The 72,089-nt window shown below is 41.8% G+C and overlaps 4 protein-coding genes across 5 annotated transcripts in view; 2 read left to right on the top strand and 2 right to left on the bottom strand.

Annotated features, from left to right (window-relative positions):
• morn5 (MORN repeat containing 5) overlaps positions 1-1,804 on the top strand; it is a 10,006-nt gene extending 8,202 nt beyond the window's left edge. Inside the window, exon 5 of the mRNA XM_023807870.2 lies at positions 1,660-1,804. Within this exon, the coding sequence (XP_023663638.2) occupies positions 1,660-1,745 (86 nt within the window). The 3' untranslated portion in view covers positions 1,746-1,804. The remainder of the gene's footprint in view (positions 1-1,659) is intronic.
• A 3,264-nt stretch (positions 1,805-5,068) lies between these two features.
• On the bottom strand, positions 5,069-20,524 carry lhx6a (LIM homeobox 6a). Its single transcript, XM_023807863.2, has 9 exons — positions 20,027-20,524; positions 19,151-19,222; positions 18,462-18,644; positions 16,755-16,876; positions 9,723-9,943; positions 9,301-9,401; positions 9,120-9,215; positions 8,795-8,969; positions 5,069-8,440 (listed from the first exon to the last, which is right to left on the bottom strand). Exons 1-9 carry the CDS (start codon positions 20,102-20,104, stop codon positions 8,361-8,363), a joined length of 1,128 nt encoding a protein of 375 aa, XP_023663631.1. The 5' UTR covers positions 20,105-20,524; the 3' UTR covers positions 5,069-8,360.
• Positions 20,525-26,741: 6,217 nt separating this feature from the next.
• On the bottom strand, positions 26,742-40,390 carry rbm18 (RNA binding motif protein 18). The gene is made up of 6 exons (XM_072714553.1): positions 40,152-40,390; positions 38,975-39,087; positions 31,689-31,815; positions 30,902-30,982; positions 29,744-29,829; positions 26,742-28,816 (listed from the first exon to the last, which is right to left on the bottom strand). Exons 2-6 carry the CDS (start codon positions 39,079-39,081, stop codon positions 28,657-28,659), a joined length of 561 nt encoding a protein of 186 aa, XP_072570654.1. The 5' UTR covers positions 39,082-39,087; positions 40,152-40,390; the 3' UTR covers positions 26,742-28,656.
• Positions 40,391-40,454: 64 nt separating this feature from the next.
• Positions 40,455-64,514, top strand: mrrf (mitochondrial ribosome recycling factor). Of its 2 annotated transcripts, XM_023807948.1 has the most exons (9): positions 40,455-40,741; positions 45,980-46,090; positions 46,322-46,420; positions 49,051-49,248; positions 49,545-49,697; positions 54,714-54,832; positions 59,184-59,275; positions 62,966-63,125; positions 63,327-64,514. In XM_023807948.1, the coding sequence occupies exons 4-9, from the start codon at positions 49,071-49,073 to the stop codon at positions 63,402-63,404; spliced, it is 780 nt and encodes a 259-aa protein (XP_023663716.1). In that variant the 5' UTR covers positions 40,455-40,741; positions 45,980-46,090; positions 46,322-46,420; positions 49,051-49,070; the 3' UTR covers positions 63,405-64,514. The 2 variants fall into 2 exon arrangements, with proteins under 2 accessions (XP_023663716.1, XP_023663715.1); XM_023807947.1 differs by lacking the exons at positions 45,980-46,090; positions 46,322-46,420 and having other exon boundaries at positions 40,456-40,741.
• The last annotated feature ends 7,575 nt before the right edge of the window (positions 64,515-72,089 follow it).

Here is a 72,089-nt window from a genome sequence, read left to right as displayed (position 1 = left end):
AGCTTGCAACAGATCCAGGATGGAAATTAAAGCTGAAGCTGTAAATGGTTTGTAATAACCTACATTTCACATTTTATGTGTGGTTTTACTTGACAGTTTATCAACTGAGATAAAATATTTACTCATGGTACCATCGGAAGATGTAGATATATTTAAGTGCAGTGAAGCTCAGGATAGCCACGAAGTACACATTTTGCAATTATACATCAGTCTACAGCATCTTTTTCTCTGAGTATTATTTCATAGAAAAATATGACATGCAAAAAGGTGCACAGCCATGGATGGAAATGAAACTTGCCCACTTGCATGGTGCGAAACATTTAGACGAAGAGCGAGTACGAAAGTCTCAACACTAGCCTACTGGCTTGAAGAAAAAAAATTGCGTAATGGATTACATCTTTTTCCGAATTAGCCCAGTTGGCTAGTAGCAGAAGTTCCACCCCTGAGTACAGCTATAGACTTTGAAGTCGAAGATGACTGACTTATCAGTGAATATTAACCATATAATCTGATTTGACGTTAGTATAATACTTTGAGTATGTGGTCTTCCTGTTTCTGTATTTGTCTCCTTTGTGTTATTGTGATTTTTATTGTTCATATTACTGGTCTTTTGAGGGGTGCTAGCTGGGCATCCAGTGTTGATGTACGTTGGCCAGCTAGACATGGGCTTCAGGTGTATTCATAACAATTTGGACTGTTATAGTAAATAAAATACAAACCTTCTACGAATGGGAGGGGGGTTAGGGGTAATGAAAAAATATATCAATTCTGCTGTGATTGAAGGGCCCAGAAGACTACAATGGAGGAAGAAAAAGATCTTTGGTGTTTGAAAGGGCCGAACACGGCCAGCGTGCAAACGTGCAAACGTGCGAATGTAGCCTCATTACCATACATGCCCAGGAAACGATAATTGCAGTCAGACACCACATAATTGCCACCGGTGGAGGAAGCAGAGGTATTAATTGGTTTAAAATAGTGATGAAATGTTCTTCTCAAGCATGACCTCCGCGTGGCGGGATGGTGGCAGAGAGCACAAGAGGAGAGTGGGGCCTTTCGTTAGCATTCAGCTGCCGTGGCGCCTGCCTCGGCCGCCCGTGATTTCAATTGTGGAGTGTGGTAGCCAGGTAGAGTACCATGAGGCGAGTGGAGAGGCTGTTAGGACCATTGCAGGCAATTACTGACAATCAGAGAGGAGCTTAAGACCTGTTCGCAACAATGGGGCCCGGCTCGCCTTGTTCCCGGGGTGAGCTCTCAAGTGCGTGCAGCTGCACGGCGCGATTCAGGGCCCCGCGGAGCTGCTTTACCTTCTCCCTCTGCAATTAGCAACTCCTTTCAGTTCTAAGCACCAAAAAACGGCATATTTTTATTGACTGTTTTTACTCCCAAAAATCGTGGAAGAAAAAAAAAATCCCCGTCCAGCGTTGGGAATTATCAGCTTGACGAGTACTGGCAGCCTTGGAGGACATACGGATGCACCGGCTAATCACTAAATCGTTGTGTCTCGACGCGACGTGATTTATTAAGGCCACAATAAATCCCGAAGACGCAAGGGCCGCCGTTTATCCCGCCATTTTGGCACCTTTCCTGACGAATGCCCGTTAAGTCCAAAAGGAGCCGTTCCTGAGCGATTCCCACACTGGGATTTGCCTGTTTCCACAGATGACGACGAGCACAAGTGGATTGTGAGCACCTGTCGGAAGAGCTGGGACGAAATTGCAGGGCAGCGACAGGGAGGAAGCGTCTGAGGGAGGGGGCCTGGCAGACCCTGTTCAGCTATCATTAAAATAATCCATGTGCCACTTCACAGGACTGAAGGTTTTCATCATTGTTTTACTGCAGATTGTCACTGAGAAGAAAATACATATATCTGGTTGTTTATGCTGCAAAATCATACCTTTAACCTTTAACATACCTTTAGCATATTGACTTCCATTTTTTTCTGTTGTGCATACTTACCATTATTCACTTTTTTACCACAAGAGAACACACTGATCATTTGCACCATAACATACCGTGTAAACAATCAAATTAAACCATATAAAATTGCCTGAACACAGTTCCAACTTGGACATGCTCATCGGTTTTAACATTAGTATAATTTTAGTTCTCAGTTATTTTCTACAGGAACAATAATACTGATTATTGAAGTACTGTTGGAAAAGCATTAAACGTGTTAAAAAATCGTTTTAAATATATTTGCTTGCTTACAGCAATATCACCAGCTGAAAAAAGTAAAACCGTATTACAGACAAAGGCAAAACAGAGAATATAATATGAAATAAAACATTTTGTTATAAACAGAGCTGGCTTAGAGAAAAATAACACCGATTTTAACCGGGTCAGAATATGAAGTGCATATACTTTTTGTTGCATTACATTGTTTGCGTATATTAAGTTTACCGTGCTATTTATCTAAACATGCTACATTTTTAACGGTTCTAAAATTAGCTTTCCATTTCAGGAATAGTATTGTGCTGTTAGCACTACATAGAAGGTGGGGATATTAGCAGCCAACGCTGTTTCACAATGGAGTAACGTGTCATTGTTCAAATGAAAGCATCCTCATCTATGAATGTTATATGAATGTCAGATGCTTAGATAAATAAATCGCAGTGACCCAAAAAGTTTTGATATCCCTATTATTACCGCGAAGTAGCTATGCGACGCAAATGATTAACGCTGCCTATCAGCCTTGTCAAAAGGGCAAGCTAGCCGTGATTTAGCTCGCTGTCATTAACTATAGCTTTCGGTTTATGTTCCAGGACGTTGGGTAACATAGATAGTAGAACACAGATAGGAAATTACAAACAGATTTGAATACTTTTTGTTTGATTGCAGCTTATATTTAATGTGCGCAGTGTTTAAGCTGAATGATGTTTAATAAGCTCCACATGGAGCCCTCCTTCGTGAGCTCGTCCAGCTCGAAACTCTTCCCTGCAGCCTGATTTCTAGCCGAGTCTCACGTCAGATTGGCCGCACTTTGTTTTGGGATTTAGGAACTATAATGAGCTGGAATACGGATGACTTTTTGCTTAGTGGAGACAATAAGGGTGAAACATTCTCCATTATTCAGTTGTCTTGCTGTATTTTTTAATGGAAGCGGAAAAAAACCCAATATTTACTTCAAATGTCCTAATTGAATTGGAAGGCATTGCATTTACATACTTTGGGTATATTATACATATGTATACTCATATTTTATTAGTTATTTTTATGGGTTGCGATTTCCTCGTGATGTCTACGTATAATGTAGAATTAATCTAATTGGAATATATATAGATAGATTCCTTTAATTGTCATTGTACACATATTCAACGAAATCCCATTGCACTCACATATGGAATACGTATTGCCATTTTGGAGGATAATTCCTTCCCATATATTATTACATTTACGGTCATGTTTTGTCGCACATGGTATAGAGCTGTTTAATGTGCATTTCACAGGCTCCAACTCCTTAAAGCCTCACAGAATTGATCTTGAAAGGTAGCTGAAATGCCCAGAATCGAGCAGTTAACCATTTGAATGCAGGTTAAATAAGAACTAGTTCTTAATGAGTCAAACGGCTCACATGCACTTTAATGCTTTTTTTGTTAGGACTGTCTTGGAGTGCCTGAGTGCTGGCAGGCTATGTAATCAATATCAGATCATCTGCGTAAGAAGGCCTGATGAAAGCTCTAGATCAATGTCGCAGACGGAGCTAAATATGCTGCTTTATCCAAAATGGCAATTGGAGGAAAATGTCTTTTCCATTACACACACACACACACACACAGAGTTAATTTGGCCTCACTAGCTCTGGACTGAGATGAAATTCATTTGAATATTACTGTAAATGCTACCTGGGATTTTTTTTTTTTAAAGGCTGTTTTGCCCCATCACGTGGCTGCTAATGATCTGTGTGTGTGTGTGTGTGTGTGTGTGCATGTTTGTGTGTGTGTGCATGCGTGTGCATGCTCTCAGGACTCAGTTACGCTCCCTTTGAAACAAAAGCCTGTATGAGATCAATCCCATGATGCAGCCTGACAGTGACTTCCTGTCTGTGATGGCGGTGGGACCAACGGCAGAGTCATTACTGCACACAGTGACCCGTGAAGCGTCTGGAGGTGCAGCCAGCGGCCTGTGATTGTTTCCTGCTCTGTTTCGGGCGCATGTGACAGATCGCCGATGGCCCCCCCAACACACACGAATACCTGCACGTGCAGGCAGACGGACACCCACACACACACACACACACACACACACACACACAGGACCTTGTCAATTACTGCAGAATCTGCATATTTAGTGTGTATTAAAGAACACAATCAGACCAGTCTGTTTTCAGTTAACAGCAAAACAAAGCTTGTGTGTTTGACTGGAGGCACAACTTGATGTGTTATCTGAATATTATTGTAAAAGTAACCAGTCATCTTCCAACAACACATCTAGGACAGGTTTTTTTTTGGGGGGGGGGGGGGCTGGAGCCTGTAAGAGGCAGCATAGGTCACAAGGCAGGGGAACGTTTACATTTATCTGACACTTTCATCCAAAATTACTTACAGTAGAGGGAGGGGTTAAAATTAGTATGCACTCCCTGGGATTTGAACCCATGACTTCAGTGCTCTTAAGCTACACAAGCTACACTCTGCACCACAGAGCTGTAGAAATATTACATTTTCCATCCATCCATCCATCCTAGCATTCCAAGCACTTATCCTGGTGAGGGTCTGAGGATTCCATCAGACTCTCGCACAAAACCGTACCCTATGGGCGCCTCAGACATGCCAGCTCGGCTGACTCCATCTTTCCGGATAGCAGGAGGATCCCCACATAACACAGGAAGAACATGCAAACCACACACAGAGCAGAGGTAGGCTTCAAAGCCCCGGCCCAGGAGGTGAGAGGCTGCCATGCTGCCCCCAGAGTCGGCATGCCCCCCCTACCGCATTACCATAAAAAAATCAAAACCAGCATGCCCCCCCTACCGCATTACCATAAAAAAAATCATAAAACCAGACGATAAAGTTCTACCGTTTAGAGTCCAATTTATTGCATGTTGTACACAAAAGACAATTATAATGCACAATAAATGAAATAAACTTTTTATTTGTTTTAACAAAAAGTGCTTACAGGCTATTTCTGTCTCAATAAATACAGGAACATTGAGGCCTTGTCTCTCTTCGTAAACACAGGGTCATATTTCTCTACAGTCAAAACACAAGTTACAGTTTCACACAAAGTTGCTCCTCTGTCATTTACATCTATGTACATCCCTTATACACTGTGACTGTACCACTTTCCCCATTGGGGGTTAAGCATAGAAGAGAAGATGTTAAAATGGAAAACCAGCGTTAAAACGAACATTAAAACGGAAAACCAGCAATGGCACAGAGACATAAGCGTCTGCCAGCATAAAGATATGCTTATAAAATAGTGCATTACATGTGATTACATGTAACCGTCTGTTGGGCTTTTTTGGGGTAGAGAAACGAAACAGTTAGTCTTGCATGCTTTTCTTTCCTTTTCCTGTTTTAATGTGTGTGTCTGTGTGTGTGTGTCTGTGTGTGTGTGTGTTTAATGGTGAGGGTTACAGAGCGGGCTGAAAATAATCCTGACATTTCTACACCCACAGATTTTCAAGATCAAATCTTTTGAATGTGAAAGCATGAGATAAAAACAATATGAGGCTACATTTCAAATATATGTTGAAATATATAGCAGACGTTAAACAGTAAATTACAGCCACCGCAAATGTAAACAATGCAGACACGTAGACATTGCAAATGTACAATCTACGATATAACAGCTACACTGTCAATTATTTGTATTTCAATTTGAGACTCATATATTCATAATGTATAGTCCATGTAAGTCTAATTTCATGGTCTTTTCAACATGAACCATTGAAGGATTCCCAGCTTCCTCTCCAGTCTCCGCTCTTATGATAACGACACAGCCTCTCTTATGCCAATGAAATGACTGTGTCCAAAGCCAACGTGAAGCTATCCCCATGTCCTTACAGACGCAAACAAACAAAACGTGTTTTTGTTCTTTAATAATTTAATAAATAAGGCACTCAAAATGTCCACCTTCGAATACTGTACATCCCAAGAAGACTGTGAATAAAATCTGGTAAGTGATGCATACAGAATGTTATTCTGCAATACACTGAGAACATACACAGCACTGTACGCTCAGTCATGGAGCAACAAGCTTGTTATCACATTGATTGTTTGACTTAATAATCCATATTCCTCATTTCAGACAAGAATCCGCCTGTGTATCATATAACGGAGACTTACCCCCAGGAATTTAGACACAACTGTCAGCCATTGCTGTGCCATACACATAAAAATGGGTCCTTTGTCAGGGGGTCAAAAAATTGCATTGAAGATTTGAATTTCTGATGAATTTCAATTTCATAATGGTTCCTATTCAATGTAATCCCATGGTTAACCACCGTCGAACAGGAAAACTCTGTCGAGTCCAACACTGAAACTGGAGTATTTGCCACTATTTCTCATATATATATATATGACGGCACATATATATGACATTTCTTTTTCAGTTTTCTTTTCTGTGTATTACAACTTTTTCCAACCACAAAATGTCGAAGTTAGGTACTGTATCTTAAATTCTTCATTCCCCTTTGATTTCAGGTACTAGAAGTATGCAAACACTTACACACGCAAAAGCACTCAAGACTCAAAAACACAGAGAGGTTCAGAAAAAGATTCATACACAAGTAAAAACAGGCTGTCGCTTGTATTTCAACTTGTGATGTTTAACAAAAAAGCATTTGCCTTTAAGATTCTTCTACACACATGAGATTTGTGTGGAAAACTTTTGGAATAATTTATAATGCTTTTGTAGAAATCGACAGGACACGGAATCTCTTGCTAACACTAAAAATTACAATTTGTTCAGAAACAGGAAGTTCCAATTCACTTAGTTAAACTGATACTTCATAGACAGTCAGCTGAAAGCACATTCACAGAGAAAGCGGGGCGTTTTCTGAAAACAGAACTCTCTAAACAGCAGGGTCTTCAAAATTATATAAAATAAATTTATCTGATTCATATTCCCCATTCTATCTCATGTTACTAATTTATATGTCACAAATGGTCGTCATTAGTGTATCCACACTTTGCAGTGTCTTGTATTCAAGTTTGTATGTGTGTTTTTTTCATGTATTTTATTTACATATATAAAAAAAAAATATGTTTTGCAGCTCGTTCCCAATAAATTCACCTCCAACCTCAGTGGTAAAATATACAATAAAGACATGAGTATCGCAGCCTGATCTGTAACATTTTGGAGAAATGTGGTCATACTGACATCTGGAGACGCAAGTGTTTTAAGGGAAATGTTTGGAGATGACATTTAGCCCATTTCATAAAGGTTACATGTGAAAAATGAAATCTAAACCAAATGCACATATAAATATCCTTTTTAGCCAGATACCTCAACAGTAATCTGTCTGCAAGCAACATCCTGCAAGAAAACCCCAAGAAAACAGCCACTGACCGAAACGAGCCTTTCATTTCAGGCAAGGGCAGAGACGAAACACGGTGAATGAGAAATAAATGAAAGAACAGCAAAGAGTGAAGCATTGTGGGCAAATTAAAGACAAAACTGTTTAGTCGGGGAAGAGCAAACGAAAGATACACGTTTAAGTGCCATCCACGTGGACGAGGGAAAAACTGCCTGCGTTAGTCACAATATGGGATCTTTTAGCATTTGTAGTAAGTCCTTCGAAGATAATGTCTGAAGCGACATTTAACTCTCGATTAACTAAATCTTGGTTCTCATAGGGTTCTTCAGTTAAACACTCCACAATGAATCATTCAAAATGACGAGGGGGGGGAGAGGTGTCTTACCTGGTCGTCTTTTGCCAAGGCAGCTGTTATTACATTTATCGTCCTTTGTCCTTATCACTTCTTCTCTAGATTAATGACAGTGCACGAAAAACAACAATCTTCACTACTTGGATTAGAGTTTTCCCCAGAATCAGGGGTGGGGGCAGGGGGAGAGGGAGAAGGAGCAAAGCTGAAAATCCTGAATTGAAAGCCTGCGGTCCAAAGGGCGATGTACATTTGGTATGGACCTTTTCACCAGCCTCAACACAAGTGCTCTTCGGAACGGGGGAGGTTCTCCACAGACGAATTCACCCTGTCCAGTGAACCAAGCGAAGAATCAATCCCACGCTGCGGACACAGGTAAGAACCTCGCTTGCATTCGGTCAGCTGGAAAATCAAAAGCATTTTCTCTAGTTGTTATTCAGCCAGATACGTCCTCCGTTTCCCACAAGAACTTCATGGGGAGGGGGGAGCAGTCAGTATCCGGAGGGCAGAGTTCGGGGGTCAGTCTGACGGGTGCTAGCGGCTGAGGGGTAGCTGGGGCAGAGTCATGGCCTGGTGAGAAAGGCTCTGTGTCGTCAGCACGGAGAAGGGGTGACCTGCAGCGGAAAAGCCAAGCTCGTTAGCATACAGGCCCCGCGGGAGATTAGCCTCCCACACGTACCTCTCTTTTAGCGCGCGGTAATTAACTCTCGGTACAATTCAAATCAGAGCGCTCTGTCGGCAGGAAATGCATGTATAAATAGAGTCAAAGCATAGCTGTATGAGGCACATAGATACATGCAAATAAGCGAACAGTGTAAGTTTACTTAAATAAAGAATGCTACTTTAGTCGGCTGTGAAATTTCTGGGTCAGAGGTTGGCGATATGAGCACGAGGGTGAAGGCAGGCCTCCTGGGTCAGAGGTTGGCGATATGAGCAGGAGGGTGAAGGCAGGCCTCCTGGACACTCACTCTCAATGTACCCATGCAGGGCCACCATGCGCGCTCGCTCAGGGCTGCCAAAAGGAGAGTAATGCAGGTCGTCCGGCAAGGAAGGGGGCATCCGAGACTGAGGGTGGCCTTGAGGGGGGCCGCTGTGCTGGGGAGTGTGCTTTTTGTGTCTTGCTCTGCAGTTTTGAAACCAGACCTATGAAGAAGCAAAGTCGCCAGCAATCAAATAACGACAAGACGTTGAGCGTTTGTGGGTGACGCACTCCGATACGAGTGTGAAATTGCAGTGTGAGTTGCTGGTGCTCGTACCTGCCAGCAGGTAAGATCGGGCGCCGCCAGTACTCACCTGTATGACCCGTCTGCTGAGCCCCGTCATGTCGGCCAGCTTCTGCAGTGTCTGAGCGTCTGGGTTGTTGTCCTGTGCAAATTGCGCCTGCATCACCTGCGAACATGCCGGCTACAGTCAGCTGGCTGCTTCCCGGCCACAGCTACGAACATGCACGGAACACCTGACCGCTTACGCGCACCTGTAGCTGCTCGGCCGTGAAGGAGGTGCGGGCCCGTTTCGCCGGTTTGGGCTGGCTGTCCTGCTCTGACGGCACTGCTCCCTCCAGCGTAATGCCACTTCCTGACATCCAGGACAGAGGTGGACAAGACATTCTCATTTGCGACATACACATTTCCCGCAATAGTCATGCACTTCATAGCACTGTTACTGCCTTGTCTCGTACTGTCATTTTGTTTTGCACTGTCTTGTTTAGTTTTGCACCCTTCAGGCTCTGTAACTGAGTGTGGCTGAACGTGTAAGCATTCCAATGCACCTGTTGCAGACGGCTAAAAAAGATCTCAAATCTTGAAGATCAGCCGAGACTTTAGATCCTTTAGCTCTAAACCTGATCTAGATCTAGACTAGTCAGGTCCTCCAGCACGGTACCGAGGCATGTCTCACCACTCTCTGCTGCCCGTTTGAAGTTTTCCACCATGGTGTCATAGTGGATCCGACAGAGGACCTTCTCTTCCACCAGGCCGAACTCTTCCCCCGTGGAGAGCTGCCGCTTGCAGGAGAAGCAGGCGAAGCACGCCAGGTGGTACGCGTTGCCCCTTGCCCGGCGCACCCAGTCACTGGCGTAGATCTGTCGCCCACAGCGGGCACACTTTGTACCAAACCTACTATAAAAAAAAAAGAAACAGAAGAGCTGGAATATCAATTATCTGCCGCAAAACGGTACTGCAGCTTTAAAAGATTTGACAGGAAGGGGAAAAATAAACAGCATTCAAGTGACTACTTTGAAAAGTTAGCCAAGTTGGGTTCCAGTAATAAGTGAAAGTGTATCAGGTTTACCAAAATTTTATGCATCGCATCTTAATAAATGACATCACTAGCACCCCCTAAATGACGAGTGAGACCTGAAAAGTCATTATTCAGGAAGGCAATGGAGGTAATAAACGTTTCGAAAGTGTGCAGTACTTTAACGTAGCGAAGCCATTTAGCCCAGCCCTCTCGAGGAAACTCTAGAACTGACGCAATGTGCGTGAGTTAATTCTGGAATGCCTGCAGTTGCCAACGGAGATCTGAATATAAACAAACTAACACCTGTGATTTCCCGGCTGATGGGAGACGGGCCGGCAGATGGTCTGCTGAAGCTACAGATTTCCACAGAGCAAGAGAAAAGCTGTTCAAAACCTGAGTCGCATTCCCAAGTCAGGCTACAGCGACCAGCAGCCTGACAAGTCACACATGCACTCCTTCATGTTCACTGCCTTGCACATGTCCAGATTAATCTTATTTAACTGCCTAAAATATTTAAAAACTAGCATTTCATACACTCACGCATGAGTGTGTAAGAATCGATATGTATATACATACGTATGACAAATTGTCCTTTCCGACATATACAAGGATAAAGGACACCGCACATACACTGTAATCAAACCCATGAATGCGCTCGTTAATATCAGACGTGCGTGTGATCCAGGCGAGGGCTCGAAGACGCGAGGAGTCGCTTTCTATTAGGCGGAGTGTGGACGGATGCCGCATCAGAGCCAGGGAGAGCAAGACTGACCCAGTCAGAACACAGGAGCCGCAGAGACTTGGAGGCTAAGCTAATTGCAGACAGATGGCAGTTCTGACCCCACTGCATGAACACGAACAAGAGAACAGGGTCTGAACCTTCACAAGCCCGTTCCTCAGTCCCTCGGCCAGGCTTTGCAGGGAGCTCTTGTATACAGTGTCATAAACACTCAGATGGGGGAATATAGCGGCGGGGGGGTGATCTGGCACGTCCCGTCTTTCAGCGAATGGCAATTCCGGCCCAAGTCAGCCTGTGTTTGTATTCCTGGATTTGGATTCCCCTCTGAAACACATTTAATCAGGAATTGGGTCAGGACTGCCAGCCCAGAGTTCTTTGGCCTGGTGCCACCGCTGTACCCAACGCCCAGGTCCGTGAGAACGTGCTGAGGGAGCTCTAGTCTCCAGTGTTAGCAAAACACTGTCTGTAAGATGCAGCCCATGTGTCTGTCTGTTCCTGTACCTGAAGTCTTTGTGCTTCACCAGCCCCTTGGCTTGTGCTAACTGTGGTTAGAATCAGTGTGGATATTGATAAATATTTGAGCTTTTTGCTCATAAAATCCCGTAGAGTCATTCCAAGCCCTTCATTGTGTTTAATTACAGGTACTAGAAATGGGAAATATCCGATGAACCACAAATATCATCATATTTCACCAATGAAGCTTTTCAAAGCTTGATTGATTGATATGATACATGCAATGGAATGGCTTTGTCATATTTCATGGCAACTGAAACATGGTGCTGCTGTATACTCTAAAAAACAATTTCAGACGTTTTTCTTCCCCATGAAAATGAACAAAGGGTTATTTATGCTGCTGTACTAAAACTTTATATTTACTTTAGAGTCCCTTCTAATCACCTGTTTGTGCTAAATCTGGGGGGGATGCTTCCTTCAGATGTCCCCCTCCAGTGTTCCCATATCCAATATAATTTGTTTTCAGTCAAAATTAATGGTTTGAAAATACATACACATTTAGTGAATTTATGCTTATAACTGCTGGGAATTCCTAGGGAATCACAGTAAGTTTTCCATACTCCTGAGAAAAGTCCCAGATCGGATTTTCTCCAGGCCTTGACCAGGCGCTCCCAGACTGTAGGTGGGGCGACCACATTTTGCTGCAAACCACCAAGCTGATTTATTGAAAATGACAGTCCCTCTTGTAACGGCCCCATCTCTCAAACAGCGCATTCGTTGTACATTTGAACGCATGACCGTTTTGATTGATTAACGGCCCATTTGCCTTAAGTCATTTCAATTTTGCTATATTAATCTGGAAAGAGTAGAAGAAAGAAGGATATAGGAACTGAAAAAGGACGCAGAGAAGCTGTAAGTGCCGGAGACCTCATACTGAGCGGGTGAATGACGTAGTGGACATGACGCAGTGCCTGGCAGCCCAGCCGCAACTCCTGCGTCTTTTCCAACCTCACAGCATGCACACACATGCACACAACATGCACATAGAATATACACAGCATGCACACACATGCACACAATATGCATATAGAATGCACACAACATGCACACACATGCACACAACATGCACATAGAATGCACAGAGCATGCACACACATGCACACGACATGCACATAGAATGCACACAGCATGCACACACATGCACACGACATGCACATAGAATGCACACAGCATGCACACACATGCACACAACATGCACATAGAATGCACAGAGAATGCACACACATGCACACGACATGCACATAGAATGCACACAGCATGCACACACATGCACACAACATGCACATAGAATGCACACAGCATGCACACACATGCACACAACATGCACATAGAATGCACACAGCATGCACACACATGCACACGACATGCACATAGAATGCACACAGCATGCACACACATGCACACGACATGCACATAGAATGCACACAGCATGCACACACATGCACACAACATGCACATAGAATGCACACAGCATGCACACACATGCAAATAGCATGCACACCATGCACACATATTCACACAACATGCACACACATGCAAATCGCATGCACACCATGCACACACTATGCACACAGCATGCACACAGCATGCAAACCATGCACACACATGCACAAAAATGCACACAGCAGGCACACACATTTTCTTGCAGTTCCAGGTCACTGGGACAACCAGGCAGCTCTAAAACGGACCTAGTCCTTCCTCACAAAGACAACAACGAATTGACCCATTTAGGTTACAGACAGGGCTGTAGCCAGCATTTTTTAAATACCGGGGTCAGAAGTGTTAAGCCCTTCCTAGGTGTGCCCCACAATGGATCATGGGTATTGGAGTTGCAGAAAAAAAAACTGAGGACTTGACCTCGGTGTCCTCAGTGGTAGGTATGGGCATGCTTACAGGTACAGCCAAGTGAAGACCAGCCAATCAAGTCCAATCAGCCCGGATACCGCTACACGCCAAGCACACATGCCCATGCAGCAATATGCTTCCTGAGCCAGTCACATGTCCCTACCACAAACAAACTGCTCTGCATCGACTACTACAACACCCAGAAATGCTCACGGCAGAGGCAGACAGGATATGCTACAAATATTATACAAATATCCTATGGGTTTAACCATGAAACAAAGAACTTCTATGGGGTTAACCAGTAATCTTAATGATCGACAGCAGCTGGAGAACCGTAAATGACTAAACTTGGTGGTGAAACCAACATCTGAGTTTCACATGACAACGGGCATTATGAATTGCCCGCATCGAAGGCATTTTCCCAGAGGTTTCCATTGCATGGCGCCAAGACGCACGCGACAGTAGATGCGACGAGAATCGTGTCGGAAGCATTGCCGGCGGCTGTATTGTTTCCAGCCTCTAATCGCTGGTGATTATAAACCTCAGAGTAGCACTCAGCATTCCACACGTCCTACTGGAATTGGGACGCGGACGATCCAAGAGAGCAACTAGCAGCTGCCCGCACACCCATCGCAGCCTGCTGCTCTGTCCTCCCCACAGCACCCCTCTGCAGGGTAAGCTGGCCCCTCAGGTCCCTGTGCTGCGGAGACATGAACCCCCCCCCCCCCCCCCCCCCCCCGACTACTCTCTCCACGCATCACCTCAATGACTGGCCTCTATTAGCAGAATGGATCAATCTCGCCCCTTTGTCTTATCTGTTAGGCTGCATTAGAGGGTCAATGGCAGAATCACCTCCGTTCGTGTTAAGGGCTTTTATACAATGCCCTCCATGAGGCTGTGAGGTTTGTGTACCTTAGGGACAGACCACGGAGGACACTGCGAAGAATGGGACATGTCACATGTACGCATTACATTAAAAAACACAGCCATGAAAAATATGACATTGACTTTCATATAATGCATGACATCCTATGTATTTATCAGATACTTTTATCCAAAGTAACATGCATTGTTGGGAAAGCAGGGTCACCCCCCTGGAGCGACTGGGGCTTAAGGGCCTAGGGTGACATCACTCTGCTGAGCCGGGGATTTAAACTGATGTCCTTCCGACTGCAGGCACACGTTTCTAACCCCCCCGAGCTACGCACCGGTCCCAAGTGCTATTCCGTTCAATATTACATGCACAGCATTAAAAATCATGTAAATTAATCATATCAAACAAATCCTTGGACATTTGAAAATGTCAGATTTAACCCATATAAGAGTAAAACCATAATGAAGCCAATAAAAAAAAATACACAAACTACAAGAAAGTAATATATATGTAACAATCTTGTGACTGACAGATTGAAAAAAAAACATAATGAAATGTAATATAACTATGACTTATTTGTTTGTTTTTCTATGTCTGCTGTGAAGTATTGGGATTTCATTCCGGTTTTATGTAGGTTAACACGCTTGCTGAATGAGATTCCGCGGCCAGGCTGGACCCCCTGGTCTCCCCAGAACCATTTCAAGTGCTGCTGAATTGTGCGTTGGGAAATGCCTTTCTGCTGTAGTACTGAGCTGTTCTTTTGGCACTTTGTAGTTTTCTGGCCGTTTCCCCTTTCACCTTCCTCATTAACTGATGCTTTCTGCTCATTGCACCATTCCCCGTAAATACTACACGCAGTGGTCTGTGAAAACCCCACAAGAGTGGCTGTTTCTGAGATTCCGGAAGAGTTGCATCTGGTGCCAAAATAAATCACAGCAATCAGAAGGGGATGGAGCAGGTGTATCAGCTTCGGCTAATGCTTAGTCGAAAAATACATGAAACCCCTGACCCTGTCTATCTATCGCCAGATGTAGCCACACAACTTCAGGTACAGTTTGTGTCAATGAGCAGGTGTACCTAATGAAGTGGCCACTCAGTGTTTGTCTACAGTCTAATTTATAGTTGTTTGATTTGCTTCATCTAGGTGGTTGTCACTTTATTTTCAACAACAATACTACCAGTGTGTGAAGGACATCTGAGGAGACATATGATAGCACTGAAGTCAGTGCCGACAGACATTAAAATCTCCAGGAATTACCTCTATATCCTATCAATCTTATTTAAAAAAAAAAAAACCAAAACACTGTAGTTGTTCATTGCAGACTCACTACTAGGTGATTGTTGGTTGTTCAATAAGTGTTGATGTGTTACCATGTCAAGAGCAACGCTGTTGAACTGTCTAATAGTGGCCTTTCACTTTGACAAAACACTTTGTTTAATGTCATATCAAATCCCTCCAGCAGACAACAAATCTTTTGCATTGTATCAAATTTGAACAATTCCAATTGATTTTTGTGTCAGTGATTCGTTGCTACAGACGCTGTATAATTTAAGGTTCACACTGAATTGTATTTTCACACTTGAGATTACAATAAATTCAGGTTCTGACTAGAGGTGTTAGCGACAAATTAATCAGCGCTTAAACATTTTTACGCAAATTTCTAACTTTCCTCGACGGCATCAAGTTACATCCCACTTTTAACAATGGCGTAGGAAAGAGTTTGATATTGGGGGACACAAGTTATTTATATAAATGCAATGGTCTATTTATGCGGTGGACGAATGAAGTCAAATTAAATATCGATTGGCACATATCCTCTCCCCGATTCCTACCCCCCTGACTTTTAAATTAAATGTAAGTGTTTATTGTTTTTGCGCGTTACAACCGTTGAGCTTGATAAGGAGTTCACCATTTATTCTGTACTCATACCCATGCATGTAACGCATTAAGCAAATTATTAGTATTGTTCTTGTCGCTGTTGTTTTTGTCGTTGATGATGATGACTTCCAGCGATAATCTTTCCACATCGAAAAACGCCGGCATGTCAATTCGAAACTTATGGGAATATATTTTTGCCCAGAAAAACTTAAATCACGTCATCTGGGATTATTTATGTGTAACCTATTTTTCATTTTCTAGGTCTGCTTAGGATCAGTATTATTAGTACATACACGAAATTACACGTTAGCGGCTAAGAGTTTTAATGTAATTATAATATGTAGTAATCATTTTCTAATACAGAAATATTAGAATATATTTTGCGGTGTGAACGCGTGCGATGACATCGTTAAAATAACACCTTTTGCCCTTTTATTATAAAGTATAATGAATAAGACTGTGATTACGTTTAAGTTTAATTATTTTTCAGTTTTTATTCTGGCTGTAATTCAAGCCGCCGTGATGGTATTGAGCAAGAAAAAGTACTAGGCCTATTTGTTTTTATTAATGCATCACGGCATCGCATATAAAGTTAGAAATTCGCCATTTCTTAAAATTCACGTGAATATTAGCTATTACATTGTGGTGATAAGACGTATAGGTATTTCTGAGTTTAGTGCACATATGCTTCATAACAGGCCTTTTAAAATCAATTGCTAAGGAACGCACTTCGTATTACAAAATAATCGCGCCAGCACGCCGGAACCGAGTTACAATTTTTGATTTCGTTTCTGGCTTTTATCGTTAAAAAAAAAAGAACACTAGAAAAACTTACCCTACCTGAAATAGTCCATTTTACAGAAGATCTCCTTGTTTTTTATGTAGCAGCTGCTGTGTTGACGCAATGACGTCCTGCAAACGGAGCACTCCAGGCACCGCACGTGCCAGATTAAGTTATTCACCTGCAAAACAAGGAAGGGGAATCTTTTAGGGTGCCTTCTTCCAGGTTTTAAATAGCCTAATGATATATGCCATTATTATCATTATTATTATTATTATTATTATTATTATTATTATTATTATTATTATTATTTACCTAGAATACAAACGTGAAGCAGCATGCTATAGACTTAATGGTACAGTATAGTATAGTTTGGTAAAGTCAAACCGCTTTACAAAATGTGTTTTGCACCCATCTAATTTCTAATATCAGCAAGAACACACGTTGTTTTAAAATATACAACATTATGTGTGAATAATATGCACAGAGATTGCGGTGCCACTGAGAGGAGGAATCCGCTCTCCTCGATTAGCAGGCCTATTGCAATAGAAATGAGACGGAAATTAAGCAGCGCCGACTGTCAATTAAGAAATTGTTAATTTATGTTTCTTTCTGGTTTTGCTTATTAAATAGTTTTACAATAATTATTTTGTACGGAAAATAAATGCTGTTGTAAAAGGAATGAAACTTTGTTAAAATATATAACAAAGTAGTAAATAAAATCGTGTTGTAATATATATACGGCCTACGTAATACACATAATATACATATTTGCATAAAACATATTTATACACTGAATATGCAATATTCGTTATGTATATTATCTGAAATTATTAAATTGTTTCATTAATGTTGTTTCAACGTTGTAATTGATTTACGATTGTAATTGCACCATCATAATGTCGTATATAGATGTTTTATGAAAAGTTCTACTGTTTATTATGTATTATATACATGTAGCGTACATTTTAAGAAACAGAAGCTATCGACATTTACTTTCCTAAAAATTCTTTAAGCCTAAAATAATACAGCAAAACTAGACATATGCAAGGCAAATGCAACTTTCAGCACCATCTGTTGAATACGGCTGAAATTAGGTCGCAGGTAGAATGCTCCAAAATCACTATGCATTGCATTATTTTTAACGCTTAGATTAATTTGTTAATAAGATTTAATGGGGGGTTTTTCATATGAGCAGAATGATGTGAAAATAACTCTTAAATAATTGCGACAAAAACATATACGCTAATTTCATTTGATTCCCCAAATATTTCACTACTGTCCGTTTATAAAAATCTAGATATAATAAGAATAAGCTGTTAGTTATGTCTACCATAAGCAAACAATTTCCTGCTTTAAAAAAAAATAAAAACTTGCGGTTTCATGCGGACGTAACTGAGGACTGGGTACTCTCCATTTAACATCCGTTCTGAAAGTATTAATTAAATCGAGGGAAAATTATAGTGTATTGTGATTGCAAATCGATTAATATTTTACTAAAAAATATTTTAATTTGACTGCTTTAGATCAATCTAAGTTAGATTGATCCTGACTACTTTAGTGCTATATGTACATATATAGCCTACGCTAAGGTTCTGTATATAGGATGAATTTAATGATGTGGTTGTTCAATTGATTTAACGATCAATCATTGTCACATTTTAACCTCTAATTACGTGTACCTAGGGGCTGTTTTACAAACAAACATAAAGCTACTTCTAGACGAAGTATGGTCTTTTTGTGGTATAGGCCCGTGATTTCCTTACCTTGAGTAGATATCTGTCGAGGATCTCCAGCCCACAGCTTGCACACACGTTTTTTCCTGTTGACGGTACGGAGGAAGAAGACGATGTCGGGGAACATATAGACGGCGTAGACGGAGGAGTCGGCGAAGATCGCGGATCGTCCTTTTCCATATTCGACCTGTGGGATTCTCCGTCTGAGTGAGACTGAATCGGGAAAGACGTACAGTATTAATGTAAAGCAATCAGCCCACACTAGGCGCGAGACGCGCGCCAGAGGTTTTGGCATATGTGCACAGAAAACACTAAAGGCCCGTGTTATGTTATATTACTATATAATAAAATGTTACATATTATTACAGGGGTATTAATTCCAGTTTAAAAAATTATTATAAATTGTATATTCTTGCAACCTAAAATGTATTTTGTATTATACGGCAACTGAAAGAACTCTGGGATAAATAGCATCTAACTAATTAAATATAAAATTTCAATGTGCCGATTAACTTCGCTTATCTCTAATTTATCAAAATATTGAGCTTTCAGACAAAAACAATTGACACAACAGATTCGCAGTACACTTATTTTACAAAATCAAAACAAAATATAAAGAAGGCGTGCATAGCCTATATAACGGTGTATTAGACACGTTAAATCTAACAATAGGATTGTTGCGGGACTCGCAGGATTAAAATTGCTTAATATCTACTCACCATTATCAGTGGTTGCTTGGCTTCCACACAGTGCGAGGATACCGTAGTACTCTGCTTTTCCGGAGAAATCACCTACAAGACAGATTAACGAGCGATGCGAAGTCAACAGGGTGCGTTCTATCCGTAGCAGTAAGCTTCCCTGATATATTTCGGGCTATATAACTCGTCCGACACAATAAATAAGAATTTCCACGGCGTATTTAGAGCCTTGCAACAAAAGACCTTTTTAATGAAGCGATTTCAATTTGGATTGATTTTTCCCTGCACTTAACCCATGCCTCTTAAAGTAATCGCCTACCCAATGCAATCCAGAGCACTGAAAAAAATAAACTACCTGCAATTAGAAATAGCTTGAAATGTTCGGGATAAGAGGGACCCGGAGTGTCAATTTCAACTGTCAATCAGAAAAGGCATCGGGCCACCCAAAGAATTGCAAATTTGATTTTTAATGGCAGTAATTAAAATCGAATTTTCTAAGCAGAATTGGGATGTGAAGAGGATGGACTGCAAATCACACTATTCATAAAGAATAGTTTTCAGAGATCGCAGCTGATCCTTGCACATAAACGGGAGTTATGCTTCTGGCACCGACATAAAATAAAAAACGCAACACGTATATACGTCCCTCCGGGTGACAGTATCCAAGAGTGCGTTTGTATTTACGTCATGAACCTGTATTATTTATTACCATTTACAGCCAAATTCAGACTTGTTGAGCTTTAGAAAACAAAACGTTTTTAAGCTTAAAGCGAACTGGCATTTTGTTTACGGATATCGGTTGATACAATAAGTAAATATGCATTCCTTGTGATCATTATAAACATGAAACATCGGGCTAAACAGATACGTATCTGCATAAAATACCAACAACGTTACCTCTTTCGTGGGTATTCCTTTGGATAGAAATTGATTTCCCTCTGGAAGAGGGGCCAAAACTTCATTTTTCCAATACATGAAAAACACTCCCAAATGATGCCAGACTACAACTGACCGAAGGTAGAAGCCCAGGGCTCTTCGAGTTATGCGCTGCGAAGTAATGACTTAACTCTTAATTGAAAAGAAAAGCCGCAGTTGTATCCTTCGTGTCATAGTTCTTCGGACACATGGAGTGTTTTTCCTCTCTGAAAGTGCGGCCGTAGCTTCCAGGGGTAATCGAAGCATAAACCGTGAGGCTCGGATGGGATAGACAGCAGGCGGCCAAGTAGGGATTGTTTTTCAGAGCGCCTTATTTAGAACAGTTTGTAAAATTCTTCCTTCCACTTTTTTTTCTCTTTTGGAGTGGGATTGCTGACTACAGGAAATAGGTGAAGTCGAGGGACTGGCAGGTCTGCTCTCAATCTCCTGGAGAGCGCGAGACAGCCAGTGCAGAGCACCTTCTCTCTACGTCTGAAGTGAAAGTTTACTTGTGCGCCCCTCCAAGGGTGGGGGAGGGTATCTTCTGACATAGGTGAGGAGGGTAGGGTTTATGAGTATACAGTCACGAAAATGAAATTAATCTTGCAGAAATTCTTTATAGATAACTTAAATTTACACTTACGCTCCAAGCTGTTTTTCTGTAGCGATCTCACAGCCCTTCATGCATTCTCAACGTGTCTGAATTGACACAAACCGTTGATAATATATTTTCGTGCGTTCCATAGGGTAACAACGACATAGCATAGTTGTTATCCTTCAAGGATTTCTCTAATGTCTTTTATGCAACTTTTAGTAATATTTTATTGTATCAGGCAAAGATCACGAAAATCATGGGAGCAGACATGCAGTAGGATGTAAACACTTCTGTTAGAGCATAAGGAATTAAACTGAACCTGGTTATGATTCAACCAATTAAATGCATGAGTAATATTAATATAGAATCAAACCCAAAACAAATATCTTGGCTATACGAAATAATGGAGGTTTCGATGACTGGCATCAGTATTAAACAAATGGATAAATACAGATTAGTGAAGCAAACTAAAAGCGCAATTTAAAATAATTATTGATGCTCACAATAAGGAGCTAATATTTAATACATTTTCAATATCGGGATAACCAGCCGACAGTTATTTTGAGAAAACTGAGCGCGGCCGCAGCAAAGCACCAAGTAACCTCCGCCAAGAGCTGCTGCCCCCCCCCCCTATCCATGGAGTCTGGTAGGACATACAGCATCAGAACGCTGACTACCGGATTCACCAAGTGTCCTCCTTCGCAGTCGCCCGCATCACCAATAGCTGAATCTGGATTACCGGAACGTTATACTTACACATGCAGCTTATGTGAAGTGCACTCATTTAGTCTTATTTGCTATTTAAGTGCACTATTGCACGTCTATTTATTTACTACTATGCCTTTTGTTGTTCTTTGCACTATATGGGTGTGGCTCGGCGTATAAGCAATCCAGTGCACTTGTTGCACATGACATCTCGAATCCTCGGAGTTTAACTGCTTTGTGCACTGAGATCGGGGATTGGCGTAATAAAAACCTTGGTTGTCATGAATATTAATTATTATCAATATAACATGCTCTCATTAATAAGCAGCTGTGTTTGTTTTAATTACTAATATGCTGTCAATGTTGTAAAGAAATTAACCTCTCAGTTAACTGGCAGTACTTGTTAAGCGCCCAGTTTATGACAAAATCACGCCGTTCGGAAGGCTTACACGTATATCGTAGAACATATTAATGTTGAGTTACATCTAGTTCTTTTGCATGTATTAAATCTTGATGCAGCTCTTGTTTTTTAAGGTTTAATAAATCAAGTTTCAACTGGCAACTTGCAACGTACATATATGACAAATAAAAGGTGGGAGTAACAGAAACAGTCGCGCGCAAAACCTTTATATTAATATTCCCCAGTAATTTATGAATCATAATTTTAAGATTTTGCATTATATAGGCTAAACTGATAACTGCTTACATCTTAAGTATTTTAAATTTTAAATCGGACATATCATACATAATACACGGGAAAAAAATAAAGTTAAATTATTTTAAATCCATAAAAATATTTTTTAGGGTTCCAACTTCAGGGGCAGTTAAGTAGGCTAATCTGGCCTGCAAATGTTTGAAATCAACTGTAAAAATTTTAATCAGTAACTTCATAGTTTGATTAAGCATTGCGATCTTTACCTTCAGAAGGTAAGGATTCAGCGACTGCTTCTTTTTTAACAGATGTCATCATAGCAGGATTCACTCTTTGATGGGCGACAGGTAAGTCTATACGCCTAAAAAATACAGCCTCGTTTTGAATGATCGTTTTTTAACCGAACTAGTAAATATGCAGCTAATATACCGGCACGTTGCCTAATATCTTGTCAGATGTAACAGGTATCATTGACTTCAGCAAACAGAATGCGGATCTACTTTTGAGGTGGGAAATGTAATTTTTGGGGATGGCATTAAAATTGTTACGTTATATTTAAAACGCAGTCTAGCAGTTCGGCTTGGCTACCCTAAATCGTATGTATTCTAAAAAGGCCCATCAGCAGCCTAAGATAAAATACGGGGAATATTCTGTTAAATAGAATTAGTAGGCTAATGTAGGCCTATCGATTTTGGGAAGCTTAAGTCGAATAGTATGGAATATGATGATATAAAAGAAAACGGTTTAACGTTTCTTGGGCAGCTTTTGAAGAAACAACAGTAGAACATTGTTATAACTTGATTGAAAGATTTGTTCTGGAAAGTGCACCATAATTGCATTAATGAAATAAACGTATTAGGTTACATGAAACACGCTAAACTGGAGTGACAGTACAGCTTTTGGAAGTTTCGAGATTAAAAGTTACACTAGGTAAAAGTAAAGTAAAACCACATAATGCATTATAATTTCACAAAAATGTGCTGTAGTGCAAAATAATGCCCAGTCCCATCTTCAGTCATTATTTTTTAAAATACTGCATTCCCTATATTTGCACTTCGCTAATCTGGAAAACCCACAGGTCTTTACAGAATAAAAACATGTATCAAATAGTAGTGTTAAGATCTGTCATAATCTAAGAAGCCGTAGTCATTCCAGGTTGTGAAGGCAAACAAAAGCGGATCACTAGCTTGTGTTGTTACGCTCTGGATGTAATCGCCCATAACTTAGCCGCGCGGAAAACACTTTTGACCGGACTTTAGCTACATCTACCACCCATTGGCGGAAAAACTGAATGTGACTGTGTCAGACATCAAGTTGTGTCACGTTATCTCTAATCAATCTTTTGTATATGAATATAAACAAGAAAAAAGCCCCCAGTATTGTAATGAAATATGGTCACATGATAATTAAATAATTCTTTATATTCTTTTCTCATGCGCTCTCTCGTTATCGTTACAAAACATCTTCATCTTTGCCTTGTCTATGACTCCATCAATAAACCGCCAAAGTATTAAACACACTGGTGATTTCGGACGCCTGAATCAGCCATTTGTAAATCCATCACGTATGAACAATCCGTATTTCTGTGACTATAATTACAATATAATAACGGCATTCGAATAATTACTTCTTGCTGTATTCGCAACATTTTTATGATAACAAATGTTTTGATGTCCAATAGACGCATCCTGCTGTCGTTTAACCAATGGGAATTAGAAATGACTGAACTATGGGCAATATGATGTCTACTTGTGGCATTAAAACTTTAATGGGTTTTATATAGATATGTGATTGTCATAAAAATTTAAAACAATATTGGCTCTTTCTTTTTGAGAGGCAGCTATGATACTCCGCTGCATTGGCCCCGCTACTATCAACAATAGTGCTAATATCAAAAGATTAAAATATCTCGATCAACTTTAAAAGAACGTATAATCAGTTTAAAAAAAACCTTATACATATTTTTTATTTACAGGCGTATCTATATAATGCATCATAAATAGAAATGAATGCACGTAAATATATGTAGCCTATCAAGTACTTCATTTGTTTTAATTGTATTATATCCACCAGTTAATTTTCCACGAAAATAACACGCGTGCATCAAAGCACAAACATTCTGTCAGATTCGTAATGGGATGTTTACATAACAAATGCGTTCTATTCATTCATAAATATCCCACGCTAATTTGCACATTAACTGGCCGTGAGGTGAACGAGGGTCAGTAAATTCAAATATTTAAGCAATTTAGCTAATAACTGGAGTTATCAGTTTTGTTAATGGCAGAAATTAGAAAGCAGTACAAAACATTCAAAGGTGCATAATTATTTTAAATATAAAGTCAGAATTAACATTTGAATGCTGTGGGTATTTATATTATTTCGTTTACTTCGATGGAAATGGGGTACTAGGAAATTGTGCAGTTCTCTGTATTGATAAAGACCAATAAACGTTAAATTTTATAATGTTCTCGCAATTCATCTATAGCCTGTTTAATCTCATATAATAAAAATTTCACGAATAACGACGACAAATGCTCTGTCTTACTCCCGGTCGCTCTCTAAATAGTGTTCGTCAAACCTTACCATTAAAAATAATATGACCCAGAGACGAATTTGTTGTCTCGGTATGGTTTTCGATGTATTGTGAGATATAGAAGCTGTATTTTAAAGATGTGTCGACTCTATTAATATATACAACTATGGATGTACGAAACTCGAGACACCAGTAGGCCTTGGTTACTATTTTTATTTAACCAACATGTCACATTGCAGTACGACATGAAGGAGTTAATTGTTCTCTGTCATTAATGAAATAATCTATATTCTTACTCAATAGCGTAGGATAGAGTTTGATATGAGGGGGAGTAAATGTCTATTTATAGGGGGAATGAAGCTAATTCAAATCCCGGGGGGTACACGTCCCCCCCGTCCCCCCTTGTTTGTACGTGGCCAACACATCTAAAAGTTTCCGTTAACGGTAGACTTTGTATCAGAACTCCAACCAAAATTCTATAACGTTACAATTAAATGACACTTGTTACAAATGATGAAAAATATTTCCGAGTAAACCTAAATATACCACACAGCAGCACTCTGGCGGTTTTATAGCTGCGGTCACAGTTTCCATTAGGAATCGTGGAACAGCGGCCGTGCGCCTCCGCGATTCACGCACCACCAAATCCGGCTCTATTTTAGACGGCGAGACATTATGATCACAGTGGGAGAATTTGACAAATGGCAGTCTGGCTGCCCTAGCTGACTTAAAGAGGCGAGATTAACGAAATTTGGAAAAAAAAAATACTGCCTGACTTTTTTTTTTTTTTAAAGACTCTTATGGAGACATTGTATATAAGAGACAACTAAACAAGAGCACAGTCATATAAAGTTTCATTAAATACTGTAGTACTATAAAATTGACGTGCACTGATAAGCGAGTTAAACAGCTGAATTAATACGATTGTGTGAGATCTAGTAAGAGTTTTACGATGCTGTCAAATTACAGATCCAACGAAGGCTGCAGCAGTCAAAACTGGGAGAAAATGATAGTTTAACTAGACTGTGAGGGATTCTGCTTGGTCCATGACTAACCTATTGATGCTGATTATCTCGAGAAGGAAAATTATGCAACAGTGATACAACAAAATATAGTTGTACATAGGAAAAAGCCAGTGGTAGAATACTGTGTCATCTCTCCAGAGACTGGAAGCAGTCAGCACAGACCATGGTGCGGCTAATGGGGGCTGTCACGTGATGGTGGAGCTGCAGCACTGACTGCCCGGCATTCCTGTCCATCTAGGACACGCAGACAGTCCCGCTGTTCGGATTACGGCAGGTTATATCGGCTTGGTGGCAGTAATTCTACTATTGTTATAGAAGCACAGTTATATATTATACAGAATATATTTAAACAAGACAGAAGTCAGTGACCAAAAATGCAGATTGGAGATTTTGTTTTTACATTAAAAAATTTGAAGATAATTTTAAGTAGAAAATCATGATGACAATGATGACAATACTAAAACACAAAAACAGTATATAAATATACAATAAAGAAAGAATGAACAGACAGGCAGATGTCATCACAGAGCATTATGTGATAACAAGGAGGGGTCACGTGATAACACCAGAGCTTTAGTGACAACACTGGTGACAGCCCAGACAAAAAACTGCCAAGAGAAAGCCTTCAGCTAATTAATTAATGTGGTGGAAGGAGGACAAAGATAAAAGGAAGAATTAATTACTTATGTTTCATTACTCACTTGGCTGTTGTTTTGTTTTTGCACAATCTAGAAGTAATTGTAGTTAATGGGCTTAAATTGCGAACTGTAGGGAAATTAGTTGTAATGAAGCTTGGATCTGAACACTTACATCCTTAGGCCAAATGATTAATTCCCATTGCCTGGTACCATGCATTCAATGCACCACAATCTGAAATAGTCAGAAACATGTTTTTTTTTTTTCTCATCTTCTAACGTTTATCCTAACACCAGTGTATGAATTTCCACCCTGTAAACTGTAAAGGAAGAAAAACGGTTTCTGCAAACAATGTATTCTGAAATCCAAGCGCATCCAGACGTCTTCAAATAAACTTTCCGAAGTGCACAAAGCACACCGTCATATATGGTTAAGAATATTTTTTCCCCTGTTCAGGAGTGTCTCCTCAGTGTAAGCCGATGAACACCTTATACAGATTACCAGTACACTGCCGGAAAACGATAAACATGCACTGAGAAAGTAACACATTCATTCTGCAGATCTTTAATATAGCTCCAATACCAAATTAAATTTTTAGGAGAAAAAACATTACAGACAACTTTAGGGTTCCAGAAACCAAGAAATGACTGGTTTGTAAGAGCTGAGCAGTGACAGCAGCACAGCGCAGTGCTACGTCATGTTAGGGCTGATCAGTGTCTCAGCGGTCAGCACTGTCCCATAGCAGGTCCAGGCTTCATGCATGATACTTGCATGTACAATCTATGGGCAAGCCTCTCAATTACCCACAATCCCATACGAACTGGCACCCCATCCCAGGTAAACACTGCCTTGGTCTTTCTGCTTCCTGGTTCACCATGATCCAAAACGGGATAAGCATCTACAGTTCATTCATTTAGCAGATGCATTCATCTAAAGTGGCAAACATTTTGAGAAAGCAGGGTTAGACAGTCCCTGGAGTGCCCAGAGAGTAAGAGTCATGCTCTAGGGCCCAATGGTGTCACCACTCTGCCAGTGCTGGGATTTGAACCAACGACCTTCTGATCATAAGCATTTATAGAAAATTTATAAGCTTAAATAATAAAAAAAATAAAAATCAATCATATGCATAAAGTAAACTAGCAGCACGCTAACAAAAAGAAGGCAAATCCTTTGTTTTAAAAAAAAAACAAACAAAAAAAAAAAACAAGAAAAACTACAGCATACTACAGAATTTTACGGTGCACCCTCGCACACCCCCAAAACCAAAAACCCCTGCAAATCAACACAGCGTTCTTTTCACATAGGAAACATATGACACATGATTCTCTCAAAGGAAAAAAAGGACATGAGATTCATTTATTTCAGCAATATGATTTGCATGTTTACAACAATTCAATCTATTTTTCCATTACCAAGCTGAAAAAAAATCTGCTATCTCATTAGAACCAAATGAGCACAGCAAAAAAAAAATATCTATTATCCCTTTTGTGCTGCTCTCATCTTGAACTCTGGTCCTTAAAAAAAACACCATTACTCATATGAGCAGGTTTGAAAAGTTTCTTGTTTTAGCAGAATAACACAGTGGGGAAGTAGACAGTCCATTTAGTACAGAACAGACAAACACACAAGCACATGGCAAACAGCACCGGAAGGCAATAGGCTTAGCTATTGCAAACTTAGTGTATTATATCGCCAATACTTTTATTAAATAAAATGAAAACAAATGCTGGTGATAACTGCAGAGACAAATGTTTGTCAAACTCAATGGAGTCCTCTCCTAAAAGTACTTGTGTGGGGGGTGGGGAATGGCATATATACATTCAAAAGAATTAAATGTTTAGTTTCAGCTAATGATTAATGAATCCAAAGTCTTCTGACTGGTCTTACAATCCAAACAAAAAGAACATCACTACTGCCATATCAAAGCTATGACCAAATGTGAAAAATTGAGCACAGGAAGACACAGCTAAATTACATTAAGCACTCAAGGACCTCCTATTTTAATGTCAGGGGGACACGCAGTACACATTTGCATACAATTCCAATTTCTAAGGTTCGAAGGTCAAAAAATATCGAGAAGGCCACAGTAAATCTAGAATTGTAAGGTTTATTCATTAAAAATTCTCTGTAGCCAATGGTAAAAACTTAAAAATTCTTTAAAAAAAAAAAAAAATAGGTCAAAAATTTTGAGAAAGATGTTTAGACAAAACAGTAGCATTCTGTGTTGCTTGCATCCTAGCCAAGAACCTTGGTGTAACAGTCACAAAGCACCGTGGCTGGCTCGCTGACGTCCAGCCAACTGGTAGCTAGATTCCCACGTGACCAGCCAGGCCCTCCAGCCTAAATTTCACGTTTCACAATGCTGCAGAGAACAGAGAATCTGATTGTAGCACTTTGTGACGGTCCCAAGGCTACTGCAGCGGGTCCTGCTCCGCGAGCGTGCGCCGGGCACACGTGTCTGCGTCATCGCCGGTATTTGCGGTGATGCTTGCCGTAGGGCGCCGGACGCTTCTTCTCAGGAGGCTTGTTGTAAAGGTACACGGAGGGGCCCGAGTACTGCTCATCCGGGTTCTCCTCCATCATCTGCAGCTTCGCCTCGATGGCTCGGATTTTCGCGTTCAAGCTTTCAAGGCCGGTGGGAAAAATGGAAGGAAAAGGGGAGGGGGAGGGTCAATTTACAGGGAAAGAAAACCCAAGACGTCACTCACTATCACAGTGACTCACAGAGACTGGGATTCAAGGTTTAGGGGAATAAAAGTTTTGTAAAAAAAAAAAAACGAGCCGTCGTGCTAAAGCTAGTTTTCTTTGTTCTGTCATCAGATCATGGCGCTGTTTTTTAACCATGTCAAATATACTTCCCGTTTCAAAACTGAATCTGAAATATTTACTTAAAAAATGTCAAATGTAATATTTACACACTTTAAGGTCAAAGGAAGACATCTGAAATCAAAATGATGGGCACACAAAACACTGTGTTATTCCCAAGTTTATTTAATCAAGGGCAATCAATGCCCTTAGGCATCATACAAAAGGGGCTTCCTAAACAAGGTGTCAAAATAAGAGTCTTCTATACTACAAATTGTATAACAATAACATTCATGGTATTATGGCTTTGATAGACTCAGCAAACTTCAAGAAGAATGGTCACTCTGGATCTGTGCTGAAACTAGCTTCTTGAATCAACCTTGAACAGTGGTTTTGTAGCTTATAATTTTCTTCCTTCACTATTCAAAGACCGCCACTGCATCAAGCAGGCAAACTGAACAGTAAAACCGAACATCCGATGTCAACCATCCTGATTCCTATATGGCTCTCGAGCCTTAGTAAGGGCTTTCCAGCATATTTCCGTACAAGCCTGACAGATTACCAAACCGCTAAAGAGCTAATGCTAAGCCTGAGACCTACTGAGTTATGGCCCAATGGCTATCAGGGTCCAGCGGCTTCCTATTCCATGTGCATTAGAGCGGCGGCCTTCTGTTTTAGGCGCTGTCTGTGTGTGCCTCCGCAAGTGAAGGCTGCTTCAGGGGCAGTGGGGGTGTACAGTACAAACCTCAGTGAGGTGGGCATCTCCTCTGCACTGGATGAGGGTTCGAGGCTCGCAGGCAAGGTTTTATCACCTCTATACTGGTCAAACCTCTGATTGAAGGAAAAAAAAAAGCGTCATAGCATGCTATTGGCCCTGCTTGGTCACGAGACACACAGAGACAAATGTATGCATATGCCTTGTTAATCAGGACTGTTAAAACATCAGACACTGACTTCTGACACGTGTGTGCTTCTCATTGGTCAGAAGGCATGTTTACAAACAAACCAACGATCATTTCCTGTCTTTGCATGTATAAGAAAATCGTCAGGCCAGAACGGCAGCACAGAATACAAAGAAACATACATATTCAGCATACAGCATTTTTCCCATTTGTGCGCCTGTATCTTTACGACGTGCAGCAGAGAGGCAGTCAATCACTCTGGCAGAACCCAGCAAAAATTAGACTTTTCTTCACCAGGAGAGAATGCTGGCATTATTAATACAGACAGCACACTATAACATGAGACCGACAACACTGACAGCTAGAATCTGCTGCCTGCTGTTGTCAACAAGTCTGTATGGTCAACCTTGACCCAAACCCCTTGTCCCACTCCCCCCTAGGGTGGTGGAGCTCAGTACAACCCGTACAGGATTTCCTCACTCTACACAGTGGCCTATTCTTAGAGCCCAGTTAACTACTGTCCAGCTGTTCTCACTGTAATCACACTGAGTTTTGTGGGTCAAACACTCAACACGACCACCAGTGTTTTCAGCTAGCAGTGGGAGATGCTACACATTGCGCTAACCACACTGTGGAATCCTTCAATGCACGAGCTTCGTGGAAAGCTGACATGTCAATTAATCGTGTAAAACGTACATATAAAAAAACACTTCTTCTATAAGCCTTATTAAAAACAGGTCTGGATGCATTGAGGATTTGTCATCATGTGACCCGCTCCTAGCAAGCACATTGGTTGTTCACCACCACCACAAGAAAGCCAATGTGAGTGAGACTGGGCAGTCTGAGAAACATGCAGCCAATCAGACCGAAGTCGCCAAAAATGCAAGTAGGCAATAGGAGCTTCAGAGAGTCTTGCCCGTGTGAGATGTTGCGGTTTGGGTGTGCGGCAGCCCACAGTGAGAACGCTGTGGGATATACACCTTTACCGTCTACTTACTTACCTGTGCATGTGCCCATCGTACTACCAGTTTCTTGGACAGGGCCAACTTTCCGTTGAGGCACTGGATGGCTCGCTCAGCCTCCTTGAAGAAGGGCGTCATCGTAATCGCCATCATGGCGGTGACAAAGAAAAACGTGACATTGCCGGTATTAGCATCAACACAACGGAAATAAAGAGAAATTCATGCTGGTTTGAGAAAAGTACCCCCACCCACGCCACAGACAGACAGCAGCTCTTAAGGAAACCTAGAGCACAGGAGATTAAGACAGTGAGCACTGTTGCACCATTTCCAAATTCATTTAAAAAAATAAACAGAGAAAGCCAGCGTGTTTAATGAGTTTTCACAGATTAAACAAATGTTCGGCAGGTTAAATTTAGACAGCTGCCTTCTCCCCATGTAATGAGGCACTGTGTCAGTCTCTCGGCTTATTGCGTAACACCTCTCGAGCAACAGAGCGTTGCACTGCATCACACTGAGCCGTGATTCAGGGCAACAAATGCCCGATGACGGATCGTTTTTTTTCCCAGCAGCCTGAATGGCTGACATTCTCCTGCGAGAACAAGGCCACGCGGCACGTCCCGTTAATTTCATGCTGCGAACTCTCGTCAACTCCTTGCCAAATATTTCAAAAGAACGAGAGATTCTGAAAAACGTCAATAGCTGCATTTTTAAAGATGATTTTCTTAGGCGGTACAAGCGTGTGCGTGATTTGAGGGGGTGAGGTGGGGGTATTCATTCCAAAGGAACAAGCATCATTTCGTGTCAGAGGTAACAGATGCAGACTTGCCTCTTTAGTCTGGAAGTTGACAAAGCAATATCCCCTGGGCTGACCCTCCAGGGGTCCAGATTTATGAAACAGGAAGTCAAACTGCTTCACCTGCCCAAACTTCTCCAGGAGCTTCACAAGATGGTACCTGCAGGCAAAAATGCAGCTTGTTAACAGACGGCTGCATTAAGCTAATAGGCATGATGTTGATCTTTTAAAAGTGGACAGCGACTTGCAAATCAAAGAGAACACAGTCATTCATGTAGAGTCATAAAATAATAAGCAGCATGGTTTCAACACATACTGAATGGTGCCTTAGGTACAATGACAGGTCTTTACACCTTCCAGTAATGATAAATCTTTCAACAAAACAATTCAGAGGATACAGGAGGAAGACAATGAGAAAATAAAGAGGAGGAAGTCTGAATTCCCACAAGAGTACAAATATTTTAAAAATAATTAAAAAAAAAAAAAGCTGTACAGCTACTGTGCACTGTGAAGGCTGTACCCGCCCCCCCAGACAGCAGCCAATAGGAAGCAGGGAGGATAAACCCTCCCATCTGAGTATTACAGATCAGCCAATATTAATACTGCATACGTCTCAATTCAATGAATAGTTGAATACATATAATCAGAGCTAACCTACATGTTAAAATTGCTGCCATGTGATGATTTGAGACCCCATCTACTGTGTATTTTATATTTAAAAAAAAAACAATCAAAAATCAAGATTCTGTCTCCCAGAAGTCAACAAAAAGAAAGAATTCAAAGTTTTCCATTGATGTGACAGTTGTATATTGCTTGTTAGGTACTGATTCCCATCTTCGAACATTACCCTAGACATGGTTACAAAAAGTGTTCAATACTCATGTAAAGACAATTTTGAAAAAAAAAATCCTGGTCCAAACCACAAATATCCCTATTACTATTTTTTCCAAATTGTATCAAATGTAAGAAATCAATGAGCCTACTCATTTTCATACAACTTCAATACAATATCACAAAAAAACAATTAGCAAAACAAAACACATATTGGCTAATGCAATGTGCATTTGCATAATCATTTTTAAAGTAAGCTGCTTAGAATGTAATGTTCCCATGATGATTTATCTAGGACAATCTCCTGTTGCTTCACTTCGCCTGCAACACAACTCCATCTAGCGCTAACTTCCCCTGCCGGGACCATGTCACAGACTAACTGCCTACGGCATCCAGAAGAGCTGAGAAAATGACACTGTGCATGTTACTGGGAAGCAGGGCTTAGTGACTGAAATACTGAAATATATATTTTTGATGGTGAAAACTCTCTCCTTGTCACCCGCTGTCTGTAGGTTACACGGTGGTTCTGGGGAAATGTTATTTCATGACACTGTATACTAGGCCTGGGAAGCTGAACTTTTTAAGTTTTTAAAGACAGTGACACCGACCGTTTGAGAGGTTCTGGTTAAATATGTTTAAAGGGACACTCCATGTAAATAAATTTAAAAATAAATTGCATTGCAAAAATATGAAAAAGTATATATATTTTTTTTTAAAGATATTTTTATATTTTTGGTAAGAAAACATGAACTCTGGCATGTAACAACAGTTCAGGAGCAAATATTTTACAGCTGTCCACATCATATATTTATGAAATTTACACTGATCAACAAGTGTGAAACTTATTTTTCCAGTCTGAATTTTCTTTTGCTCTCTAATACGTGCATTACTGATGGACAGGTGTTATTCGCCAGTACTGCAGCCTTCTTCATAGAAATGGATCCATTTTTTCTAAAACTCACCACACTCTCAACTGTATCACCTTAAGGTGACCAATCTAATTTGTTGTGCTGAAATGTTTATTAATAGATCCTCCACATGAAATTTTAGCAGGGCAATGTCTGCAAAAGGTATTTCTAACACTGGTTTTGTTAACATTAAAATAATTCCACATAGCAGTCATTTTTCTAACTGTTTAGTATGCAGGGGTGCAAAGCAGTATAGTATACAGTATACTACAGTATAGTATACAGTATAGTACCACCATTACATGGGGAATTATTGGTTGTAAATACTGGCTCATTTGTAACCATTGGCTGATGGCTGACTGTTACTGTATCGGACAATATCAATAGTTGGCTGCTACAATTGGTGTATCTCCAGTTTAAAATATTGACATAATCGGTGGCAAAAATTCACATTTTCACATCAGATTTGTGAATACTACTACTGAAGCTACTACTCATCTTAACATGCATTTACTCATTTTTCTTTTGCCTAATGACCCTGTAAGAAAGGCAGAACAAGGGATCTGCCACTAGGGGCAGATTTCCATGAATTTATTCGGCTGACCGGGGGTGCGTTTCCCAAACGACGACGGAAGTTAGCATTAACGATGCATTGTACTATGGCAGTTCAAACTAATCAACATTCGAAGTACGACTGTTTCCCAAAACCATCGTACCACAGTAGTTTAAACCAAGTTAGTTTTTAACTACCGTAGTTCGAACTACAATGGTTCCAGCGATGACTGGTCTCACAGCGGGTCGTGCGCAACAACTAACAAACTTAATAATATCAATGGCCTAACTTTCACAGCCGGTTGCGTACAAAAACTCACGAGCTGTGCAATATCATATAAATATATAATAATCACACACACGTACACACACACGTCATCAATTTATTGTGTTGAGTCACATAACACTAATACAAAAAGCGCAGAAATAGCAATAGCGGCAAAATAATGAGACGCTTCTTGGAGTGGTAAACAGAAGAACTTTTATCTATGACACCTCATTTTGTGAAAGACGCTCCATCTGTAATTACGTTGACTGCAGTTCATTGTGTTTCAATCACACTACGACCACTTACAAATTCTTGGTCCGACGTTGTCGCTTACAGAATGTTAGTGGCTGACTGGAATATACAGGTGCGTATAATATCCAAACATTACAGTCGTCATTTCCCGAGTACAAAGGCATGGATTCGTATCTGACCACTGTAGTGTCATTCTACTCTTCCATTATGGCAATGACAGCTGTCAGTGAATAAGGAGAACTTCATCAAAGTGCTGTACTCTTTTCTAAGGTGACTGTTGTCCCTCTGAAGTTATGTGTGTAATGAAGAAACTGCACAACACCCAATGGTCTGCATAGGGCTACAAATACACACATGTACACATACAATGGATAATGATTTATTATTATTATTATTATTATTATTGGGTTTTATTCTTTTCTTTTTATTTTATTAATGTTTTTTTATTACTTTTTTTTTGCTATATGTGGCGAAGTGTACCATATGGCACAATGACCGCTGGGTACACAACATCCTTTACCAAGCAATACACACAAACTGCATATACTATTACAGGGGTAGGCAGTCTTATCCAGAAAGGGTCGGTGTGTTTGCAGGTTTTTTTGGGATAACGGTTCGATCAGATGTGTGCGTACTCTTCAGTCGATCAGTCCTCTATGCACTACTCTAAGTAGGGAGTTGCAGCGAAGAGCTGCATGCCTAACGGCCCTTTCTGGATAAAATTAGACACCCCTGTATTAATACAATACTTTGCAGTCTGAGAATTCTCCCTGTTGCTCACTACAGACAGTTGCTGACTTGGTCGATCTAATGTACAATCATACCGTACTTATGACCAGAGAACCACAGAACAATTATGTTTCAAACTACATTTTCAGACAACTTCACATTATATGCGATCATAGAGCTAAATTATTTCTTATTAGGTATTAAAGAATCAATTTCTTACTTACACGGTGACTATACCTTTCTTAGACTGCATTTTCCATGTTAATATTGTGTTAATATTGTGTCCTCACTTAAGAAAGCAGCAGGCTAGGTGCCACCCTTGCTAGTATGCTGCACACGGGGGGCTTAGGCTGCTGCAGGGGAGGGCTAAGCCGGCAACATAATTGTTTAATTAGGCCTAATATTTGAATTTCTTCGAATGATATTACACTAAAAAAATTCTTTTTAAAAGGTGTTTCCCAGTCCTACTGTCTACCTGTACATGAATGATACGTCGGTAAAGCTCACTTGACTTGAAATGAACAATGAACCAATACATAAGCACACAAACACTAACCACAAAAGTCTAGCATACATACTGCTATTCCTTAGCCAAAAAAATCCCATCAAAAGACACTCACTATTCCAAATAACGCAGTAAATAAGTTAGTGAACTTTTTCTCCCCGAGACGATTTAGCTTGCCCGAGAATAGCCTTGTGCAACTCGTACCAAAATTGTTATGATAGTTTCATTGTTTTGGCCGTGGTTATTTTTAATCCTGGAAAGGTATGAATGGGAGAAGTGCATCGCTGGGAGCGCGTCTTCCCCTTGCCTCCCTCGAGTTCTTTACGAGGAGTGTTCCTCATTTTCCCAGGCTCCACCCCTCCAGGCTGCAATGGGAGGGGGAGGGACTTTTCCTGTAACAGTGCAGATTTAGGAATTGATAGTACCCTGGAATGGAGACCATTTCTGGCTTTAAAACAGACCCTAGTGGGATTCTCAAGGGGGACATTAATCCAGACCAAAATATAAATCAAGCTGGAGGAAATCCAAGGAGTGAACCTCCACAACGCAGCTCCACGCCAAGGAGGAGAGCTGCCAGCAGTTTAGATAACACAACCTTGCCTGACCTCACCCTGCTGCACCATGTGGCAGTGATTCCCCTCTAAGTACATTGGTAACTTACTGGGGACACCAGAGGTGGACAGTTCAGTCCAGAAAGCAACAATTGACACCAAGATTTTGTTTCAGCCAGCTAGGCGAGTACAAAGAGTACTTAGCTGGTTGGTTGAAACGAGAGTTGTCAAAGTATTGAAAGTACCGGAAGTATTGATTCTATCATGTATAAAATGATATCAGCACATTTTTCACGGAATTTAATCTATAGCTTGCACTTCCGGTTCGCTCAGACCGCTGAGGCTCGCAGGCTCCCAAAGCGCACGCCCAGCCCAAAGTGCAGCCTCACACGCGGGGTGTTACTAAAGGTGCGCCAAAACATTCACCACTGTGCTTAATCAATAAAGAGTGTAGCCTAAGTGACAGGCTTTGTGGCAAAAGCAGACGGTAAACCATAAGACATATGCAAGTCTGTATGCAAGCTGTACCATGGCACAATACAGCCAAGAGGGCAAAAACCATGAATTTAGCTAAACGTTTAAAGGACCAACACACGACAATACAAAGAGCTTCACGAAACAGTTATGTTATTTCTGAATTGTGTACATATTTATCCGTATGGGCCTGTTGCGGTTGAAGTAGAGATGTGGCATTGCATTTTTTTTTGTAAGAGTTAAAACATTTTTGTAATCGGTTAAACATTTCTGCATTAAGACAAACGATTGGCAGTTATTTTTATCTGTAGGTCGCGGCCGGCTCCATGCGATTTCATGTTGATTAGTGTTGATCATTTGGATACAAATTTTTAGAGTTGTGCAATTGTTAGAAATGTTTGTGCTTTGAGACACAAGACAAAGAAAGCATGTAATGTATATCTGTTCTATTATACATTGTGATAATATAGTCATAATAAAAAGTAAAATATAATTTTTAATAGTGTTTAATTTATTCCTCGTTAATATCTCTGAATGTGATTAAGGCTTGATTACAATGACTATTGGCTACTACTATACTGTATATTATTTTGCTTTGACTGACAATGCAAAGTTTTTCTAAAAGATGGTAACATGAGTTTACAAAAGTTTACGGGTTTTACTGCAAACAAAACTACAACTGAGATTATTTTTTACTGAGTGACCTTATATACCAAGTTGAATAACGAAAATGGTATCAAATTTCAATAATTCTCTTGGTATCATATAGAAGTTTGAAATTTTGATATTGTGTCAACACAACCTGAAAAAAATTTTGGTCTGGATTTTTACTTTCTGGATCTCTAGAAAACCTTACAAAGGAAACCCACATGCTCCAGCCTTCGTAAATGTTCAGCCATCGTAAGATTTTTCAGGCCTGTAAAATGTACATCGATGTATAATAAAAATAATGGTAACATAAATACAGCAAACAACTGTTAAGCCTCAGGATTAACAGATATAAATTGGAGTTTAAAAGGCAAAACTCGAATTGCATCTACACAAGTTACAAAAACAGAGGCTGGAATCACTACAACCTGCAAATATTCAGTATGATGTATCAAGCTGAGCTGAGTCTTTCACCAGTAAAAACTGGTGCCAGGTGCCACATGTTTGAATAACAGTGGAAGAATCAGTGATACTGAGAGCAACGCAACACTCAAACCACAAGGGGATGCAGGCACCCTGAAGCACTGAAAAGGGACAGGCCCAAGTCTTTGGGGCAGAAGCACAGCTAAGTGGCAAAGCTAAGTGTCCGAGGCTGTAAAGCAGGGCAATATCACAGCCTACCCAGGCTCTCCTCAAGCCCCTCTCCTCTCTCAGGCTCCGCCTCATCTTTCAAACCCCAGTGTGAAAACACCAGGCTCATATCTAAAAATGCAGAGCCCCCACAACATACATGAAACCCTCCAACGAGCATAAACAGGCTTCGAATGACATGGCCCTTGTACATCTGGTGGGGGGTGGGGTGCCAATTAATTAATGCAGTTTTCAAAAAGTGGCCTAACTAGTGATCTGCACAGCTTCTCCTGTTATAATACACTCCACAAAATGTATTTTATCAATCACTAAAAGACCCGTTTTTCCCTTTTCCTCCATCGCCATCCATTTTTCAAATCAAGAAACAAAACAAGCTTCAATACAGAAATTAGGCAAACATTGTACTTCAGATTTCAGCACTGCCTTCAAAATTACTGTCTTTTTTAGCCCCCAAAACATTGTAGCTTGGTACTAAATGCACATGCAGATGAATAATAACCTTGTGAACCACAGGCTGCACAGCTGCGCGTTGCCTTCAGTGAGATCCGCAGTGGGCAGACTACAACAAACACTCCCTCTGTGTGGACCAATTAATCCTTCCAATCAGCAGCCTGTAGGCTTAGCTGTTGTGTTTATTGTACCCGATAAGGAAACAGAGGAGCTGGGTAAAGGAAATGTGTGTGTAATACTCGCCCAAGCAAGACTTGCTTCTCCCAGGAGTTAACAAAAAGAAAGAATTCAAAGTTTCCCAGTGATGACAATTACAGGCTAACATGCTAAACATGCCAGGTAAATAGAGAATGGAGAGCAGTGCTTTGTCTAACTGCTTTTCTATCAGCCTCTTCTGCCACATTCCCAAATCCAAAGAGGACACAGCTAATCAATCATCCTGGCAGTGCATCACGACAACAAAGCAGCACGGAAGCAGGGGGATGGAATTCCGGCCTCACTCTGTGATTTTGGGGTCGATGTTGCCGATCCACAGGCGATGTCCTTCTTGTGACGAGCTCTCCGACAGTATGGAGGCATTCTCCAGCGTCTCCGCTGTCGACTGCATGGGCTTCTGCAGTGAGACAGAACCAAACAATAACTTGTGTATTGTAACTGCAAACATAGTAATAAACCACAGGAATAATGCATAGATCAAGCCCCCCAGTCTGCACTAAATGAGTGGACCGCCTCTGACTGACTAAATTACCGCAGAGTTAATGATGTTGTTTAGTTTCTCAACCACAGATAAATAAAAAGAATAATTCTCAAACTGAAAAATGTGGGAGAGCAAACATCTGTAGCACAGACCACTTTAATATTATATACTGATTTTGAAACATTGTAAAAATGTCAACTTCTTCAATGACTGGCAGAACACTGGACTTAAGCTGTTGTACCTTTACCTTTAGTTTACTCTAAATTCTTAAAAAAATACAAAACAGAAAAAATAACATCAAAAGCTACGTTTAACTCGGACACCGTAACAGGTCAGTGAACCAGACAATCGTCTGCAGTCAAAACTCCCTAGCATAGGTTCAACATGTCTATTTCAAAGGCTTTGAATGGCATTCTCAAAATAAATGAATTACTACCCTCTTGTAGTTGTAGTTATGATGCGCAGATCACTAAACTGACAAGATGGCCACTTAAGCTGTAAGGTTAAAAGTTATCAGCTATTTAGTTTTAAACACGGATTTTAATGCAGTTTAAATTGTTAAATGTACAGAAATTTTCAAAATGTGTGTTTACCAAACTGACTTAATGTTTGTATAATATCAGTAACAAATAAGCCGCATAAAATAAAATAACCGTATACTGTTACAAGACATGGGAAATCACAAACCCAAATCAGACTTTATGCTACAAAGAATTCTGTTAAGTAAAGAAACGTCATAATTGCACGAATTTGATAGTTCCAGTCTACTGTCTCCACGCTACCATATTCGGGAATTATAAAGTTCACTGGATTATGATAATCAAACAAACTAGCTTGGCAGCTAAATTTAATTTGGAAAAAAAAACAGTTAACTTGGTTGCTTATTGCTGATAATAAGTCTTTTATTAAAACGACGTGGTCCGGTTTAGTCTATTTCAACCTTACGACAAGACATTGACGTTTAAGACGAAAATAGCTACCTAGCGGATCTAACTATCCAGTTAGTGGTCTGTGAGGTTTGCCGTCTTCTTTAGAGTCGCCCTTTGTTGACAGCCTTTTCACCGGGTTTTTGTACACCGTTTCATATCACTTCACAAAAACGACATTGAGAAATATTTGACGTTTGATGACTATATATCATCAATTAGAGCTACCTAGCTAGGTAGCTAGTAGCTCTCCGCAAACTACAAAATATGAACACCGGCGTGTACTAATGAGGTATTTTTCTAGCCAATCTACTTAGTCATAGAAACTGACCGTTGATTGGCCAACGTTAGGCGATGTCTTCGTCGCGGTGTGATGACGTAAGACGTACAAGATTTGAGAAACTCGCGGTGTTCACGAAACGTCTGAAGTTGTATAGTTCTAAGTAACTCCCTATTAGATATCAGTGTTGAGATTGTGGACCATTGTATACATATAAATGAACATATTTAGTATTTATAGAGATAACCTCTAACAACGAAAAGGTGACATCGCCATTTAATCTGAAATTTATCCAACTGCACGCGGCAGTTTACCGTTCTTGTACATCGACTATCCCTTGCGTGCATAGCATCTTTCACTCAGTGTAAGTAGCAATTTAATATTCATTAGTTAAAGATTCCGTTATCCCTTGAGATATTTCTCAGAAGTAATCGTGGTGCTCTATGAATGTTGTGAAATAACCGTCATACTAGATGTGCTACATATTTACTATATAATCGTGCGATTGGAAAAGAGAAACTGAGCGGGTATCTGAAATGTAAAAAAAATGTAACGTAAAGGTTGTTTTCCAGGACGTCCTTCCACGGGATCTATACCGCGTGAAAGTGCTTTGACTTCCGCCACAATGTTACGCATGGTATTATGGGAAACCGGGAAGTCAAGCAGGGTCAAGGCATCGAGAATTAAAATTATTGTCTGAACAACTATAAATTTGTGGTTACGTTTCTAGAACTTAATTAACATTGCTCGGTATTTAATACAAGAATTTTCCCCTGGGATCAATATCGTTTATCTTATCTTATATGCCAGTTGGGTCACGGATAAGTATCTATGTAGCTGGATAATACAAAATAGGGAAAGAAACTTTTCCCTGCTTTTCGCCTTTTGTAACTCTGAGTCACTTTTTAGTAAAAGAAAATTGGTTTTGATTACTAACAATTTGCTAACTTAGGGAAATTCGTGCCATGCTCTCTCTGGGTGGCTAATTTGAAGAAAATTCTATTCAGATCCCAGAAAGTCTCGTTACAGATCAACTGAACAGATGTAATGTTAGTACGTGTCGCAAGAGTAGATGTCAAATTTAGGTTATATTATTGAATCACAAAGCAAAATGCTTTTGTTGAACAGTGAAAATTAATTTCAGTTGCAATTAGGGAGTGCAGGTGAAAGTACAATGTGTTAGCGCCATGCTGATTAAATGTCATAGGGCAAGGGAACTTGCTTCTCAGGAATAAATGCTCCTCTGACTAAATAACATTTTAACATATTTATAACATTTGTAAGTGGGGAAATGGCTCTACAGTTCTGTTTTTTTAAGTGCCATTCAGAAAAAATGTAACAAACTATCATTTGAATACAATCATATATATGACTGCAGGACTGGAACTTGAAAACGAAAAAATTATATAAAAATATAAATTTATATTAATTTACTATATAACTCATCATATTTATCACGGTTCTATGTCTCTGGTCTTTTATTTTGGTAGGAGGTTAAATGGGTGTCTTATGATGGTACCAGAGTGATGAATGTTTGAAGATTGAATATTCTGGATTTTATTCACCATGTAGATTGGAAAAGCTAATGCACTGTACTGATATTTTACACTGTAATAATTAAAACATCACCGTTCTTGTTATTATATCATAATATTATATGATAATAATAATACCTAAGTCATAGCCGCTTGCATAATGTATCCTGCCTATCCATCTGTGTATTATTTGTGTTGCAGTAAGACACCTGAAGCAGTGTCATGTAAATACTGAAATGGTTCAGTATGAATTAAGTTCAGCTGCAGTCAGGTCACTCATGTTTTCCTAATTACAGCAGCTTTATTCCCACTGAAGTACGTTTACTTTGAGTATATTGATCCAGAAGCAGGGTGCTCCTGGGACTTGAACCTGTAACCTTTAGGTCAGAAGCCCTGTCTCTTAGCACCTATGCTGTATACTGCTGTCTCAGTGATGTAGCCACCTACTTGAAGTGTAATTTGTTTTAATGTCACCTACGGAGAAATGAGATCATTGCTTTGTCTTCCAAACTAGGTAGCTGTATCTGTGTAATATTTTTTTAAAGTAAAGGGTCAGTTCATTGGAAATTAATTGGAAAAATATGACCATTTCGACCTTTTTATCTCCAGTGAAACTTTCTACAAGTGGAAACTTTTGGGAGATATGCCCAGACAAATACTGAATGAGTCTGGGTACAAGTCACCCCCTAACTACTGAACGGAGTCATGTAAACGAAGGATTTAGATAATGGAGAATTGGATTTTTGAATTAGACATTGAAGAAAAAAGCTTAACAATTCAAATGAATCCTTTTACTGACCTTGATTTTGAAGTTTAGGCTCTTTAATATCTCCTGGGTCTCGCTTGTCGTGTCTGCTGTCGGCTAACTGCTCAAGATCTTCTGATGTGGTTTACATTTTGTCTAGAGTTAGTGTATTTTCCTTCCTTTGTTAAGGCACTGATGTCTCCTGGTCTTGTGCAGTATGGTGGTATTACGGAACACCCCAGTAGTTAGAAATCCCAAAACTATTATTTATAATGCTGTAAAACATACAGATGTACCTCTTTCTATGATACTGAGATGCTGTATTGATGTGATGTATTGTAGTGTACAGCATTAGTGGTAATTGCAGCCTCACTTAAGTTAAAAAAAAATGCACCATAAACTATTGGAGCATGCACCGCATATGTGAAACCTAGTGCGCACGTGGACACAGATTTGGCAGTGACGGTGGTGTCAATAAGTGAAGGGTGATCTTTTTACGTCTTGAACAAGTATTGTCTCCTCATTTAACTACCTCAACTAGAGCTGGGCAATATGGCCAAAAGTGTTATCACGATAAAATTTTCCATATCAACCGATATTGATGATTATCACGATGAATGTCAAATTTTTCCTTTCCAGCTTAAAGGCTGATTTTTATTCCTGAGTTAAAATTGAAGAAATCACAGGTGAGTTTCCTGAAGCCTCCTTAACACTATGTCATTCTTAAGTTCTATGTTAAACGATCAAATTTACGAATGACATAGTGTTAAGAAGGCTTCAGGAAACTCACCCCAGATGGTTAGTCATAGTTATGAACTGTTAGCTATAAACATCAGAATGTAACAAACACTTTGCCAAACAGCAGTAATAGTAGAAATGATGCTTCCAGAACAATTTGCTCTATTTTTTGACCCAACTCTATGGAGCTCTCTATTCAAAATGGGCTGAAAGCATGTGGGAAAGGAAACCAAAAGCATCATGGGGCTCAAAAAATATCGCAGATGGTTCATGAAGCGTGGTTTTGGCCATCACTCCCAAACAGCATTTCGCATTTCACAAGTCTGAGGTAGGAGATGACCAGGTTATTTTAACTTTCGCTGAATAAAACCCCTCGGCTGGCATTCTTCCTATCGTTTTTTAATTCTCTGTGGATTATTACTGCCGGGATTTCTCACAGACTGAATTTTACTATGGACTTTGCTTTTTGATTTCGCTAGATTAGCCTTATTGAATGGGTTGCTTTGTACTTACCTGCCCTCCCAGTGAGTTGCCATGTTGTTTGGCAGTTTTTTTCTGTTGTCTGCCTACCTCCCCTATTGCATTCTCTTATTTGTTCAATAAATCCCCTGTTTTCACAGCTGTGTCATTGTGCTCCACTGCCGATCCTGACAAGCAGTCACAGAGAAAGTGACCTAATTTTATTGTCGCTGGCAACACGTTGGGCTGTGAATATCAAACTTTTATCGTGCATTTGTCACATCCGTATTCAAGCAAATTTATATCACGATAATTACAGTTATCGTTTTATCGCCCAGCCCTACGCTCAGCTACCACACTGATAAGCCTCTTTAGGTTATCTCTGATTCCAGAGTTTAAATTAGCCTACATGATTTTCATTTTTTATATACTGTCATATACCGGTGTGAAATGTCTAGAATGTATGACAGTATGCAAGAATGCATACCGCCCAAGCCTAGTGTCTCCTATATTCTCAACTAGTTGATCAGAACATCTATTAAATTATCTTGAAGGCTTCATTAGGTGCTGTAAATCCACTTCATCCTCACGCTTTCCCTGTTTTAAAGACACGACTAACCAGTTGTCTTACAGAACTGTGACCTAGGAGTTTATTCCATTATTCTAAAGCAGGGTATCCTCTTTAACTGTGAATGATTCCTTACTTTCATTTGTTCAGCAGAATCACTGGCATGCTAAGACATGTTCTTGCAAATTGTTGGAAATAATGAAGAGTCCATGTCCTAGGTGGAATTTATGCATGACTGAAATGTGACCTAAAAATTTTTGGCTTGAAAAACACTCAACAGTCATGGTATTTTCCTTGGCAGAGGTAAAGTTGATGTGGTGTCTGATTCTGATAAGGATGTTGCAGTCTAGCCTTTGTTGCTTGTCTCTGAATAGTTCCTTCAATACTATTACAAAAGCCTTTTTAGTGTGTGATTGCTAAGAATTTCCACGCTGCTTCCACAGCAGAGTCCTCAAAGTAGTCTGCTTTGTTTCTGAAATCCTTTTCAATTCTTTTATACCCTTGCGCATCCATCATATAAATACTACACTCTTCTTGGTGACTTCAAAAGGTGTTTCTGAAAGAGCAGGCCTGCTGTTATGTCATGGGTCAGACATACTGAAGTTAAAGCACATTGAGACTTCCCGTTACTGTCCTGATCTTGGCGAGACTTTAATTTCCGAGCAGAATTGGCGTTCTCCTGAAGCAGCTCATCCCTCTGTTGAAATTCACATACTGTTAGAGAGCAAGGAGGTTATTTTCTGTAAGATAATTAGTGGACTGGCTGACAGCTCCAGTGATAGTTGGCGGGGGGTGGGGGGTGGTATTCAGTCAGTATCCACTGATACCCCTTCATTAGATAACCTTATGCAGTACCAGGTTTATCTCCAGAACCATTGTGAATGTTGATGAGTTGTGCCTTCAGCGTCCATGTCTGCACACCACTCTTGTACTGAGCTGATACATTTACACTTATAGTCACCGTGTTACCTTTGATGAGTCTGGCTATTCTTCTCTGACCTCACTCATTAACGAGGTAAACCAATCCCAGAGAAGAGTCAGATGCCTATTATTGTGGCCACTCTGCTGTGGCATTTTGGATGCTTTAAACCTTAGCGTTTCATTCTGGTATCTCAGTGTGTGCTTCTGCCGCTTTCTGGAACACATTCCTTTGATTTAAGTTCTCCAGTCTTGGTATTAAGATATTCCACCTTAAAAGCTGTAGCCTCTGAATCACTGCACGGGACAAGATGCTCGTTAGTGGAGCGTACGCCTCTGAACATTTGATCAACACTGAAAATAAGAACAAAACCAAAAACTGTGCAGGGCTCCGGCCCTCCAGGACTGGAGTTTGACACCCCTGGTTTAGGCTTCTGATTAATCATGTGATCATCTGATTCAGCCCTTTGCGAGATACTTGGCTATGTGTGGGAGCACCGTCACCTCACACCGTCACCTCACACCTTCACCTAATTAATGTCTCTCTAAGATTTTTCATTTATGTGTGTGTGTGCGTGCATGTATGTGTGCATGTGTGTGTGCATTTGTGCGTGCATTTGTGTGTGCATGTGCTACCAGGTTCTGCTTGACCCTCATCGGGATGATGGATGGATGGATGGAGATTTTGATAACATCACAAACTGATGTGGCACTTTCCCTTCTCATCTAGCAGGTTCCAGGCATGAAAAGGTGAGGCTTGTACATAAATTGACAGCAAATGCTAATGACATAAAATACCCTTTGGAGAAATAAGTGGGTTTTTTGAAGCCCAAAATTAAATATTCCTGATTAGAATTCATTCAAAACAATGGCTTTAATATATGCAATTTTACTTTTACTCCAGTAAACATCGGTGTGAAAAGGTGAGGATTCGTATGAGGAAGTGCTCAGATTTTTCACCTGTTACTTTATACTATGAAGGCGCTTGCTTGGAAACCTCTTCCGGAAGATGAAATGCGAATCGTAGCCTGGAAATATGGTGCCAAGGTGATGTGGTTGAATCCTGCTGCAGAGTTCCTGGTATGAAACGCTTTGGAACATCTTGATCTGTAGGCACTGATCTCCATGAAAATGTCACATGGCTTCCATCTAAGTTTGTAAAAATCAACAAATTATAGATAATTAGCCTATTAGTACATGAAAATGGGGAGACTCGTGGATTTCCATCGTTCTTCCTTTTATGATATGTAGAAAGAAGCATAACCTTTAAGTAAGGTGTAAGTCAAACCAGGCTTCATAGCTCAGGTGGTTATTCTGTCTCTCATTTTTCCATCCATCCATGCATCCACCCAATCTTAGTGTTCTATGTCAATTAAATTATTTAGTTGTTAATAGCTATAATATCTAATATACAATATAAAAATGCAACTGAAAGTAATTAGCTAGTTGTGTCTATGCAATGTTAACTAAAATGTACTTTAATTAGAATCCAAATACTACACGAGTATCCTTTGGTGCTAAATGTCTGCTTTGTACTATGAGGTTGTCACTATAATGGATTTACGTGAGTTATGAAGTTGAACTGATCCAGTACAGCATTTAATAACATCATTTCATTACTGCCACTTTCAGTAAAGTAAGAAAGATGTTGGGATTTGTTTTGAACTGATTGCAAAAAAACCAAAACAATGGTGTACCTGCACTGCTTTTACACTTTCATTATGATTTAAAAATAACATTTACGAAATGATAATTAACATTGACTTTCCCCATTTAAAACAGTTTTGTTGTGGAAATATCCAAAATATTACGTCCAAAAATGATTTGGCAGCATCTACAAATTCTGAATAACAGATGCAGAGCAGTGATACGCAGCCTGAGATATTTTTATGGCACACTGTTCGCTCCCAGAGCGCAAACAGATCTTTCGTGAGATGGTATCATGAGTAGACCAGCTGTCCGTCCTCCATCCATCACAGACGAGGGCATCGTATCGCACTTAACACCTGCATGGCTGTTTTCTGCTTCAGCTCCAACGTAAAGGCGTGGCGGTTTTTCCAGACCCGTGGCCGGTGGCGACGTTTCTGTTTCAACTGAGCCTGAATGCATTTCATCTTTCAGAAAATAAACCCCTATATTTGTGACTGGGACGTCACTACAGGTGAATCACGATGAAATCTCAATGGGGATGTGTTTGTAGGAAGAGCGACGGTGGCTCAGTTGTAGCTTTTAGCGATAGCGTTGATACAGTTGTAAACGACAGAATGTAAACAGGCCCTCCAGATTCCTTTCCGCACCTCTGACCACGTGAGCGTGTTGGGAGGTGTTGTTATGACTAGGCTTTAACCTCACGCATCGATGTTAAGCCAAAGCCTCGGATCCACCTGCATGCCAGCCACATCTTTCTGTTCACACGTCTTTTCTTGAACGTCTGCTTCGTAGAGGGGGTGTCATCTTCTGCTAGATGCCCTCCTCATTGTTCACACCAGTGGACTGTGAAAGGTGCAGTTCAGAAAAGCAGCTTTTAGGAATTTTGCTATTGACCAGAAAAAAAGAGCTGCTCAGCTAAACAGCCATCAGCTGTTTGGTCCTGCCTCAGCCCCCTTCATGGGGTGCTCGTATTCAGGTATCAGCAGCACCATCTACTGGTTATGTTAGTCATTGCATGCTCACCCCTTTTCTTTATTAATGCTACCGCTGTGGTTTGCTGGGGTTAGGTGGTCACGTCTGTTGTTTGCTTTCATGCTGAGGAGTGACACCTCCCCCCCCCCCCTTTTTTTTTTTTTTTTTGCTTGGCCTTTGCACCTGAGCTGGTGAGTCCTGCAGCCATTTGTTAAACACCAGAAACAATACATTTAGTTTGTTTTGATGTTCCCTCCTGGAACTGAGGAAATGGACCAGGAACGTTTCTTACAAAGTCATGGTCAACCCAGCAGGACAGCGGGGGGTGTGACAAAGTGTCAGCAGGGGCAGTCTGCCTGTCACAGGACTGCAGAAGCAGTGGATCCTGGGTGCTTCCTTTACAAAGGCGAACATCTGTATCTCACTATAAGTATTACAAAAGCCAGATGGATCCAGCACCACTGCTGCTTGGACCAGATTAAGTTGGCAGTGTGGTGGGTGACACGGCAGCTCAGGGCTGGCTCTGCTGCCTCATGCCTGCAGCATTTGGGGTTCAGATCTCACCTCTGCTCTGTGTGGGCTTTGCCTGTTTCCTCCAGGTACTGCAATATCCCCCTGGTTTGGGTAATTAGTGTCTTTAAATTGCTTCTAGTGTGTCAGTGAGAGAGTGAATGTGTGTCCTGCAATAGGCTGAGATCCCAGCCGTTTTGCACCCCCTGCTGTCTGGTATAGGGCCCAAGTTCGCTGGTACCCCTCACCAGGATAAGAGCACAGAGGATTGATGGATAACAATGTTTTGTGTTAGTCACATTTAATGAGTCTTTCTCCTTTAAGTCTCACTGTTAAAATTCACGAAAGCAAACGTGTCCCTAGTGATATGACATGATATGATATTACATGGGATTCGAACCAACAAACATTCACTGATCCCTAACCTGAAGGTCTACACACTGCCCCAAAAAATAGAAACTGAATGCATTTTTATGGAGTGTATATTTAGGAATTGAGAGTTGTATAACTGAATGAACCTGAGAGTGTCTGGTGAGTCGACCTTCTCAGGCACAGTACTGTGCTTTTTGTGTCTGCAGGTCGTCCCCAAGACTAGGCGATGGCTCTGATTCAGCTGGGCCTCCTCCGCTCGGCCCTGTGTCGCTCGCTGCTCCCCGCGGCGAGGCCTTCCTTGGCCGAGTGTGTGAGGCTGCCCTCTGCCGTGCCTCGCGGCTGTGGACGCGATGTGGTGCCCGCGGCCCCCCTTACCCGTCACTATGCCAACAAAAAGAGTAAAGGTGAGTGTGGCAGCTGTGGTGTGTCCTGGTGCGGCCTGCACACGTGGATGCGCTCGGCGAGCTGCTGCATTTCCACATCGCGGGCTGGAGTGTCTATCTAAGGGACCAGGGTTCAGCTTGCTTGGGCTTCTTAAGTGTGTTTGGCTGCTTTATTGTGGTCTTATCAAGCTTTTGTTAGTAATGTCTCTGATGTGCCAGCATGCTGGTTCCTCCCTTTCATTTCTGCTTTCCTTTTAAGCAACAGCTTTAAGCACAATAGTGATGTTTCTCCTGTGTCCTACGCCCCCACCCCCCAGCCAAAGGGAAGGCGCAGCCGGGCAAAGTGAAGATCAACACCGAGCTGGTGCATGACATCCTCAACCTGGAGGAGGTAAAGGAGGGCATGGCCGCCATCCTGCTCAGCCTGAAGGAGGAGTACAGCCGAAATCTGAGCCTGCGCACCTCCCCTGGTGAGTGCCGGCGGGGGAGGTTGGTGGGCTGGTTGCCACAGAACTAAGAACTAAGAGGGTTAAGTCACCCCCACCCCCCCCCACTGTGCCAGTTAGGTGGATAATCACTGTAAAGAGGAATATCCCTGTTTTATGCCTGAAAGTCACATTAGTCGTTATATACCTTATAGTACAGCTTAGACTTTAAAATAGTCTTTTATGTTTATATGCATATTTCATACTCATTTTTAAATTTAATTATAGCATCTGTATCAGGGGTAGGCAATCCTGATCCTGCAGTGCCGGTATCCAACGGGTTTTCCATCCTACCTGGTCTCTGATGAACCACAGCTGATCTCAGGCAGATAGCAACTCATCAGTTAGGAGGGAAAAGCTGCTGCATTAATGTTGTAATGCGGAACATCACCATTCTTAAGTGGCTTTATATGAAATTTATCATTAAATAAAATATTAATAAAACCAAAATTTAGTCTTAAACAAAATACTTGCATATTAACACACCTTCATTCATATTATAAAATAAACAAACAAAACTTACATGTTCTCTCGCAAAAATGTAGTATCGGACAGGCCATGCAAAAAGGGACGAAGGACGCGGGAGCTGAAGATGGGAGAAACAAACGGGGTTTTATTCAGCTAATAGGCTGAAACAGAAAAGAAGACGGTTACGGCAGGGTTGCCATGTTTGGACAGCTGGCTGACGTGAGATTTTCAGTTCGAGTTTGCACACACATTTACATGTATGTAAGCGTTTTATTACCTTGTAAATAGTGTGTAGGCTCAGTGACGGGTAAGCAGCAGGAAGCTGAACCTCACTGTGCCCCGAAGTGCGTCACGGCAGCGGGAGGGAAGGCCGGTGCCCATCCTGTAACGAGCTGGACGAAGGCACACGTGTTACCAGTGAGGAAGTGCATCCAGCGGGGTTTAAGGGGCTCAGCTGGTGGGATTGTAGCCGCACGCCTGTGTCTTTTTGGAGAGCTAGCACTGCTCCTCCCCGGGCTTCCAAAAATCGGCTTCCTGTTTGGATAGGCGCTCAGTTAAAATGCCTGCATTCATTGTGCGATGACCGAGTTATCCAGGTTTAAACTGAACAAGAATATAAATGTGACGTTATAAGTGTATCATGTCAGGCTGGTAGCTTTACAGGTGCTGCGACTTGCGATGGGGTTACGTTCCGAGGAACCCATCGTAAGATGAAAATATCGTAATTTGGATATGATATGACGATATTGTGCGTTTAGTAGACATGATGGGGAAAATGAGCTTAAATACCTGAAGACGTACACTGTGCGATACTTTGTTAAACACTTTACGAGATGTTTATGCTCGTGAGAACTACAGAGACTGGCTGCCATCACCTGGCATCAGTAGAAAGTATGAAATGGTACATCGGTATCCCGGGAACCAGTGATGACTCCAGGTTTGTATGGCTACTAAATGTGCATCGCTATTGCACCATCGTAAAGTCGAAATAATATAAGGTTAACCATCGTAAAGCGAGTAGCATCTGTATATGAAAATGACAGATTGCCTAAAACAAGATACAGGGAAGCCCCTTGTGAGAGAATCTTTGGGTGCTCGATGGTGCCGGTGGTGGACCTCATGTTGGAGATGGTGTGCGGCTGTGAACGCCTCCCCACATTCTCTTCCACGCCAGTAATGGCGTAGCCTAATGCAGCTTTATTCATGTAGGAGGAAGAAGATAAGATGCAGTTTATGCTTCTTTGTTTTTCAAGTGCTGTTGCTGTTTTTGTGCTCAAGTGTGGTTATTGGGACGTTTCCCAGCAGCGGCAATGATTTATGCTAATGTGCGAATGCATCTAAAATGGCGCATCCCAGAAATACATATTTATACACGCAATTGAGGAATGCCCAACCGATCATTTCACATTAGATCTGGCACTTAATTGAGAAAGACAAAACACCACAGGATGTCAACACTGCTAGAAATGCAAAACCTTTCCAGCTTTCGTAAATGGGGGGGGGGGGGTTTGAATCCGCGTCGAAGGCACAGCGTTGTGTGCTCTGTCGGTAGACGTTGGCCGGAGAGCCGTCGTCCAGCATGCAAAGGTAAACCTGCTCGAATGTAACGTGAAAGAAGGGAAATACTGGAAGACTGAATCGGGTGACATTTTATTATCGGAGTGATGGTTTGCTCATCTGGTCTGGGTGTCACTGCTGCACTTTTTGGCAGTGCAGCGTCCTAAGTCATGGGAAAGGTGGCGCTGTGGTGGCCCAGCTCTGGGATTCATTTTCAGGTTTGAGGAGCCTGGTCCATGTGATTTCTCAAGGAGCTTTCCCAACAAAATTCCGGAACCTGGTTCTAGGTTCCTGGTCTGTTTCGACCGGGAGCTCCTGTAGCTCCTGGCCACTTCTGTGTGTCGCTTTCCTATCACACAACAGGAACTGTGACCTTTATGCTAGATAAGCTTTGGGAGATGTAAAATTTTGTAGGTTAAACTTCACACGTAATTCCATGCAAAATTATTAAATTTGGCCAGCAGATCGATCTTTCATCTTTAAAAATCGATACAATGTTATTACACTAAGTGCTGGCAAGTTTTGCCGCTCCCACTGGTGATATTAGACAGATGTATGTTGCTTATCCTTTGAATTTTCCAAAATATGGAGATGTGTGCAAAAAATGTCTTTCATTTAACTGAGATACAAAAATAATTTAATTTTGGCTGCACCACTTCTGTTTCATTTACCCACATTTCTGCATAAATTTCCAAGTTAGTGTTGGTGCTTGTGGTCAGCCAATCAGCAAAGTTTATCACTGTGAGCCCCACCTGCTAGTTCTTAGTCAAGCAAAACGTACATACGCCAGAGTAGGAGCTACAGTCAGGCCGAGTTCTTGTGGTGGGAATGAGACCGGAGTTCCTGGTTCCCGAAAAAGGACACTGCGGAGGAAAGTGCCTTCAGAGTCATCTGCCACTAGAAGAAGGACCAGATGGGACTCAGCTGCCCCGCGCCCCCCCCCCCCCGCGCTTGCCCGTGATGTCTTTCTTAATCTGCCAAGTTTACGAAGAATAACCACTCCCACAAGTCTAACACGCAGGCCTTATAAAGTCGTGATGTCATTGGAGAGCCCCAAGCTCACTCTTACCTTGGTGTGACTCTCGCACTCAGGCGATACAGTGGAGTGTTATCTGAGGATCGGCGAGTTTGGGTCACGCCCTGACCGGGGCCGTGCCCTTTCATTAATAACTTCCATGCTGATTCCCCCCCTCTATGCTGCTGGGCAAGTGCTAGCAGATGTGAAGGGAGCGAAAGACATTGTATTAGTTGCCTGCTTCTTATAGCCTGAGTGTGTTGTGTTTAAATCGCTTGTAATGGCTAAAATGTGGCTATAAATATCACGCTTTTTATGAAAGGTTCATGCAGAAATCTTGTCTAAAGGCCATTGAGGAGACTCTCTCCCCGAGGCACTGACGGGATTTTCTATGCGAGTCTGCGTCTTCTCCCCGCCTTCGTGTCCGTGTCCATCAGGCATTTTGGTGTCTTTCCCCAGGCCAAGACAGATGGGCACCTCTCATTCCCTCATAGTAACTGCCATGTTTGTGCATGAACTGATGTGTCCTGTGCTGGGCTTCAGGCTTACTGTAACCCCACATTAGAGGAATGGATGTTGGATGGATGGATGGATGTTTCATTTATATAGCGCTTTTCAAGACCCCAAAAAACTCTGTACAGCATCAATGGGGAGCCACTTCATCCACCATCACTGTGCAGCACCCACCTGGATGATGCGATGGCAGCCAATCCGCCACCTCGATGATGCGATGGCAGCCAATCCGTGCCGGTACGCTCACCACACAGTAGCTGTGGTGGCGGCAGGCCAAAAGGGAATTCACCAGTTAGATATAGGGGATGATTAGGAGGCCAGATTTGAATGGGCAGCTTTAACTTGGACATCGGGGTACCGCCCCTTCTTTTTCGAAAGATGGCCAGGAAGCTTTTATGACCTTAGAGCAGGGGTCTCCATCTCCGGTCCTGGAGAGCTACCGTCCAGTAGGTTTTCTATCCTACCCGGCTTCTGATGAGCCACACCTGTTCTCAGGTAAATACCAGGAGCAGGTGTGGCTCATCAGAAGCCAAGTGGGACAGAAAACCTACTGGATAGTAGCTCTCCAGGACCAGAGTTGGAGACCCCTGCCTTAGAGGTTCAGGAGCTCAATTATCCATCTCATCCAAAGGACAGTGCCATTTTTATAGCACAGTGTCACTGCACTGGGGCATTGGATCCACACTGACCACAAGATGGGCTACCCTGTTGGTCACTCCAACATCTCTGTATCCAATGACATGCAAGGAAGAAGATAAAGGGACATAGTCTATTGGCAAAGATCTATAAATTACTGTTACATTTTACTCTTACATGTTCAAGTAAGTGTAATAATAGCTCAAATCATGCTTTCCAAGGGAACCTAAGTGTTCTTAGCAAATGTAAGCTAAGCCTGAATAGTGGCAGAGGGTTTGATCGTGTTCAGACTCGGTTCCTAGTGACATCCAATCACAAGCTACTTTCATACTGTGTTTCTAGTGACATCCAATCACAAGCTACTTTCATACTGTGTTTCTAGTGACATCCAATCACAAGCTACCTTCAGACTGTTCCTAGTGATGTGTAATCACAAGCCACTTTCTGACTGTGTTCCTAGTGATGTCCAATCACAAGCTACTTTCTGACTGTGTTCCTAGTGATGTCCAATCACAAGCTACTTTCCAACTGTTCCTAGTGACGTCCAATCACAAGCTACTTTCATACTGGCTTTCTAGTGACATCCAATCAGAAGCTACCTTCAGACTTTTCCTAGTGATGTCCTTTCACAAGCTACTTTCTGACTGTGTTCCTAGTGATGTCCAATCACAAGCTACTTTCTGACTGTGTTCCTAGTGATGTCCAATCTCAAGCTACTTTCCAACTGTTCCTAGTGACATCCAATCACAAGCTACTTTCAGACAGTGTTCCTATTGATGTCCAATCACAAGCAATGTTCTCTTCCTGCTCAGGTGCTCTGGATCATATTGTGGTGACCACAACGAATGGCAAAGTCCCACTCAAGCAGCTGGGACAGATCTCAATGAAGTCTCCACAGCTTATCGTAGTCAACATGACTGGGTCCCCTGAGGTATGATGCTGTCGAACCTCGATCTTCTCAGTCTCAGTCTCAGTCTAAGTCATTGTACTGCTTAGAGATGCATCACTCCATTGAAAAAGGGTTGAATGTTGATCTGCATGCACAGTGTGGTCTTATGTGTGTCTGTGTGTAGGTACACACTGCCTGGTTGGCACTGAAGCTTAATGAAGCTAGCGGCCTAAAGCTTCACTGAAAAGCATTGCATGCATTTTTGGTAAAGAAACCCTTTGTTTTTCATTTTGGAATTATTCCATCCTTTTTCAGTTCTGTGTGCCGGAAAGGCATCCAAAGATAGGTGCTTCACCGGGTGTCCCTGCGCTTCTGGAGATGGGTGCCCTTTTAAATCACCATGGCTACAGCACAGCAAAAATGATTTTTGTCCCTTTTAATGGCACAAACATGAAGGTGGTCAGGAACTATTAAAGTGGGGGAGGGATCAGCAGGTTAGGACACTGTGGCTGTGATTGGAAGGTCATCAGTTCAAATCCCAGTGTTGGCAGAGTGATTTCACCACGCCAGGCCCTTAATCCCCAGTTGCTCCATGGACTGACAAATGCTGCTTTCTCAGAAATGTATGTACATCCACTTTGTATAAAAGTGTCTGCTCAATGAGTTAAATGTCTAAATAAAAATATGTGGGAATCGCTTTGCGAGTCTGTAAGAGGTGTCCCAAAACATGGGAAGTAAAGGAACCCACTCAGCATGCGAGGGGATAGGCCAGAGTCTGCTGCTGAAACACGAGTCTTAAAAAAAAAAAAACACAAAATAAAAAAAAACAGACAAATTGATTGATTATTTGGGAGCCTTTTGTTCTTCAAGAGCTATTGAAACAAAGGCCAAGAGTCTGCAGCCTGCTGTCAGGGGGAGGAAGTGACCGGGCGGTGCCTCTCTCCCCTCCCCCCCCAAACTATGGACTGCGCCATGGCGCCCCCCCCACCCCCCACTCCAGGCCTACACTTCACAAGCCACCGGCATGTTTTTCACCTCCTCCAGCAACATCCTCGGCTGTTATTGATGAGGGTCGCCTCTGGACCCAGGCTCTCTGCAGGCACGAGGAGATTAATGCATTTTTTCTTGGATTATTTTCAAAGCCTTGTCTGTTTTTTATATACCTGGGGGGGTATGTGTTTAACCAGTGATCTTTGGTCACAGCTATCACCCCCCCTTGCACCTCCCTTGTGCCCCCTGTGATTTCAGCAGTCTTTCGGTTGGTGCCCGCGCTGAATCTGCCATCAGGGTAATTACTGAGCTCCAGCTTGGGTATGTCACCCATTCCAGTGACTGACTGACTGACTGGCTGTTAACTTAGATGTTAACCCAACTGGCCGACACTATTTTTTTTTCTTCATGAGGCATTCAGTTAATTAAATTGTCATTTAATGTGCAGTTTCGGGTCACTGAAGTCATCTAAGCAAACCTTTAAAGATTTTCTTAAGTATACTCACAATTCGACAGTCATTTTGTAATTGTTCCCCATGTATTTGTCCAGTTTTAAAAATCATTATGGGCCAATATCTTCGTTTTTAGTAGCATGTTTATTTTAAGTTGCTAACATAACTAGCTAATTTACGTATTTGAGATTGAAGCCAAACATAGGGTTAAATACAAATGTCCACCGAAGTTTTGTTAGAATCAAAGCAAATTAAAGAGCTGTAACCCAAAAGGTCGATCGCAGCAATTAACAAGAAGTTACTCTTAACTTTTCCAGAATTATCTAACGGAAATTTGGGTAACTGGAAACACACATCTGTAACAACACTGTGTATAAATGGCTTGATTAAAGTGTTTCTAAAAATGGGTTCTGGAAATGCCTCGGTTCTACAGACAGGTTTCAAAAGAGCTGCATGCTTTCCAGGTCTTATCAGAACAAAAATGGAATTACGTGGGGAACAAAAGGACGAAATGAAGGAACAGAACTTGTTACGGGTCTTGGTTTGGTTTGTGTGGATTTCCCCCGCGTTCTTCGGCAGTGACACCCTCCCTGGGGTGAGGGTGATGAAATGCAGGAGTGGGGGTCACCCCAGGTACCCCGAGCTTGGTCTGCACCATGCTCTCACCATACCTACCTGCCTGTTACAATGAAACTGATCTTACACGAAACAGTGTTTGGTCATTTGCGATAGAGACATAGCTACTGATGGAGCATCTGATAACTTGTATACTGGGCCACACTGGGGCAGCCCTCTTCTGCCCAGGAACTACTGGGAGAAATGCCTGAACTGCACTGGTTACATTTACTGCTGCTTTATATTGTTGTAAAAATCCTTCATCAGAGTTCTGCTATCAGCATTCAGCAAAGGCTCATTGTGAATGTTTATAAAGTTAGTCATTTGGCAGTTAATTTCAATTGTGGAAAAGTAGGGTATTAGCTGATAATTATGAGCTGATTTGCTTTTATAATCTCTGCTGGTCCAGTTATCACATTACACAGGTGAGGTGACCTAGCTCACACCTTGGTTCCTGGTTTATGATGCCCCCATTTATTGGTGTATTGGTGCTCCGTTCTGACCAAATTACCCAGCAGGCCTGTAACCCTAGCTTCAGGGTGACTGCAAACCAGTAAAAACAAACAGCCACGTAATGATTCTAATCCATTATGCACATTTATAGTTGGACTCTGATGTCTAGTAATTTATTCAAATTATAACCCGAAAAGGTTCAAATTATAACCCAGAATTATAAATCCCACAATGGCTGTTGCATCATCTTACAAAGAATATCAATTTCAGCACTCTGTTCCCAGGAGAGCACCGCTTGTGTATTCGCTAGGTTGTGATAGAGACCCCCCCCCCCCCGTGTTGGAGTCTCTGAAGCCTTTGAATCCGCGGTGTTTAATCAAATGCAGCGGAACTTCATTTTTAACAAGTTAGCCAGAATGGGCCAGCTGCTTACACAAGTGCGGAGGGTATCCCAGCATGCTCAGTGAACAATATGAAATTGATATGGATTCCTGTTGGAGAAAAAGCAGGGGGAACATATCATACTTGTTGTCCTAAAGTGAGAGAAACACATCTGGCAATTAATGGAGACATGTGGACAAAGAGCACAGGAATGAAGTAGTGTTTGCTCTCTTGTCTAATTTTTCTACAGAACGTTGATGTTTTGCCCATTTTCATATGAGCTTATTGGCGTGCCCAGGCTCTCGCGTCACGTTCTCATGCTTTTTGTTACTACAAGGAGCCGGACATTAAAATTGCAGTTTCTCCGTGACCTTGGCCGTAGCTGCTGCCACGTGGTTCCCGTTCCGGCTCGCTGGGTCCTGGTGTTCCCCTGACGTAGGTCTCCTGCCCCGGCTCAGCTTCCTTATGCAGCCTGAGGGCCAGAGGCACTGCAGTGGGGTTTTTTTTTTTTTCCCTGCCCAAAGCTCGCGTGTAACTCCTTGCCAGGAAGCTCTGCCGCGATTTTGATTGCACCTCCAAGGCAAGTGGCTGGGATAGTCCCTGACAGCACTGTGGTTCCTCAAACGGGGGGGGAACGCTCTGACACGCCGCTGCAGCATTTCCACCCGCATGGGCCTTTTCTCTGGTCTGTTTCTGTGTCTCTGTGTTTGTACTTTTTAGCCAGATTAGCTGTGACAGGATAGCTGCCTTTGTGAGGATATGTGTCCCCAACATGCATGGAAATCAGGGACTGTGGGGCTGTACCCACAAAATAAACATTTGTGTAATCTCCTTAAAAAAAATTTTTTTTATAGGGTTGTGAGATTTTTTTGGGGTGATTCAATGTGAAGCCCATGCAATTATTTGTGTGTGTGTGTGTGTGTGTTTGTGTGTTTGTGTGTGTGTGTGTGTGTGTGTGTGTGTGTGTGTCTCTGTGTGTGGATTACATTTATATTACACTGTGGGGACCAAATGTCCCCCGCAATGTGATTAAAAAACCAGTTATTTAGGCGTTACGGGAACCATTTTTCAGGTACCCACAAAGATCTGTGAATGCAATCAAAAAACCAAAAATGCCAAAAGTCTCGTATTTAGTTTGGTTACTTATGGTTAAGGTTAAGGCTGGGTAGGGGTTAAGGTCTTCATGTTGGGATTAGAGTTTTACCCATATAAATGAATGGAGAGTCCCCACAAAGATGTAATTACAAACCTGTGTGTGTGTGTGTGTGTGTGTATATGTCTGTTTTATATGCGCCCATCAGTGAGGAGATGGTACCCAGTCCCCCCCATCTGTCTCAGATCAAAGCCCGAGAGTGGCCCACCCGCTTCCTGCCGCTTCTGCATGGAGGGTTGCGGGGGGGGGGGGGAGCAGTCGGCAGGCTATGTCGATGCAGGTAAGTGCACTCCAGCTGGTAGCCATTAGCACTGATGCCCCCCCGCCCCTGGCTTTGATCGACCCCCAGGTCACGGCGGCGGCTGCTCGCGCCCTGAGAGACAGCAGCCTGAGGCTGAACCCGGAGGTGGACGGAACCATCATACGGGTGCCTATTCCCATGTGAGTGAGCAAGGCGCCCCCCCCCAGGCACCCATCCACCGCCTGCCACGCCCACCACATCCATGCGCATTCATATGGCCTGCCGTCATTTGCTGATTGCTTGTGTCTAATTTGTTTAAAGTTTCAAAATGTTATTTGTCACATACACAGTAATACTGAGTTCAATTGGCACTGAAACGCACAGCTGCCCCAGACTGGGGGAAAAAGGGGCACAAGTTTAGACAAAAGAGAGAAACATGCATTACAAAAATTAGACATTCAATAAAAATCATAAGAATCTATGGTGTGCAAAACTGGCAGTAAGTGCAGGTATTTCAAGAGTCCAGAAATAAGTATTTATGTGTGTGGGTTGTGTACGTTCTTGAGATCATTGGTCTGCAGGTCCTAGACACTACCCTCATTTAGGATCTGAATTGCATTGTTTGTTTGTTTGTTTGTTTATTATTATTATTGCTTTGTAAGTAATACCACATCTATTTCAGAGAAGAGATTTTGAGAAAATTAACTTTATTACTCATTATTAAATTTTATTGTCATTTAATACATTTTCTTTGGAAAAACTCATTATTGTAATATTGTAAAATGGATTATCTTCTTATGTCGCTATATACAGTGGTACCTCAGAACTCGAAATTAATCCATTCAGAACTCCGGACCGAATCCTAAAAAGTTTGAGTTCTGATCGAATTTTCCCCATAAGAAATAATGGAAAACCAATTAATTGGTTCCCGGCCCCAAAAAATTACACCGAAATTTGTTTTTTAGCATTTAAACACAAAATGAACTGGACAAAACAAGAAAAGCATATACTGTACTAAAGACATCTAAGCACATTTATCAAAACAGTAATTTTTAAAGTCAGAAAATAAATGTATCCAAACAAGTTTAAAAAAAAAAAACCATTGTGTCCTCCCCCGATCGTCCGCTCCTTCCGTGTGCCACGCCGCCTCGTTAACCCCGTGTGGAATCCCCGGTTGTTCTGGTTGTTGTCATTAGTCCTCTGTATTTAGTCCGCGTTTCAGTTTGTTTTCCCAGTCCGGTCATAGTATTGTCCGTCTGCGTTTGCCTGCCTTACCTGTAATTAAACCTTGTATTCTCCGATACCCTGACGTCTGCGCCTTTGTCCCAGTTACGTCCCCGCTGGGCATGACAATATTATTATAATTAAATGCATTAATGGTTTATTATTAAAATAATGAATAAGAAATCTTTATTTTAAATGTATTTTATTATATAATAATAATTACTGTTACTGTCTATCATTGTCTAAATGTATTTTTACTGTCTAAATATATATATTCAGCTAGTGTAAACGTGCACGATGCTATCACAGTGAATGCGAGGCTGAGACTGGAGCTTTACCCTTTGTTTCCGCTGAGAGACGTGCCGCATGACTCATTTCCCCGCGCGTACAAGTTATCTTAGGTCGGCGTTCACGGTTTGACTTCTGAGATTCTGATCGAGTTCTAGGTAATTTTTTTTCGAACTGGTTGGTTCGACTAATTCGAGTTATAATGAGTTCGAGAACTGAGGTACCACTGTATTTGTACTATTTATCTTATTGTACTGATGTGTTGCTGCTGCTTGGGACTTTGCACACAATAATTTCACTCACCTGACCTCTACTAGATATCAAGTGGTGTAACAAATACAGTGATTTGATTTGACTCTCTAGAGTCAGTATGAACAACGCCGCCAGGTCATTCCCAGCCCCTTTCAATGATATAATTCTGTAATTCTGACACTTACTAAGGGAAGGTAATGTCAGTGTATTTCTTTGTTTGTTTGTTTGTTTATTGTTTTACATATAATTTAATTCACTATAAATGCACCTCATCATTTTAATTTGAAGGTACAAACTTTTTTTTGCAGTTAACATGACTTTGATCATCATAATTATCTACTTGTAATTTACACCATCGGTATTTTCGATACGATCCCCCCCAGTTCAGATGGCTGTAAGTTTGCCCCCTAAACCCACTGTTTTCTCTGTTTATTTTCATTCCTCTGCAACACCGGTAGGTGCTCGTAGTGCAAAGTAGGATAAACGTTTCTCTCGGCAATCAGTCTGGGCACGCAAATTTACATTTCTATTTACGTCTGATTGGACCGGAAGATGCAATTACGGTTATTGTTTGCGGTAAACAGATGCTGCTCATGGACTCTGTTTGCAAGTGAAATAAGGCCGTGCCAATTAAGAGGAGCTATCGCATCGGCTGAAGACGTGCGACACGAGAACCTCCCTTAGACAAGCCCATGTAGCTAAATTGTTGTGATTTTTAAGTTTGAATTGCACCAATTACTGTACCTTTGAAAGATTAAAAGAATGGGCATAACTTTCAGCTATTTTTCATAAACACATTAATAAATGTAATGTAATAGCGTTTGTAACAAAAACTAAAAAAAAGCACTGTGTTTTGGTTGGCGATGTGTGCTCCTCCGTAAGTCTTCAGTGCTGATGTCGTTTGCAGACTCTTAGACGGTGACAATAGCCTGAGGTATAACAGCTTATTTATGGCTGGCTCCCTCCCACAGATTTAAACTTAATTATTGTGGGCTAGTAATCATGACCTGTAGTTAAGTACAGCTTTATGCTTATATATGTGTGTATGCCACAATTACATTCACAAAAAAACAAAAGCTTCGATAAACTGCCCTGACATCGGCATTTGGATTGCTTTCACGTGTCTCCTGTGTACTTAGTTGTTGTTCCTGCTTCGTAAATCAGTACAACGTGAAACCTTGTGAATTTCCCTGGTTAACAGTTAGGCTAGTCTCAGTAATAATCCGACACATCGCTATGGTATCTGTGCCAGCTACCTGTCTCGCACCTTCACTTTCAACTTTACCGCAGTTCTTCATTTGTACTTAACAATGACCCGGCTGAGAGCCCAGAATTGCGGACACGTCACGCCTTCGGGCTGGGTTTTTCAACTGAAGGTCTTGACGATGTTCTCTGTGTGCAGAACTTCATTCCTGTCAAGTTCCTAATACATTTAGATGACCCTGTTAGCAAATTGGCATCTTTGAATTGCTTGAGGTGTGTCTGTGTGCCATGTGATGGACTGACATCCTGCCTGGAAGCCAGCCTGGTGTCCTGTGCCAACTGGGACACTGCAGGCTCCCTGACACCCTGTACTGGGTGAACTGTCAAGATGTCCTCTTAATACTGGATACATCATAGCAACGTCCTTTGGAAAGAAGTAAATCTGCATTTCTGTTACTTATGTATTTATATTTTTTGTTTAATTTCTGTCTCTCAAAGAATTGTGTGTAACTCACAGGATTGTTTTTCCCCTTGATCTTGATTAAAATTGTAGTATAAATACTGTAAATAAAAAAATAATTTATTAATTGGCTAAAAATGGATGTACCCTAATGAGGACACCGTCGCACTCCAGTGGCAAAATTAGTAAAGTAAACCACAGAACCGCGGTGTAGAAAGAACAGGGGGGTGAGTTAAACTATGTCAGATCGCAGTCAGAATCCAATCAACCACTTAATTAGGCCGAGTTCATTAAGAACTCTGAGGGAGAGTAATCGGGCAGGTCACAGTGGGTCCCCGAGACCTGGACTCACACCCCAGTTTTAAGTCGGCAGTCTGTATAAACTTGGAGTTGTTTTCCCAGAAAGCACCGTGTGAAACCTGGGCGAGAAGGTCCTGCATTCATAGGCGTGTGTCCCCCGCAGGGTTACGCGTGAGCACAGGGAGAACCTATGCAAGCTGGCCAAGGAGTTCAGCCATAAGGCCAAGGAGTCGTTGAGGAAGGTGCGATCAGGGGCCATCGGCACGCTGAAGAAATCTAAGGACGGAGTTTCAGAAGATACCCTGCGCTTGATAGAGCAGCACGTAAGTGTACAGGGCCACGCTGGGCCCGGAGAGTAGCTGCAATGGTGAATTGTAACATTAAGTCCGAGGCTGTGTTGGGAGGCCCGTTATGCTCTGTGTTAATCTGTCTTCTTACGTGGCTGTGCCTCGTCCAGCCCAAGAGCTAGTCCAGCTGGGCCGGTGTTTCCATTACTCTTCCTGTACCTCGTTCATTGTTCCCAGGTGCAGCAAATGACAGACAGCTTCACTGCCGACATAGACAAACAACTCGCCGCCAAAACTAAGGAGCTTCTAGGATGAGATGTCCTGGAGGAATCACCCTCAAAGGGCCTGTCAAGGGACCCCAACCCCCCCGTCATCAACCACAGAGCGGCTTTCAATGTCATACGTTGTCTGTTACCCACTTTGGACTGGAGATCTTGTTGACATGTGACCTTTGCAAAACGAATAAAAGAGACACTAGCATCTGTCGCTAAATCGGAATATGGAAAATCTGAGCCCATGGTGCTGAACGTGCCGCCCGGGCCTCGACCGGCTTTGGCAGCCGACGCCCACAGCCGGTTGGGCCCTTTGTGTGGCGCGTCTTCAAACAAACCGACAGAAAATGGACTTTTAATGGGATTTTGAGTCCTCCTTTTAATCAAACTGCCGGCATGAACATCGTGTTTACGCACGAAAGCGCCACACTGAATGTAAACTGTGGCATGAGCGTCTCGTTCACATGATTACAGGTATTAATGTTTGGCCAACATTTTGCTCCAAAAACGGCATAAAGCAGATTTTGCGAACTCGTTTCATCTTGTTTTCCACCCGTCGCACCGTATCTCCTCAAACCTACTAATGTACACAGAGAAAAATGGCGCCATTATTCACCCATGCTTTGAGCATTTCAGTTTGAGAGGGTTCTGGTTTTAGGTTTTTTGTTTGATTTTTTTTTTTCTCCAAGCTCGGCTCCCTTAAATGAGAGCTGATTGTGACCACACTGCATCGATCTCATCTGTCATAGTCTTTTACATGCAGGCTTTAAGTGTCCCAATCTGGAGTTTCTGACAGATATTTGCTATGACGTGACCTGTTTTCCCTAAACAAATGTGTTAACTCTTGCCATAGAGTTAGTGAGTCTCTGTACTGACTCTCTACTGTTATTAAACACTATAAGCATCCTGTAATATCTTTGCCTTAAATAGTCAGAAATAACCCTTAAAAACTGTTTGATGTGCTCAGTAGATTTTCTGAGATGCTGAGATATTTTCTGAGTGGTTTTTAAAAGGCAGTGTTATGATGTTGATTTAGTCTTCGAGAAACTCAACTGACTTGAATGTTGTTCCTCTTGCTGTGTAGATTTCATGCATGTGTTGACTGAATATATCACACAGTTTGAGTAAAAAGGACACAAGTAATTATGGCAAATACGTATTGGATAATTCTGGGTGTATCGATCAGGAAATGAGCAATGAGCACTATAGATACTACACCAAACACACAGACAGCAGCAATTTTCTAAAGAAGGTCATGAGGTTCACTTACTGTTCAACGAAGCATTATTTCACCTACGAGGCTTGATCTTTGTGATTTTGATAGTGGTGCGTTTGTTGGTACCATATGTGATGGTTCCAGCATCTCAGAAATGGCCACCTTCCTGGGATTTTCACACGCTGCATTATCTAGAGTTTACAGAGAATGGTGTGATTTACGAAAACCATCCAGACAGAAGCAGTTCTAGAGGCTGAAAACATCTCCTTAATGGGAGAGGTCAGAGGAGAATGGCCAGACTCATTAAAGCTAACAGGAAGACCACAAGTCAAAAATAACGGCTCAGTACAGCAGTGCACAGAAGGTCTTCTCTGAATGTGCTTATAGTCTATCTTAGAAGCGGTTCTGGTGGCCAAAGTGTGTCCTTCCTGATACCAGCTAGATGTACCTAATAAAGTGGCCACTGAGTATTTACCTCAACAGCACCACTGTATTAACGTAGGCAGAACAGGTATAATACTGCTGTACTAGAAAGACCTGCCCTAAAATGCTGTCTGTGCCTTTTGTCACCTCACTTCAGACAGTGCTTTCCTGGGAAGTTCTTCAAAGAGCAGCAGGAATGGTCCATTCTCAAAAGCTGCAGTAAAAAGTCTAGTTAATGTGAGGCAGGGCTGGTCGATCCTGTAGGTGACATAGGCGGCTGCCTAGGGCACCACCTTGCGAGGGAACTCTGACTTGCTGGCCAGTTTCAAACGCGGGATGCCACTTCGGCTAAGTCCGGTGTGATTGTGAGCTGTGAAAGTATAACTAATGGAACCCAAACTCTCAGTCTTGGTCCCAGTGACCCACGTGTTCAGTCAGGATTCAGATCACGTGGTTCATTCCTTACACATTTCAATTAACGCAAGTTAAGCAAGTTTTGTGGCGTCCTGCCTGGACCGGGCCGGCAAACCAGGGCCCGGTCACAGAGCCCAGGCGTCCTCTGGAGCGGACCATGTGATGCCAGGTAGGCGTTTGTATATGGTGGCTACCTCAACAATGAATGGGATCACATGTGTTGGCTTCCAGTCCAAGTAGATATCAGGCAAATTTAAATCATACGCAAAAGCTAATATACAAAACAAATGGCAGTGGCAAGATTTTTTTTAGTGTGTGTTTTCAGTCCATATGTCAGCAATTTGGGGGCATTGTGTATCTTGGCCAGACGTACTGATTCTTGATAGATGAATGAGTGAAACACTTGGGTCTGCTGCCTGAATGCAGAGCGGCAAATTGCTTTCAGCTGATGGCCTTCATTCACTTGACATTTATCAAGCACATTACAGTATGTCTTTCTGTTTATTGCCGTGACTCAACAAACAACAAAGGCCAAACCGTCGGGAACCTAATGTTTCTTTGTCCGTCGATGGTGAAAATATACAACTGCGAATAGGATCACTGCCCTTGGTAATTGATGGTTACTGTCTGGACCCTGGTAGCTGGTAAGTCACTGGCTCCTGTGCCACTGACGTGACCCCACATCTGAACCTTTCGGCTATAGGTAAATATGCCTTGATGCTCCGCTAACGCAGTTAAATCCCAGACATACTAATGCTACCAGCACCATGTGTAAAACTACTAAAACAAAATGGCTGGGGTAGGCCAAAATGGAGAACATACTGACGATGGACAAAAACTAGCCTGAAAAGGAGGAGTAGTGTGGCCTCGTCTGTGTGTGCCTTAACTTTGCGGTGCAGAAAGAGACCTGCTCTGACATTGTTACCAGTCACTGACATTTAAGACTTTTTAAAACCTGGATAAGACACCTTCACTGACTAGGACACCAGTGAAACTGTAATGGTGTATTTGTATAGATAATGTGCATTGCTTATACAGTTATTTGTTATAATTGTATAAGGAAAATAGGATTTTAATTAACTGGTGTTCTGGGGGGGGGGGTATTGAGGGTTTTTGTTTCACAGTTTTCAAAGACCAGTTAAGTTGCCATTGCAAAGAATTTTGAGGAACAGATTTACAGCATGAAAAGTGATAGCTGTTGTAAATCGTTAAGTACAATCAGCATCTGGTCAAAGTCATCTGTCGTTAAGTATGGAAAGTTTGGCATTTTTTCTTTGTGAGCTATAGCATAACGCAAATGACCCAATGGATAAACTATTTTGCCATATTCAAATTTAATTTAGGTAAAGCTTGCAGAAATGGCTTTAGAGAGGGGGTTGCATCTTCGTTTACACAATCTTGTTTGAACATTGAAATTAAAAGTAGAAAAAGTCAGACGTTTGTTGTGTAGCCGTTTGGTCCGTTTGCAGCGACAAATCAAAATGCTCTTGACAGCACAATTAATTTGGCAGCTTCTGCATTGTGGCTCTGCTGGTGCGCAAAGATGCTTGTGAGTTTAGAACAAAAATATCCTGCAACTTTCAGTGCATTTTATGTAGTAATGATAATGACTCAACTGTGAAAACTTGAGTTAAAACAGGGATTTGGATAAAAGTAAGTATGGTTAGAGTCACAGATCAAGACGAAAATACAAAAAGTACTAACGTCTCTGAATATCCCTCTGAGGACGGTCTACTCAGTCATCAGAAAAAATGGACGAAGGGTCTTGCGCACAGTGCCATCTCTCCAAATTGAGCCGTCGGCTGAGGAGGAAGCTGGTGATTGATGGCGCCGTGGGGCCGGCGACAAATTTCCGAAAGCCGCAAAAGCGAAATGAGTGCGATGACAGGAAATGTCCATCAGCCAACGATATTCAGAGCACTTCATAAAAGTAGTGAGTGTGACAGAGTGGTGCAAACTTAGCCATTAGTTAAAAATAAGCCATTTCAACGTGGTATATTGGCATGTGGAGCTTGGCGAGTGATACGATCTGGGGCAGAACCATCCTCACTCAGTCAACAGCATTGCTGCAGCTAAGCGTGCCGTTGGTGCAGAAATGCTGTGGGCTGCCTCTCCTCAGCACGGGCCAGAAAGCTTAGGGTGACAGGGAAAATAGATGAATAAAGTCTCGCAGCTGGCGTTCGCTCACCTTACAGCAAGACAATGGTCCAGAAGACACAGCCAGAGGTGCAGTGGAAAAATGAAGAAATACAGCATCCTTGAGCGGCCCAGTCGAATTCCTGCATTGAATCATATTGGGAATCTGTGGAAAGGCTATAAGACTGATCATAAACAGCCTTCATGGAATCTGAGGGAATATTAGCAAATCTGGCAGTGATGGTGGGTAGAACATTTACAGAGTTATTTAGTAGGTTTCAGTGTGACCTTCTGCCAATGATGCTTCCATGAAATCCTGTCTTCACAAGCCTTAGTAGTTCAATCAAGTCTAAGGTGGAAGGCAGGGTCCACCAAAGATGGGATCGCAGGTCAGTCGGAAGCACAAACACACACAAAGATCACATGGCTCATTTATTATGCATCTAATCAAAGCTAATGAAGCGAGTTTGCATGGTGTACAGCCAGGATGGGGACAGGCAAACCCAGGGCCCAGTCACAGAGCCCGGCCGTCCTCGGGAGGAGACCGTGAGATGCCAGGTAAATGACCAGAGTATTATATGGTGGCTACCACTTTAATAGTGAATGTGCTGGCATGTTGCAGCCCGATCGTAAGGCATTAGCACAAACACGCACCAAAGGCTATTTAGAGCTGCCGTTTCATGCGAACCACAGATCTTTGTATTGTGTGAAGAAGCCAGCATGGCCAATGAAAAGTCAGACAAGCATCGGGAGAATGTGCAAACTCCACAAGCAGGACTGAGGTCGAGCTGGAGACAACAATGCTGTCTGGTTTAGATTAAATACTTTGTTCTTTTTTTAAGCGCGTGCCTTATTTCATTATTTTTCAAAACGAGACACAGGATGAAGCAATAGTTTTGCAAGGCTACATATAAATTATATTTAAGTATAATGTTCTTAAATCATGCTCATATTACTGCGCAGAATTCCAGCACTGAGGTCTGTGTTTTGCTATGTTTCTAATAGCATTTTGTAACAATGTAGGTAATCTTTTTTACTACATTATGTTCAAAGCCATACTGACTCATACAGCTGGATTTGAGAAACATGCTTATGAACCTGGAAAGAGAATTGCTAGTCAGAAGTGTATTTGACACATTGGTATGCATTTCATGTGCTACTCATTCATGGGCTATATGGTAATAAATACATAAATAATACACCAGGAATCTGTAACTAGTTCCCGAATCAGAGTTAAATTGTTATTTGAGGGTGATAATTCTAACAAGATTTACTCCGGCAATGCATTATATTCATGAAATCATTGTTTGAAATGAATAGCGTAATATGTTGTGGAACATTTCTGCCTTTCCCTCTGATGATGTGAATGAGAGGGGATCTTAGCTTGCAGAAATAAGTAAATTACAGAAATTACAGAAGGAGTGATTAGAACTCAAGGTGAAATATGGTGTGCCTTAAAATTATAGCAATTACTCAGGTTTGCCATGGGGAACAACGCTGGATGCCAAACCACCGCTGCACAGGACCCGCTCTGCACCGGCGTTCTGTCCATTTTATATGCAGATTATTCCGGATTAAATTATTTTTCAATTCTCTCCTCTTGGGGGTTTGAAGCAATGGCCTAATGTTGATATGCCAGTTTGCAGGACCTACGCACTTGACAGACAACGGGGTCTCCTACAATACAGCATGCTATTATGCCATTCTGTCTGTGTGCACTGATTACAATTCATCCACACGTTGACGTTCAGACGGTTCCACGGACTCAAGAGTGCATTTAATCACTTCTCCAGCATGGAATTGGCACCCGAACGCCCATCACATCCTCGCCTGTGGAGTGCGTAAGCTACTGCACGTCCTCATCAAGAAACCAATCAAGACCGCACTTCTCATGCGGAGGAAAAAGATTTTGCCGGGACGTTTGTGAGATAAGGACATTACTGTGTATGCAGATTAGACTGGAAATTCTTCCCAACTGGATTCAATTTTCAAAAAGTGGCTCAGGTTTATGGGTTGGGGTTAAGGGTGAGGGTTAGAGTCCTGCTTAATGATTTAGAAAGTAATCTGTGCGTAAGATGGAATGATAGTTAATGCTCTAGCAATACAGGATTTGGGACCTACCACAGAGGAAAACGTGATGCTAACAGAGTTAATTCGTAGTGTTATTTGGACTTAGATCAATGTAAAGTTTCTCATATCTGCCAACACTACATTATTTATAGCTGTCTCACTTATACTATGAATGGATATTTATAGGTACGTATGACTGCTATGCATTATGGAGTTTCATATTAGGAAGATAATTTTTATAGAAAATAAATACAATGTATTGCTTATCAAGTAATTTTTTTAATGTTTATCCTTTCATCCTATTTGTTTATGAGGTTTTGAGTGTTATGGTAATGGTTTAGAGAAAAATATGTTTTTAAATCTTGGCTTTAGAGAGAAGAGTGTTATCTCACTTTTGCTCTTTAGAAACATTTTGTGGGGGAATAGGTAACCATATAATCAAGTAACTAATTCCAGGGGTAAAATTGTTTCCTTCCCCCCGGCTGGATGCAAAGAGAGGGACTTGTTGAGTGGCCTGAAATCAGCCCTGTGGAACGTGCGCCCATTTGGGGGGGGGCACCCTGGACAGCAGTCAGCGCTCCTGGGACACGGAACGTGCGCCCATTTGGGGGGGGGGGGCGAAGCACCCCGGACAGCAGTCAGCGCTCCTGGGACACGGAACGTGCGCCCATTGGGGGGAAGCACCCCGCACAGCAGTCAGCGCTCCCGGGACACGGAACGTGCGCCCATTGGGGGGAAGCACCCCGCACAGCAGTCAGCGCTCCTGGGACACGGAACGTGCGCCCATTGGGGGGAAGCACCCCGCACAGCAGTCGGCGCTCCCGGGACACGGAACGTGCGCCCATTTGGGGGGGGGGGCGAAGCACCCCGGACAGCAGTCAGCACTCCCGGGACACTGGCTGCCACGGAGCCTCCTCCTCCAAACAGGACTTCTTTGAGATCTGAGCGGTTAAACTGTCAATTCGAATAGTCTGGACATTGTAATTACTGGCGTGAAAGGAATTATGTATTTAGCTATACGTCTGGTGCAATTTCCTACCCCCGCGTTGATCCTAAGTGACTTGTGTGTTTAGTGTCTATTGTCTTCCGAAGAGTTACATTTGCACCCCAGGAACGCTGCAATTGGCGAAAGCAAAACAGAGAGTAAACGGGGGGGGTGGGAAGCTGGGGATGGCAAGCATGAAATTGCTGAGTACTAAGAAAACAACACACCTATTCTTTTCTTCTTTTTTTTTATTTAAAAACACATATATCTGTTATTTGCAGATGACGCTTTAATGGTGTTGATGGTGCTACAAAGTATGAAAGCGCTTTGCTCAGCTTCAGTCACTCAGTGTCCTGAGATATAAAAACGAACAGGAAAATTAGCCAGTGTCTACTAACCCTTGCACTGTGACTACACACTGAAACACTAATAATTACAAGGCTGCTGATTGACAGATAACCTTGGGCTTCTTGTCCTGAGCACAAGTGGCTTTACCTGCAGCAAACTTCAATCAAGATGATCTCCTGAAAGGACTGAAGGGTTTTATTTGTCACGGACTGGTATACAGCCAGATTATAACCTGCAGTGACCGGCAAGGTTGTTAGCTCCACCCTGATAAAGATACTGGGAGGCAATAAGACAGGAAGGTAATATAAATAATATGACACATAAGGAACTGAGAGACATACTGAAATAAAGAAGGAAAAAAAAGACCAGACATGTAACACAATTCAAATAAAGTACGAGGTGCGTAAATAAGAAACAAATGTTACATTTTAACCGTGGATTAGGTATTTTGTAACATATTTGGCTTGAGAGTAGATGCTCCTTCTGAGCCTCTGGGTTTTCACTGAGAGGCAGCGGAAGTGCTTAGCAGTCTGTGTGGCTCGTGTGCCTGCTGACTCTAAGATGCAGGGCCTGCCTCTAATGCCTCCCTCTACTACCCATTCGGTTAGTACAGAGGCAGACAGGCCACAGATTCCACGGTTCGCTCTCCCCGTTGAGGATCAGAAAGCGGCACTGGATTATCTGCCGGCAGGAGGGGTCCAGCACGCCGGCGGACATGATTATAACCTCGGTCAAGACAAATTATTCATTAAGATTAATTCTAACATGAATTATTTATATTATGCTAATGACAAACTCGCCCATGCAGTCTTTAATGAAGTATAAACATATTAGATAGCTGCATGCTATTTCCAGAACGTTTCTCCAGAATACTCAGAGTAGGTCGTTATTAAGGCCATCGCCGATTCATCGGCTACCCAGTTCTTCCACTTCAGCAGAGAGGAGCGTGCACAGTGAAGAAATGGCGGATTTCCTTCCTGGCTCATCGCACCCCTGACACATCGGTCAGCCTGTGCAGCACTCAGGTTCCCTGATTGGCCTGCATTTGGAGAGATTACTCAGAGTCTGCTGGAGCAGAGCAGGCCTGTGTTTTTTTTCACTGAACTGTGCCTGCTCTCTGACACATGACGAATGAA

The sequence above is a fragment of the Paramormyrops kingsleyae genome, chromosome 7, assembly GCF_048594095.1.
Source record: "Paramormyrops kingsleyae isolate MSU_618 chromosome 7, PKINGS_0.4, whole genome shotgun sequence".
Taxonomy (NCBI): domain Eukaryota; kingdom Metazoa; phylum Chordata; class Actinopteri; order Osteoglossiformes; family Mormyridae; genus Paramormyrops; species Paramormyrops kingsleyae.
The sequence above is the reverse complement of the archived record's forward strand: the minus strand, read 5'-3'. Positions and strand labels throughout refer to the sequence as shown.

What these genes read in the sequence shown, in the direction of transcription:
- lhx6a (XM_023807863.2), bottom strand. Translation starts at nt 20,104, where the DNA reads ATGTATTGGAAAAATGAAGTTTTGGCCCCTCTTCCAGAGGGAAATCAA. An exon ending in TGTAAAATGGACTATTTCAG is followed by an intron (nt 9,944 to 16,754) that starts GTAGGGTAAGTT and finishes TTTTTTTTATAG; the next exon opens with TAGGTTTGGTACAAAGTGTG. An exon ending in TCAGCAGACGGGTCATACAG is followed by an intron (nt 8,970 to 9,119) that starts GTGAGTACTGGC and finishes GCTTCTTCATAG; the next exon opens with GTCTGGTTTCAAAACTGCAG.
- mrrf (XM_023807948.1), top strand. Translation starts at nt 49,071, where the DNA reads ATGGCTCTGATTCAGCTGGGCCTCCTCCGCTCGGCCCTGTGTCGCTCG. An exon ending in TGCCAACAAAAAGAGTAAAG is followed by an intron (nt 49,249 to 49,544) that starts GTGAGTGTGGCA and finishes CCCACCCCCCAG; the next exon opens with CCAAAGGGAAGGCGCAGCCG. An exon ending in ATACGGGTGCCTATTCCCAT is followed by an intron (nt 59,276 to 62,965) that starts GTGAGTGAGCAA and finishes TGTCCCCCGCAG; the next exon opens with GGTTACGCGTGAGCACAGGG.
- rbm18 (XM_072714553.1), bottom strand. Translation starts at nt 39,081, where the DNA reads ATGCAGTCGACAGCGGAGACGCTGGAGAATGCCTCCATACTGTCGGAG. An exon ending in TACGATGGGCACATGCACAG is followed by an intron (nt 29,830 to 30,901) that starts GTAAGTAAGTAG and finishes TCCTTCAATCAG; the next exon opens with AGGTTTGACCAGTATAGAGG. An exon ending in GAGATGCCCACCTCACTGAG is followed by an intron (nt 28,817 to 29,743) that starts GTTTGTACTGTA and finishes CGGCCTTGAAAG; the next exon opens with CTTGAACGCGAAAATCCGAG.